The sequence below is a fragment of the Astyanax mexicanus genome, chromosome 15 (assembly GCF_023375975.1).
Source record: "Astyanax mexicanus isolate ESR-SI-001 chromosome 15, AstMex3_surface, whole genome shotgun sequence".
Lineage (NCBI taxonomy): Eukaryota > Metazoa > Chordata > Actinopteri > Characiformes > Acestrorhamphidae > Astyanax > Astyanax mexicanus.
In genome coordinates this window covers 25,128,364-25,198,791 of record NC_064422.1, presented here as the reverse complement: position 1 = coordinate 25,198,791, position 70,428 = coordinate 25,128,364, and the positions used below count along the sequence as shown (strand labels likewise).

At 37.6% G+C, this 70,428-nt stretch overlaps 6 protein-coding genes and 1 long non-coding RNA gene across 8 annotated transcripts in view; 1 reads left to right on the top strand and 6 right to left on the bottom strand.

Annotated features, from left to right (window-relative positions):
• Nucleotides 1-3,012, bottom strand: part of dlgap5 (discs, large (Drosophila) homolog-associated protein 5) — a 9,525-nt gene extending 6,513 nt beyond the window's left edge. For both annotated transcript variants that reach the window (XM_007251171.4, XM_022664805.2), the window contains exons 1-6: nt 2,920-3,012; nt 1,223-1,455; nt 954-1,132; nt 799-870; nt 374-407; nt 168-239 (exon numbers count right to left, since the gene is read on the bottom strand). In XM_007251171.4, the coding sequence (XP_007251233.3) occupies nt 168-239; nt 374-407; nt 799-870; nt 954-1,132; nt 1,223-1,454 (589 nt within the window). In that variant the 5' untranslated portion in view covers nt 1,455; nt 2,920-3,012. The remainder of the gene's footprint in view (nt 1-167; nt 240-373; nt 408-798; nt 871-953; nt 1,133-1,222; nt 1,456-2,919) is intronic.
• Nucleotides 3,013-5,902: 2,890 nt separating this feature from the next.
• Nucleotides 5,903-18,056, bottom strand: ccz1 (CCZ1 homolog, vacuolar protein trafficking and biogenesis associated). The gene is made up of 17 exons (XM_007251176.4): nt 17,902-18,056; nt 15,978-16,053; nt 15,781-15,877; nt 14,547-14,644; nt 13,991-14,084; nt 13,732-13,812; nt 13,564-13,611; nt 13,374-13,457; nt 12,025-12,200; nt 11,133-11,214; nt 10,161-10,222; nt 8,598-8,709; nt 8,271-8,304; nt 8,025-8,142; nt 6,806-6,964; nt 6,423-6,550; nt 5,903-6,307 (listed from the first exon to the last, which is right to left on the bottom strand). Exons 2-17 carry the CDS (start codon nt 15,989-15,991, stop codon nt 6,252-6,254), a joined length of 1,443 nt encoding a protein of 480 aa, XP_007251238.2. The 5' UTR covers nt 15,992-16,053; nt 17,902-18,056; the 3' UTR covers nt 5,903-6,251.
• A 5,031-nt stretch (nt 18,057-23,087) lies between these two features.
• pvalb9 (parvalbumin 9) lies at nt 23,088-30,880 on the bottom strand. Its single transcript, XM_007251177.4, has 5 exons — nt 30,134-30,880; nt 29,010-29,077; nt 27,856-27,988; nt 25,370-25,479; nt 23,088-23,358 (listed from the first exon to the last, which is right to left on the bottom strand). The coding sequence occupies exons 2-5, from the start codon at nt 29,068-29,070 to the stop codon at nt 23,333-23,335; spliced, it is 330 nt and encodes a 109-aa protein (XP_007251239.1). The 5' UTR covers nt 29,071-29,077; nt 30,134-30,880; the 3' UTR covers nt 23,088-23,332.
• A 3,642-nt stretch (nt 30,881-34,522) lies between these two features.
• Nucleotides 34,523-37,949, bottom strand: LOC103029615 (parvalbumin alpha). Its single transcript, XM_007251179.4, has 6 exons — nt 37,822-37,949; nt 37,238-37,303; nt 36,627-36,759; nt 36,415-36,524; nt 35,455-35,511; nt 34,523-34,805 (listed from the first exon to the last, which is right to left on the bottom strand). Exons 2-5 carry the CDS (start codon nt 37,296-37,298, stop codon nt 35,486-35,488), a joined length of 330 nt encoding a protein of 109 aa, XP_007251241.1. The 5' UTR covers nt 37,299-37,303; nt 37,822-37,949; the 3' UTR covers nt 34,523-34,805; nt 35,455-35,485.
• Nucleotides 37,950-47,721: 9,772 nt separating this feature from the next.
• On the bottom strand, nt 47,722-50,085 carry LOC103030463 (parvalbumin-2). Its single transcript, XM_007251181.4, has 5 exons — nt 49,817-50,085; nt 49,171-49,242; nt 48,811-48,943; nt 48,564-48,673; nt 47,722-47,980 (listed from the first exon to the last, which is right to left on the bottom strand). The coding sequence occupies exons 2-5, from the start codon at nt 49,229-49,231 to the stop codon at nt 47,955-47,957; spliced, it is 330 nt and encodes a 109-aa protein (XP_007251243.2). The 5' UTR covers nt 49,232-49,242; nt 49,817-50,085; the 3' UTR covers nt 47,722-47,954.
• A 1,391-nt stretch (nt 50,086-51,476) lies between these two features.
• LOC103030147 (parvalbumin, thymic-like) lies at nt 51,477-53,309 on the bottom strand. Its single transcript, XM_007251180.4, has 4 exons — nt 53,164-53,309; nt 52,908-53,040; nt 52,074-52,183; nt 51,477-51,723 (listed from the first exon to the last, which is right to left on the bottom strand). Exons 1-4 carry the CDS (start codon nt 53,222-53,224, stop codon nt 51,695-51,697), a joined length of 333 nt encoding a protein of 110 aa, XP_007251242.3. The 5' UTR covers nt 53,225-53,309; the 3' UTR covers nt 51,477-51,694.
• Nucleotides 53,310-57,954: 4,645 nt separating this feature from the next.
• Nucleotides 57,955-70,096, top strand: LOC125781330 (uncharacterized). Its single transcript, XR_007424537.1, has 2 exons — nt 57,955-58,913; nt 65,372-70,096. It is a non-coding gene; the product is annotated as an uncharacterized LOC125781330 (long non-coding RNA).
• The last annotated feature ends 332 nt before the right edge of the window (nt 70,097-70,428 follow it).

Here is a 70,428-nt window from a genome sequence, read left to right as displayed (position 1 = left end):
AATCTGACGAATAGACCAGTAGAAATGCTCCAAAATAAATATACAAGAAAAGTTAAGAACATTTTGGACACACAGTGATTTGACAACATAAAATGACCCCTTTCACTTTGTTCTTTAGGCATTCTCTTTAAATGGATTGCTCAATATTAAATGTATTAAGTGCATACCTGCTGCAGTTCCACTTCTGGCACTGGCTGGGGCTGAGGTCTTATTAGCACTTGTACTGGTTGCCAGCTTAACTGATGAATAAAATGAATTCAGATTGTGATTATAAAACTATGCATTAAAACATTAATTCCTGTTATTATGCATTAAAACATTCCTAGTCTCCATTATAAGTCCAGACTGATAAACATAATGAAACGTTTCATACCTTTTTTTGGTGCAGCTTGTTTCTGAGATGGCAGCTGTATTAGAAATACAGAATGCACATTTTACATTAAGGCTGTGTATTGACAAGAATTTGATCTGATCATGATGTAGCAGTAACAATGTATTATATTGTGATACTGTAATCAACATGATGGATTGTTTTTTTGTCATACTAAACATCATTCCACACTATTAAATCCAAAAATTCTGAGTGAAAGAAAGTTTTTATTCCAACCAGACAAGTGGCATCGAAAAAGTACCACACTAAATGAAATGATTAAATTGTGTCCTGTCTTTAGGTGATAAGACAACTTTAGTAACATTTTGGTTGAACCATGCTATAAACATGACATATCAGGACAATACCTGCATTAGCCCAGAAACCCTTCACTAGTGTCATTAGTGAAGTGCAGTTAAGATAAGTACCTTTGGCGGTTGCTGCTGCGGCTGCTGTTTCATAGAACGGGTCACTCTGGCAGGCTGCACAGACTCCGTGGCCTGAAGTAAGATGCAAAAGTCATTGAGTGTCACCCAATACACAAATCAATACAAGTTAAAGTGATGCTGTACAAGTGTCTCACCTTTGCTGTGGTTGGTACTGTAGGATTTACAGGCAGATAGCCCAGGGGCTGCGGGCGGTAGAGGCCAACTTTAAAGACGCCTTTCTTTTCCTTGTCACGCTTCTCTTTCTCCTTCTGCATTGCTTTTTTCTCTTTAAAGCGTTCAAGCAGTTTTTTCCTCTCTTCTGCAGCACTGTTAACTGGTCAGACATGTACATGGTCATGTGCTGCAACAATACACTAGCAAAATGTGTTGATTTTGGACTGAGCCTAGTAGATTTTAGGCCTACCTTTATCTGCCTGTGCTTGGTGTCCATTCTCTTGAGCGTGGACGACTGATTTCTCAAGGACTGAAGTATCCACAGATAGCTCCAGCTCTGGAAGGTGGTCCAGGTTTCGCCGGACGTTCTGCATCTTCTCCCTGTTTTCTTTCTGTATTTGAGAGCGCCGCCTAGACATCTTTACACGTATCATGGAGACGCTGCTGTCTCGTTTGTACATGTGTGTGAAGCGAGACTCCATTCTGCAAAGAAAAAATATTTATGATGAAATAAATGTATTAGCATTTTTAACATAAGAAAGCAAAGGTTTAGCATCTTCTGGTCCAGCATGTAAATAAACTAGTGTTTCAGAAAGCTGCATGTTATGTGAATTTTAACAGTGACCTGTGTATAGTTGTAGATAGATATTTTTTGTACATACTCTTTTACTGTTTGTATAAAGTGAGATTTTTATCTATCTATATTGAAATAATGCCAATAATTCTAAATTTGCTATTTACTGTAGTTACTTTTATTTGTTTGTTAGCAGTTTACATGCGCTTTAGTTTTGTGGTAGTATGTTTTTATTTTGTTATTTTGTTGTTTCATACAAAATCAAGGTATTTGTTAAACAAAGACAAATGTTTTTAGATTTTTTTTTTATACTTACATTTCTGAAACTTATTTTGCAACAATTTTTTAAAGTGTTATTGTCCTGTCATATTGGCATAAATAGTGTCACCACAAAATAAACATAAATTTTAGTGTTTGGACATACTGCCCATACCAAGCTGTTATAACTTCTATTTATTAGTAACAAATATAATGTATAGCTTATTCATGCATCATAGAAATACCTGAGATATAGGTAACATTATCTATAGCTGACTGTAAATATTTACTGCTAAATTTCCTTTGGGATCAATCAATCTATTAAATGTATGTCTGTCCATCTAACGTTATATACATACAGAGTTACATGGTAACACATAAGTAAGACTATAGAAAATGGAACAAATAAGAGAAAAATTAATATATATAAACCAGAAGGCAAAACTACAGTAAAGAAATTGGAGTCACTGAAACTGAAAACGTGAAAAAATATTAAGCAATATTAACACTATCAATCTTTGCGTATATAAGTGGAAATTCGTTAATGTACTATAGTACTACATTATTGTTACTTAGTTTAATTAAATTCCATAATTCAGTAGGTAAAAAAGAACAGCAGGCTCACAACAGAGATCTAGTTGGTTTACCAAACAAAAGACGAAGACATAAATAAAGATACAGTTGGCTTGGCCCACACACTGGGGTTTTACTGGAGGTATTTAGTTAAAACAGCACAACAGCAACAAAGACTAAACTGCAGCCATTACAACACATAACTAACACCTACTGTGATTATAAACTAGTTAACCAACTCGCGTTACCTGAGCTGTTTAAACTCGACTGTTTAAAGCGCCACATTTCACTGTTTTTAATGTTAATCTTAAACTGCAATGGGAACGTTAAGGTTAAGATAATAATAATAGCTACACTATTATCTACATGAAGAGCTACAGAAGGTAGGCTAGCTTGCGCTAGCTAATATCTGACTCACATTAGCTGAACTATCTTAGGTTAGTTAACTTAACTAAAAGCGTTATTATCCCTTTTCAGTCTCCTCTACAGAACAGCCGCTCAGTCTGCTCCTCTCAGAATTAATAAATACGATTTATTCTTACCTGTATTTTGTATGTTGGTGGTATTACAACGCTTCCCTCCCTGTCTGTCTCCCTCGTCGTTAGTGTATGTAACTAATATGAAAAACCGTATTGACCTGCGCGGCTGGGGTTTGAATAATCAGTCTTCATTCTGATTGGCTGGCAGCATACAGGAAGTATGTTGTGATTGGTTGTTTTTACTTCTTGCAGTTTGTTCCGGTCGTAGGGAACGTTAGGGCGGGGCTTCAGTGTTGGGTTAAGTCCTAATCCAACGGTTTGCCTCGAAGTGCATACTTGCGCTCCTGTGGCTGTGCTGCTGACGTGACGTCTTTCCGGATTGATACGAAGTGTCCACTAGTTTGAAGAAATATCTATCTGAGGAATCACAACGTGATTTAACAGTTTTATAAATTACAGGTAGATTATTTAAGGAATGTAGAAAAATATTAAGGCAGGGGAAAATATTCAGAGACTCATTATTTACTTAATTTAATAAAACCCAATTCTTTTACCTTTTATTCTCTTTACCCACTGGTGAAGATTTTAATACTGCTGCAAATAAAGAGAATGTGACTTTTTTTCTTTTTCCTTAGGAAATCTGCTAAAGTAGAATTAGCATTAGCCGCTAACTGCAGCACTAGCCACTCGCTCTTTTACTGTTCAGAGGTGAGCATATAGGACTATAGTCTGCATGTTTACGTGTTAAAACAAGCTACATGGAACACCAAAACAGTCCACCAAGCGGAGAAGTTCTAAATAGGAGAATACTTACTTGAGATCACTTGAGTTCAGGTTTTCAGACACTAGAGGTCACTCCTGTATGAGACCAAAAATGAATGGGTTCATATATAAAGCATTTAAACAAAATTAAATTTAACTGAAACATGTAATATTTTTTTTAGAACAATATCAACAGTTTCAGCATCACAGGCATAGTTTTAAAAGTTTTTTTTTTAATTCCAGTTATGAGCCTTATAATGAGCCTCTGCTATAACTCCTGTTATTAGCTTACCAACTCACCAACCAGTCAGCTTACTCTAGCAGTAAAGCTAGCTAGCATTTCATATTGTGTTTGCTGTAGAGAAGATACAGGTAGGTTCCAAAATTTAAGGAATATCCTGGACAAGAAGTTAGACACTATTTTAGTTTACTATATTGAGTCATTCAGCTCCTTTTATCACATCATTTATCAATGGGCCTCCTTTTGCTGCCATTTTTTGACATAAGGGGTCAATAGAAGGTGGGATGGCTGTCCATAAACCGTCTCCGGTTGAGGCAGAAACACTCTGTATAACTTCAGTGTGAGTGGGTGGGGTTAAACTGCTGTACACTGAATTTGTAGATATACTAAAAATAGTTCGATTTTTTTTGATAAATGAACCAACAGAAAAAAAAACTTGTAACATTGACTTCCTTTAGAAGTCACTGTATTTTGGATATGATGTTCCGTTCCGGCAGTGACAATAAACTAGCTTTTTAATCCTCTAAGGATAAAGGTGAAGTGAAATCACCCTGGCCAGATGTTCAGCGGATGTAATCATGCTTTTAAATGGGAAGGTTCGTGCAGAACTATAAGCACATTACTCCCAAGGTTAGCAGAGGTGAGATTATATCAGAACAGGTTCACCTTGTGGTCTGCCTGCAGCTTTACGTTTGGTACCACTTAGGGCTGCACAATACATAATTTAGGCCTAAGATCTAACCAATATTGTTTATTTATTGAAAAATTTTATTTTTATATGGTAAGCATAATTAATAATCATGACATGATTGACCAATGACCAAAATCCAGTAAAATGCTTGTATTTTTTTATTGTAATATATTTCACTGAACAGCACTCTTAGATTTCATACCCAATATTGTGCAGCCCTTTTTCTTTTGCCAAGTAACCAAAAATAAGTATTATTTTTAATTCTTTATAGAAGACATTCCACTCTATTTCAGTGTGTTGAAAGAGTTCCAACCTCTATCAGCAAATTACAATTTCATTGTGCGTCTCGCATTTGCATTGTGGCCTTGCATATAAAAGCTGAGATCTGACAGTGCTAGCACAGTTAAATTGTATCAGTTAGGGTAAAGTTCAATTCCCTGGCCTGGCAGAGCGCAACACACTAAATAACAATAAGACTATGTTCACATTACCAGGCTGAAGTGACTCAAATCTGTCTCTTTTTTTTTCTTTGATTTTTTAATGGCTGTGTGAACGTGCCAAATCTGAAAATCTTCGTGCCAATCTTCACTCGAGCAAAAGATGCTCCACATATGAGCTTCTAAAGCATCCGTTTAGTTTTTGTAAAGCTACGACTCGTCTCTTAAATATGATTTTTTTTTTTGTTGGTGAAGAAGGCGACGTTTATACACATCAATCTGAGTAAAAAATCGGATTTGAACAATGTGGCTTGTAATGTGAACGTAGCCTAAGTGTCCCTGGACAAGACAACACACACTACATTCCCCTACTTGTGGAACTACATCCAAATATAGGTCACTTTCAAAAGTGACTACTGAAAATTGTAAAAATGCCATAAATGTTTAGAAACCATTTATCAAATTCAACCATGGTCATTTTTTCCCACTTTGGAGCATTGCTATGAGGATTCGATTGCATCCAGAAACAATGAGCGTTCATGAGGTCAATATATTGAATGATCACCTCATCCCAAAAGTACTGGATGCAGCATTCTAGGGAACACAGTTCCACTGCTCCACATTTTATACCCCTCTAGCTCACACATTGCATTAGGCATGTTGACAGAATGTTCATGTTTATCTGCCGATTTCTGAAGACGTGCACAACCAACCCCTCCACCGGATGCAGAATCAACAAGGCAGCAATAATGCATTAACATAAATGTGTAGTTAACAGCAAGTATATCTCCATCTATAGAGACCCTTTAAAATAAACAAAATTATACCACAGTTTGAAGAACATTAACATTCTTTAATGTTTGAATCTGAGTTTAGCAGCAGTGAAAAAAGATGAGACTTAAATATAGTCAGATGTAGTTAATGTGTGTCAAGTTTAATTTTACGGCTTAAAAGGAAGCAGAACAGAGTGAATGGCAATGGCAATAAAGAATACAACAGTTGACTGATAAACATTTCAATATTATATTTATATATTTATATATATGTACACATACAAACATCAGTAAAATTTTTAATTTTACAATTAATTACAAGTACCCAGTCACTTTTCTGTATAGATTAAATAAAAATCTTAAAAAATTGCATATGAAAATTATTTTTTTTTTTACAATGCAATTATTGCATTACACTGATGCTGTCATTAAAACATGAACAGCTGACAGGTTTTTAGTGTAGTCGTATCCCTCTCGGCCTCTTATCGTCCTCAGTCCAAGAAGAAAATGTTATTGAACTGTGTTGCACATAGTCTTTTCACTTCCTCTGTAAAGCAGGGAAAAACGGGATAAAAGATGATGAGCTTTGAGGAGTTAGTTCTTGATACTTCTTGATACATATTCATTATACATATTTTTTTATTTTGTGAAGAGGAACATACCATTCACTTCGATCAGGTTGGCATTCTTCTGGTTCAAAATGACATACAGTTCCCTCTGATCTGACTTCTTGCCCACAACCCAGTAGTCTGTCATTGCTTTTACAATTATCTCCTCATCCTCGTCGACTCTGTAGACGAGAAGGCATAAAAAGAAAACAGTTTATTTACACAAAAAGATATATTTTTAAATAATATTAATACTACTTATACTAATTCTTATACGGGATATTAATATGGTTGCAATCTAATTTAGTCAACCTTGATGGCCAACTGGTCTTATTAGCAAAATGTACAAACTTTCAGCTGTTTATGATAACTAAAACATAAATAGCTCAACAAAACCGATATAGCAAGTGTTATCCCCAAATTGCCATGGTGCCCACCGTGCAAAATCACTGTTGATGTCTCCAAGGATCTTCATGAGGTCAGGATGTACAGAAGTCAGGGACACGCTTGCAGTCTTGCGCATGTGGATGGTGCTCTTCTCAGCCAGGTTCATGTGGTTAAAGTAGATGAACTTGAACTGAGGCTCCTTCTCTGGCCTAGCCATACAAAGCAAAAATAATAAGGGGTTTAAACACCATTAGTTAAGGAGTTGGATCAGGTGTGTTAGACCAGGCAAAGCACAACAATGGGCTGAAACTACAAAGCTAGAAAGCCCCACATCCACAAACTGTCACTACCAGGTGTGTAAAGGCATTCATATATCTGTATTGAACCATCACAGTAAGGTTTATGATTCGGTATGCACAGTCACATGGTGAATACATGATATGCACTAAGGTGTGAGCCATCAAGGAACCAGGTACTGTGGGAATTGTATTGATTTAGGACTATTTTTTACAGTATGTATAGTCTTGTTAGGCCCTATCCGTAATTCTCCCTCCACTTTGATGGAATAAACAGTAAACGTGCATAACTGTCTGTTCAAATTTTACGTGTGACATTTTACCCATAATCATAGCTGTGAGATTAATAGTTATTCAATATTCAGTTTGTATTTAATATTATTTAAGCTATTTTGTTATGAGAATAAGAAATGTGTGGATTTATATTTGGATAAAAAAAGTTATTATATAAATGATTGAAATAAATTTCAAACAGACTACCCCCTAAAGTAGGGGTATACAAAAAAGGAGATTTACAAAGAAAGAGAGAAGGTTACGTATTTGCCTGAAACACTGTTTGGTTATTATCTGTATATACAGTTGTTCATTATTTCTTGCTCTTGACCACTGGAAGATTTTCAGTAAAATATTTGTTGTTATTATTTACTTAATATAGGGGAATCTCTTATACAGGACTTTTATTTTTTGTTTAAAATGAAAGGTTCTGGACAAATAGGATGACTGATTTTTCTATTTGAACGCTGCAGTAGTTGACACATATGCATACTGACATGTTTTAGTCAAGAGGGGGTGGGAGGGTGCTCAAGGGTTTTAAAAAAGGGCCAAGTGGGCCAAAAAAAAAAAAAGAAAAAGAAAAAAGATTAAATACCCTTTTTTTAAAGTAACAGCGTGGTAATGTAAAAGGTAAATGTTAATATAAGTGTCTATTGCAGTTATGAATCTAGTTAAAAGACACAAGTGCATTTGTACTGACCCTGATATCCTGCGGTTGATATTGTACTGTTCACAGATGTCAGACGCTAGCAGGGTGAGCTGGGGACCAACCAGAGCATCCAGCTGTTCACAGAACTCTCTGGTCAACTCCACAGATGCTGTGAAAAAAAGAGCAGAAATACACAGGAGATACAACCCATGAACTGGTTCTTATTAAAGCAAAAATATGTTTTAATATTCTTCTAAAATATCTATCTAAAATATATAAAAACTTATCAGTACTCACCATTTATCATGAAGCACACAGCTGCACTCATTGCCTGCAAAACAGACAAGTGTGTACATTCAGAATTCTTAACACATGCAGAAAATACAACAGAATTTTTTATTTAGAGTCATATACATTCAGTTCTAAAATATCTACTTTAACATAAATGGAAATTTCCTTTATTAGCCTGCCAGTTTTATTCAATGTATTATTCAAAATAAAATCATATTCCCCATGCTTAAATGTTTCTTGATGGGCATATTTTATGTAATATCAAAAGCTATTACCATGCATACCATGCTATAAATATAAATGAACAAATTATAAGTTGGCTTATTATCTCACCTTGTAAACTATCAAATGGAGCTCCTCATAACTGTCCTCTGTGTTCACAAAAATTCTGGGAAATCGGAATTTTGCCTCTGGATCTTTTAAGTTAGCAGGTCCAGTTAAAAACCTAGTTTTATAAAAGAGCAAAAAAAAAAGAAAAACAAATCAAACATAAAAAAGCATTAAGACTCAATGTACTCAAAGACTCATAATAATCATACTCCATAAATCATCTACAAAACAGAACACATTCTTTCACTAGATGGCTAATATCCATCTTGAAAGCAGTTTATTTTGCCGTTTACTGTGTATTACTGTTTTTTGCAGTTTATATGTAGGCACTAAATACTGTGCAATGTAAAATGTGGTCCATCTTAATTCTGCCCAAGACAACCTAGATATTTCATAGTGCTTTTGGGGAAAAACAAAAAAACGTTTTTATTGGATCGCATTAACACAAAAACAATTCTGTGTTTTGAGAAACGCAAAAAAAACTGCACACCAAGCCAAACTGTGAAGCAGAGGTTGCTTTTCTGATGCCTTGAGGTCCACGCAGAAATTAAAATGGAGGATGTAATAGCAGTAGTTTATGACCTTAAGAACACAGTAACTACAGAAATGTTAAAAAAAAAAAAAAAAAAAAAAAAAAAAACCCTGACATGTTGTAATATTATTTTAGGTCCATATGGCCCACAGCCAGTGGATGCTTCATTGTTTTATGGTGATTGCGATGGTATTTTTAGCAGTTCCTATGGTCTTGTTTAGTGGTTGCTGGTTTAAAACCTAATGACAGAGACTTGACACTACTAAACTGTGATCACCTCTTTGCCAAACTGCTGTGTAGAGGAAATGTTCTAGCAACTGTTTACTAGTGTGTATGTGTAGCTAACTAATCCTCATGCTACATTATCCTCAAAGGGGTCAACTTTGGCTTTAACAGGCAGGGTCCTCTTTCCTCCCAGAAACATTTGACACCCTGATGCTTGTTGAGGTAATTCCACCAAGAGCCTAATGATTAGACTTGCTGGCTAAAAAAATAAACTTTACACAATTTCATCCATTTGCTCCAAATCTAGTTGATCAGCCAATATCAGCTGGTTTTTAAAGTTGGCCTCAGAGTTATGAGGCTGATATAGCTACCAACTAGCAAAAATTAGATAATCATTCTTGGCTCATACACTTTGCATGACTGGTGGATATAAGCTTCCTTTACCTGTTACATTAAATTAGCATTGAGGCGAACATGGTTTTAATTAAGTCGGCTGATGAGAGCCAACACTTCTACCGAAGATGTTTGCGAAGATAACACTATTCCGTCAGTCAAAAGCCACACACGGTGTTGGCACACCCACTGATCTATAATCCAGCATTAGTTAAAGAATTAAATTGGACACTGTGGTGTGTGGGGCTCTCTGATGCTTGCCTGCCACCAAAGCACTTCAATTACTCTTGAGCTACCTGATCACTGGCAGCCTATCCAAGCTGGGCTTCACTGACGAGCCCAGTGTCCCTGACACTTCAATCCAACGCAAGGTCAGTGCTGTGTTGCCCAAGTGCTGAAAAGACAGCTCCACTTACCTCCCATAATGCAACAGATTCCCCGCTACCTCTGGCCTCAGAGGAGAGTCCCTTCCTGCAAGCTGCCAGACCAAACAGACACACACAGACACAAGCACACACACAGACAGACATACACACACAGACACACAGGTTTACATTCAGGTAGAGGTATGCAATATGACAGTATTTTACAGTTCTGTGATAATTTTTACCTTTTAAGCAAATTGAAGAAATCATCAGTGCTGAAAGACCATTGTCAAACTACACACTTCATTAGAAAGAGTATAATTAGTCATGTTTAACTAAATGACTTTGAATAAAAATTACTTAATACTGAGGCTATGTTCACACTATCAGGCTGAAGTGACTCAATGTGTAAGACTTTTTTGCTCAATGTGACTCAGATCAGATTTTATTATTGCTGTATGAAATGAACGATCAAATCGGAATTCATGAGTCTTTTTGCTTTTACGCATGCTCTACATGCTTCTCTCTCGTACCCATATGAGCTGCTAACACATCCATTTCCCTTTAATAAAGCAAAGATGATGTTTTTTGCTGTTGATGAAGAAGGTGATGTATATATACGTATCAATGTGCACGTGAGGCGTTTCAGGGACAGATACGTTCACTTTACACACAGATACAGTTCACTTACATTTGTGAATGTGAACCGCCAAGATAGTAGAATCCGATCTGAGCAAAAAATTGGATTTGAGCAATGTGGCTTGTAATGTGAACATAGCCTGAGTATGTTCACATTACAAGCCACATTGCTCAAATGTATTTAAATTATATTTTAAATTATTTTTTTTTATAAGAATCTGTCTCTACTGACTGAAATCATGTGTTTTGAGATAAATATAATGTATCATAATAATGGTTTTAAATATTGTAAAAATATTCCATTGCAATATCACCCAAGCCTACATTCAGCATCGTGTAACAATTCTGCATATATTCCACTAAAGATTCTGCACACAGACATACCTCAGGTTCTGTGTGTCTTGGGAACAGTGATGTTGTCAAGTATTTGTAGAGAATGCGCATATCATCCTGCTCCAGCCCACTCCTGAAAAACAGAAGTATGTATACAGCTAATTATAGAAATATTCAGACATGTATAGACATTCAACTTTAATTCAAGTCTAACAAAAACATTGCATCAACCATTTTACATACATTCCATCCATTTTTTTACAGTCTCAAAAGTTATTTGACATTTGACTGAAGCAGTTCAAGGTCACGTTCTGGGTCAAGTTTTTATTACCCGGATAAAAGCAATATTTACTTGTACTAGAATAATGGGACATACATTCAGAAGCTGCATCACCCAAAACATAAAATGAAAGAAACCCAATAGTCTATTATAGCAAAGAAATGGAATGCTTGGAAATGCCAGAGTCACCTGACCTCAACCCGGTTGAGCAGCTTTTCACTTCCTAAACACAAAACTGAAGGCAGCAAAGTAAGCAGCTACTGAAGGCAGCTGTAGCAGAAATCTGGAAAAAAACATCTCAAGGGAGGAAACTCAGTATTTGGCGATGTTTCATCCACACTTCAGACACTGACTGCTAAGCCTATTCATTACAGTATAAAAGTTTAATTATGTAATGATTGTTCAATGTAATTTGATCTGGGGGAATTGTTTTTTTTTTATATTTAATGCAATATTTTAGTTAAACCTCTTAAATGATGAAAGACAACAGTTGTGAACAACTTCAACCGCAGCAGGTTAGGCACTGTTCTTTAGCTTCCATGGGACATTGAACAAGTCAGAGGTAACTACTTCCTGTCCTATTACCTTATATACAGAAATTTGCCACATTGCTGTTTTTGGAAGTGTGTGCTAATCAGTAATAACAGTATTTCTTTATCATACCATATCAGCTGGTCATTGTAGAGGAAGGCTGTGTATTTCACCAAGCTTAAACTCTCCTCTACTCTATTGACAAAAGACTGGATCTTCAGGTAGGTCATCTTGTCAAGGGGAAAGAAGCTGATTCCCCCAAACACATCCAGCAGGTCACATGACTGGAGGTGCAGTGTTTGCAGGTACTGGATAAAACACAAAACACAGAACAGGCTGAGTCTACGATCTACAGTTAACTGCACCAGTGGTTAAGGTTGCATCAGTGTTACATGCATACTTTTGTATTAGGGCAGACCTGACCAGTGCATTACACAAAGATGATCTCCAACACTGCTGGCTGAAGCAGTAATGGAGTGTACCAAAAGGATAGGAAGAAGCGTGCTCATGGTCTAAAGTTTACCACATTACCTGTCAAACATGGTGGAGGTAGTATTATTGCTTAGGGATGTACTGAGACACTGGTCTTTACTGATGTTGTGACTACTGATTATGGGTGTACTTTCATTGTTTTGCCATATCGCAAAAATACCCTAAGATATGTGATATTATTTTAGGCAGAATTCTGAAGTATTTAGTGCAACACTATCTGCTCAGATTCAGTCAATGTTGCATAACTGCTTCACATTACATATATACATTAACTCAAAAGAAGGTAAACAATGAAACCGCTCATACTCTTACGGTTTAACAACAATTGCTATGCTAAATTACCACTAACAAAGAAGTAACACTAGACACTGTAATTGGCATTTCTAGAAAGAACTTGAAACGGCTGCAAGCGATTATGGTCTCAAGCATTGATGAGCCTCAGTGACGCTGACGTCATGTAATCTGACAACGGGAACACTGAGAAGCCGTACTGGTGTGGCTTTGCAACACAGTCGTTGACATTTCACCTTGGGAACACATTACACTTTCACTGAGAGCACTAGGCCAGGGCTCAAGTTTGGGAGGAGGTGACGAGAAGGGTTTCCCCTGACCGGAGCTGAATTATTCAGACAGGTGAGTAAGCACGATTCCTTCAGCAGTGAAATTTTAACCAGACGACTGATAAGGAAAACGTCTCTGCTCTCAACAAATGGGATTGTGGAGTGTGCCGCTAATAACCAGAGGCAAATTACAGCTACGGTTGGCTGCGAGGCTAATCATATTCCTGAGGGAAATTGAATAATTTAACTGCTCTTGAAGATCTACCACCCTGCAAAATTCAGCTCCAACTCCAATCTAACACACCTGATCCAGGTACTGAATGAATGCCTTCAGGGCCATCTGTATAACAGAGCCAGGTACTTTGGATCTGAACTCTCCCAGCACTAGGATTGAGCAGTTGTGATGTAGCTAATGTTTATTTATCTTACCCTGTAGAAGAACTTTTCAAGCTTTTGTATAAGAAGCTCCACTCCTCCAGCCTCAAATGACCTGCCGAAAGTGCCGTTGAAAAGCTGAAGACAGGGACGAGGGCAAAGAAACATAGAACTGATTATGCAACGAAACCAATCAAATTAAATGAAGGGGTTTCAGTGTTACTGTCATATTAAATAGACTTACCTTATACATACTGTAGCACTGCTGTAATACTGCCCCATACACAGAGTCCTGTAGCAAAGGGGGTAAAAAGAAACACTGTTATGTCACTATATGTTAGGGACATGCGCACAATGACTGCTTCAGGCAGATATTCATTCCAAAAAACAAAACAACACAGAAAACACAAACCAAAATTTCCTCTTCTTGGTATTCAACAGTTGGTGGCTTCCCATCCTTGCTGGGTTTTTCAATCATTGGATTCCTCACAACCTTCAAAGAAAAAGCACAGAAACATTTGTGCAATTACGCCACGGTCACAAGACCCCCGTTATCATCAGCAAGTGGCATGATCTCTTTAGAAACTGTTCATAGTTATCATACTAAATTGAATTATACAAAAATAAAAAACACAGGCATACTCTAAAAAGGCATTTATGTTTTTATGTACCATGACCATCCAGAAATTCTCCTCCGGCTCGTGAAAGAATTGCCTGTTCTTCTGTGTGTGAAGGGACTTGGCTGGCTTAGTTGGACAAAAAGTTCTGAAAATAAGACAATATCAGTCAAACAAGTGTAATTAACAGGTTATTAGATTTGCTAAACTAGTCAAAATATAGAAAACATTTTGTAAAATGTGACAAAGCCTGGTAAAGAACCTTTCCCTTAACACACATACTTCCTCTGCTACGTCTTTAGACACTTATCAGCTTCTTAAACCTTCATACATATGCATCATATCTATCTCAAAAATGGGTCCTCTACAGCATCATTTAAAGTGCCATTTGCAGCAAACTCTAGCATTTTGACGAGTGTACATGTTAACAAATAGACAATAAACCAAACAGATTTTTCATCTTAACTGATGATCTTTACTAATACAAGCTCATAAGCAACACAATTATTTAACTTTTGTACAATTATTTAATAAACAATACATTTAAATAATTGGTTTAATTATTATGTATTGTACCAAATACGCTTATGACTGATAACATAGTGCTCACCTGGTAAACTGAACAATGGCCTCACAGAGTCCGACATTGCGAATCTTTTCATTCTTTTCCACTTCAATGGGATGGTAAAACAGGATCTTTTTTTCCTCCTAGAGAAAACAGTAAAATCCTTAATCAGAACAGTATAAATATAATCATGGTTTCTTAAATTGCCTACCATAGAAAAATACTTAACAACTTAACATAAGCAGAGATTCTACGATATATAAGACAAACTAAAAGGTCAATATCAGTTCAGCTGTCCTTATTGAGTCATCCGATTAATCATTTATGAATCATTTAAGTTCAGATGATCTACATGAATCAAAGGGTTTCCTGTAATGTGGTCTGTGACTATAAACATAAGGGTACTAATAGGGAAGGCCACAATGCTTGAGTTTATGTGTGGTGTACACTTGTGGTGAGCTCTTGTGGTGAGCATGTGATAATTTAGCTCCCCAGGATTTAAGTGTTTACCACAGGCCCTCCATACCCAAAGCTGACTTTCGTGGAATCCCAAACAGAACATGGAAAGACATCGTAGAAGATACATTTCCAGCCTGTAGCAGTTCAGGTTTCACAAAACCACTACAAACAAAGGCAATGGGGTCTGACCGATGACCTAGATGGTGGGCAATTAACTGAAACAACCCAATCCTTTCTCAAATCATGTTAAATTAGCAACATGTCTTTAATTGTCTCTCACAAAGATGTACACTACCCCAACGTAGCCTTAGAGAGCCTTTTTAAAGGGGAGTGGTGAAAGCATTTCTATGCCCTTTCTATTATTTTTTCGACTGAGACAGAACTGCATGCTGATTTTTTTTTCTAAATCTGGGGTGTGTTATTTTTTGGTAAATAGGGGTAAATTTTCTGTCTTTATGGAGAATGACAATGACAATGATGTGTATACCAGAGCAAATTCCCTGATGAAGTCACACTAAGGAAACTTACCGCAATGACTTATGTGCAGAAATTGTCCACTTACCACACAAATACTATAGAAGGCAAAATTCTATTTTCATTAGGATATTAAAAAGTATTTCCTGCCTATACCCATTACTCTAGGGTCCCTTCTAATTTCACAATCCAGTCCCAATCATAACAAAAACATAAATATAGCTATGAGATGTCTATGAATTGTTATGAAGGTGAAAGAGGTAGGCTTTTCTCACTAGCAATTAAAGTTCATAAAGCATGCCAAAAAAAAAAAAAAAAAAAAACAATAATAAAAAAAAGTTCATACCTCCCCTTCTCGTGGTCCAAACTTAGGGTTATAGATGAAAAAACTAAGCAAAGAAGGAGTGTATTGTTTTTCTTGCGTTCCAGAAGCCATTCTCGGGCTGAACAGAAACATATGAAAGTAATTAATACAGAATCAATGAAGAATGTAAACTTGACTAAAATTTTTGTTTTATAAACAGATAAACAGCATGTCAGTACCTGATCATCAGCATTTGAGAGGTGTGAGTCTAAAGTTCATCCACTTTCGTAGTAGTCTGATTGGCATGCCTTTCAACTGTAGGACCAAAGATATTAAAGCAGTACACATCAAAACCTTGTTTACACAGGATCACTTCAAGTCTTGAGTACAGAATTATACGTAGATAAAAAGAATCCACATAAAAGAAAGTGTACACAAGCCCAATACATTTAAAACAGATACAAAGATACAAATCCTAGCACTCAAATGTCAACAGGTGGTCTGAGATGCATGTGAGCCACTCCAACACATTCAAGGTACTGAGTGGAGTACCATCTCATTCCAAAGACCTTAGGATGATGACGGATTGTTCCTGGTAATGCTTTTCTTTTGTGTTCATACAATTAGTGTGTGCAAATGCATTAGATTGCATCCTAAAGTAGTTGCCAAAGGTCTTGAAGCAGGTGGAGATGACCAGCACTGACCATCACAGTAAGACAAAGATACAATCTAGGCAGGTGATGACCAACACTGTAAGAACCATAGAGGTTTGATCTAAGCAGGTGGAGATACTCTGCCTGGGCCAAAAAAAAGTCGCCACTAAAAAAAGTTCACCCACTCAATCATTTCATTGGACCACCTTTAGCTCTGATTGCAGCACACATTCACTGTGATATTGTTTCAAAAAGCTTCTGCAATGTCACAAGATCCAGTGTTAAATCCAGTGTTGCATTTTTACCAAGATCTTGCATTGATGATGGTAGAGTCTGACCACTGCACGAAGCCTTCTTCTGCACATCCTAAAGATTTTCAATGAGGTTAAGGTCTGGACTCTGTGGTGGCCAATCCCTGTGTGAAAATGATGATCTCATGCTTCCTGAATCACTCTTTCACAATTCCAGACCCATTAATCCTGACATTGTTATCTTGGAATATGCCCGTGCCATCAGGGAAGAAAAAAATCCATTGATAAAATAACCTGTATTCTATATTCAGTATAATCAGGTAGTCAGCTGACCTCATTCTTTCAGCACATACTGTTGCTGAACCTAAACCTGACCAACACTGTAAGAATCATAAAGGTCTGATCTAAGCAGGTGGAGATGACCAACACTGACCCTCACAGTAACACACAACGTGTCAAATCTAGACAGGTAATGACCAACATTGTTAGCACCAAAAAAGTCTTAATGTATGCAGATGTAGACTGATGCAAGAACCATAAAGGTCTAATCTAAGCAGGTGGAGATAGATGACCAACACTTTAAGAACCATCAAAGTCTAATCTATGCCGGTGCAGGCTGTCAACACTACATGAATTATTAAAGTCTTAATCTAAGAAGGTGAAGATTGATGTAAGAACCATAAAGGGCTATTTTAAGCAGGTGGAGATGACCAAAACGGTATGATAAAAGCAAGTGGAGTTGGTAAACCCCTTAAGAATTATAAAGGTCTAACACAAGGAGGTGGAGATGACCAACAGTGTCTAATCTAAGCAAGTGGAGATGACCAACACTGACCATAATACCATAGTAAATCTAAGAGCACAACAGGATCAGCCTTCTCTGTTACTCAGTTGCTGTATTGGATTGCAGGTTGGTCAGAAGACAGACAGATAAACAGACAAGATAGACAAACAGACACACACAAGACTGATCAGGCAGTTTTAACAGTAGTTAATTAGACAGTCATTAGTTCTGACAGTACTAGTTAAATACTACAGTATGAATAAAATCAACACGTATTAAGTAAAACGGAAGACCTGGAACAGCAGTAAATATAAACACAGGTTAGCTAAGCTAGTAAGGTTAGTATGCAGAGCTAGCTAAACTAAGCTAAGCTAATTAGCTGCCTGTGCTAGCTCGTTAGCCTCTCAGCTCAGAGACTCGGAGACTCGCTAAAGATTTCAGGCGTTGGAGCGCGGAGTACACAGGTGAAGCTCACCTCTCACAGCATAGCGGTGCAGGAGGCAGGAATGAGCAGGTTATTTTATCATAAGTAGCGAGTGAATATCAATGAGAGAGCCTCAGCACAAACTTCCTCCTCCTGACGGAGCTCCGCACGCAGCTGCTAAACCGGTCCGGACAGATGAAGTGCAGTAACACACAGTTCCACCCACAGTTCCACAGCTTCACCACCAGCCTCTCTGTGCTGTCCTCTGGACCGGCATGAAGCGAACCGATTTAGCTTTAATTCAAATAACTGTTGAACAATTTGGACCGTTTAAAACCATAAACTCTTAAATACTCTTGTACATGCAGTGGCAAGGTATAGAAACACGTTTGAGACACCAAACAAACATGTCTTGGCTGTTTGAGGAAATACAGTGTGAGGGCCTCTTTCAGTTTCATTTTTTTATTGTTGTTGACTAAACAAACCATTTAAAAAAAGTAATCAGTTCCAGTCTTCCTGTATCTGCTTATAATTTGACAATTTACATTTTAACAATTTCCAAAATACAACCATGCATACTTCAAACATGCTTATTCAATCTGTGTTGGAACATAAGTGGTTAAGTTAAGTGAGGCCTGTGTCTCTCCCTCTCACAACTTTGTTCCTTCTGCAGAATGTTGGTTAATGGTGGTCCAGTTGTTATTTGGTGTCTAAGCTGATTACTGGTCATGCTAATCATGGTGTATTTTTACAAATAAAATCCTGTTCTTTTTTTAACAAAAAAGACAGTAAGCTTGCTGGATGTGTTGAGACTGGAGAAGGGTCAGCATGCTAGTTGGTAGGGCTAGATGTGGAGATCTGAGCCAGCACAGTAGCCAAAACAAGCTCAAAGAACTGAGTTGAAAAGCAAAGGATCAGCTGCACATCACTGCTGCCATCAACCACTTTATCCAAAATAACAGAAGGATGGACTTGGTTTCCAGTAATGCCCTGCTGCTGAAAAGGTAAGTTACTTAACATAGTTTAGGCCGCCATGCCAGCTGGTTTGATTGTGTCTGTGTTGCTGATGTTGTTTAGATAGTGTGAAGGTGGATTTAAAAATCATTAAGAAACATTGTCTAATTGTCTGTCATTATTGTTTGTCACTAGTGGCTGATTGGCTTTGTGTGTGCTGTTCTGATATAAATGCTTTTGTATATTTTTTATATCAGTTTTGTGCAGTTCATTTGAAGCCCATGGTGCGGTGTTTTCCCCTGAAGTGCAAACATAGCGTGTGCAATATTCGGTTGTTTGTAAGGAGGAACTTGAGCCACTGACTGCAATGTAAATAGAATTATTGGTAATGCCAATAATGGTGTATGTTTACAAATAAAATCCTGCTTTTCAACAAAAAAGACAATCAGCTTGCTGGATATGTTGAGAGTAGAGGAGGGTCAGCATGCTAGAGAGGAAAGCGATGTGGAGATCTAAGCAAGCGCAGTAGCCATAACAAGCTGAATGATAATGTTTTTGTGCTTTATTGGTCTGAATTCTACTAACTATTCATGATATTTTTGTTCTGTCCCCTATTCATAGAGATGGGAGACTGGCCTTGCATGACTGGGAATAACTGCCATGCAATACAAGTAAATACAGACTGTGCTGTAAGCTGGTAAGTTATTTTACATTGTTTAGGCCGCTGTGCCAGCTGGTTTGATTGAGTCTGTGCTGCTGATACTGTTTTTAATGTGAAGGTGGATTTAAGAAAACGGTCATTATGAAACATTTCTGGTCGAACTGTCTGACATTACTTTGTATGTCGCTAGTGACTGTTTGGCTGTGTGTGCTGTTTTTATATAGTCTGTTTTTTAGACTAGGGAAGGGGGTGGGTGTGAGAGGACAAAAATCTAAGGGTCACACTTCACTACTGTACTAAAGTACTACTTATCAAAGGTGTCAAAAGTATTTTACTCAAGAAAAACTGTAAAAGTATAAGTAATATAATGGTGGGAAAAAGGCATTAATAACAAAAGCTTAGGCCACGCCACAGAGGCGTATAGTGCACTTACCCACACATTTTTCTAAAAGCCATTATGACTATAATGTTATATTAAATGTTAACATTGAAAAAAATTGGGATGTGATAGGCTATCTGTTTTAGCTGCATATATGTTTATTAAAAATGAATGAATTTTAGGTCACTGCAAATATATCAAAGAAGCTTAGTTGTAACATTTTGCTACCTCTTAAAGCTCACCTTCCGTCGTTTTTTCTTTCATTTTAAAATGTCTAGTTGTGGTCTCTAGTATGAATGAATGACATGTGAGCCGTTTTTGTAAAAAAAAAAGTGCTCAGGTGTCTCTGTATAGCTCTTTTTTAATGGACTGTTTTAGGGGTGTGTCCAAAATGACCGGATTCCAGCTTTGCTCATGAATATTCATACATGCAAACAGCATGCAAATATCTCTCCTCTGATTGGCTAGGAGCACTGCGACGCCCCTCCGCCTCTGGGAGTTTCTCGAGCCAAGGTGGGCTGGTCTGTGAGTTTCTGCCTACGTAGGCAGAAAGATAATTCAAAATTCACCCGTTTTTCGGAGGGGGGGAGGGGGGATTTCTTTGCTTAGCTCCTGCAGACAATGGGGGCTGCAAAACAGTTTAATGTGCAGGTGTACACATTCAACTCGGAGAGACCTACTGTATTCCACAAAAAACAAGAAAAATCGGATTTTCGCGGAAGGTGAGCTTTAAATCTCTATACAGATAATCTTCATATTATCTGTGTACCTCAAACCTCAAAGATTAAGGGTCCTTTCAGACCTACATAGTTTAGTCTGGACTTTCAATTTTTTCAATTTGGTCCTAAACAAAACAGTAGGTATGACCAAAAGAGGTCCAGATCTACTGAACCATGGTTCGTCTGCAGTGTGACATTTTTTTTTCAGATGGTTCAGACTTTCATACCAATTACAGAAAGTTCACGCAGTCTTTAAATAAACCAGAAGAAAAAGAATGGGTGTTGTGCCGAAATCCGACTCCAGTTTAAACATCTTTAGTTATGGATCCATTAACATTAATGTGCAAAAAATCAGCTTTAGGTAAATTATGTAGTAAAATTAAAAATAGCAACCAGCACTTGTATTTGGCAACTACACACTTCAGTAAAGAATGGGCTAATTGGTTGCTGGTGCTGAACTACATTTTCAGCGACATTGCTCTAATGGATTCAGTAACCTGAGTGAGTTCTTTGCTGTCAGGTATTGAGAGGCCCTCTCACTGTAACTTATACCTACACTCACTGTCCCGGCCTTTTGTTTCTCCTTAGTTTGCTTTAAAATTTAACTCTCTTATTCTGAAGCCTGTTGTTGGATCCTCAGTGAAAATGGCTCTGCTTATAATTTATTCAGTTTTGATGAATTATGTAAAGTTCTTAGATTGTAAGTAACTGTGAAGAAAGCAAACAGTCATTGAACTCACTTTCCAAACATGGTAACCATTCTGAATGTAGTAATGGTGTGTTTATTTTATTGACATGTACAATGTCTACCTGCTTAAATATGTGGTTGAGTTTAATCCGTGTATCATTCGTTCATTTGATATTCAATTGAGAATCAAAATCGGAAAATTAAAAAACCAATTCGTTTTTTCGTTTTTTAATATAATACCAAAAAACGAATAACGGCTTGTATTTTGTATTTTTATTTGGTTATCCAAACAAAAATTGGAAATTTAAAAAACGGACCAGGAGCCGAATTTGATTTTGATTTTGAACTTGACCCATTTGTGTGCCCCGGAAGTTACTGATTTGTTTATTCTTGGTGGGTTTCTGTTGCGCGGGAGTTCACTGCAGTGTTATCTACACAGTCTGTATTGCTGTAGGCTTTGGATGGAGTTGAGGATGGAGAGTTTTATCTTGTTCAGAGGAACTAAACGCGTTGCAGTGAAAGAAGACGATATGACAACAGAAAAAATCGGCAGGATCTTTCAGGTGTTTGTCTAACGTTCCGTAGCTAAATGTCATATTTAGTTAATACCTTCAAAAAGATCTTTAATTAGGCCAGAATGTGGTTCCAGTCCGGCCATGCTGCCTACAGCAATACAGACTGTGTAGATAACACTGCAGTGAACTCCCGCGCAACAGAAACCCACCAAGAATAAACAAATCAGTAACTTCCGGGGCACACAAATGGGTCAAGTTCAAAATCAAAATCAAATTCGGCTCCTGGTCCGTTTTTTAAATTTCCAATTTTTGTTTGGATAACCAAATAAAAATACAAAATACAAGCCGTTATTCGTTTTTTGGTATTATATTCAAAAACGAAAAAACGAAAAAACGAATTGGTTTTTTAATTTTCCGATTTTGATTCTCAATTGAATATCAAATGAACGAATGATACACGGATTGAGTTTCTCTTCAAAATGTGGTTGTTTGTCTTCAAAATATAGTTTTATTCTTAAATTAAGTGAAATTAAGACAATGTAGATGCCTGGCTTGTGGCACAGTGACCCTAAGGTTATATGTTGCTAGTCCACGGCATCCCATTTTATTGCCAGTGCTAATCTATGTATTTGTTGCTGTGCTATAAACAGGTGAGGCTTAACAACAAGAGATGTCTAAATGAAAATATGTATCTAATCTAATCTAATGAAATTTTACTGTGAAACCTCCCCCATAAAACAGCAAGGCCTGACTATCGGACAATCAGTAAAGACATTCTAATGTAGCTAAGTAATGGAAGTATATGGCTGCATCCCAGTTGTATAATACACACTATTACTATGTGATCTAAAATATATACTTCCTAAATAGTACATGTTTGACAGGTTAGTACACAAAATAATAGTGTACTTTTCTTTTTTACCAAGAGAATATGAAGAAGTAATGCTATGCCACCCTACATCCCTGCAAATTCTGCAGTCATTATTACCTTTCTTCTTTTCATTTCCCATTTTTATCTGTACTAAACACTACATACTTATAAGCTAGTTTGTATTAGTAATTAGTATGCAATTAGGATGCTATTTGACTAATTTGCCAGCTGTTTTTTTATATAGGAATGACATTTAAAAGAACATTTAAAAGAAAATTATGGCTTTTCCCTTTGTGAAGATTTTAGTATAAAGCTTATAATATGATAAAGTACATGATTATTTTCCCTCTGAATTCTTTTCATTCCAGTTCATCACAGGTTAATGTTGCATTCCCCGGTGTACTACATTAAACTAAATCAGTTTTTAAATGACATGATGGCACCACAGGCTGCAGTTACAGTGACTTTATTTATTTCCCTGAACAGTTTTGTCCTTGGTTGTGTTGTGTGAGCACTGAGGCAACAGCACACACATTCAGCTGGCTGGCATGTGTTCACCAGGCAATTATAAATGAGTGTGCAAATGTGGGTCATTGCAAAGCATTTGGGAGGTAAAAGGCAGCAGGACAGATGAAGCCGTAGTGCACATGGCTGCAGGTAGATGAACAGAATCGGAGTGATGGAGGGCTGTTCCTTTAAGACAGGACCATAGTCTGGAACTCTGTGGAAATAGCAGAAAAACAGCAGAAGCATTAACAGTAGTATTCTAACGTTAAAATCTACAACAACATTCCCTCAATGAGAGATACACAGTGATATCTGAATTTTATTGAAATAGGCAGATAAAATGATAAGCATTGCACATTTTATTGCACACATACTGTTAATTTGTTGGGATAGTGGGTAAAAAATAGACATGTATAATACAGTTATGCTGTGTCATTTTTTTCCTTATGCTAAATGCAGCAAATAAACATAATTTGGAATTCCATATCTAAGCAACTTAATGTTTATTATTTTACACAGCAGAAGTTAATATAATTTGAAAAGCAGTGTTTAAATGTATACAATACAAATACAACCATGTTATTTTTTTTATTTGGCCTCTGCTTTTAACACACACATAAAGCAAAGTGAGCACACACACACAGTGATATAGTGAGCACAAGGGTCCACTGGGCCCAACACTAGCAGCTTTTCACATTTTCCTCAGAGTGAGAGAGCCAGGGTCAGATCAAAGTGTCTAACCATGCTGAAGCACCCTGGAGCAGGGTGGGTCAATGGACTTGCCTAAGGAAGGTAGTTTATCAGACCCATATCGGAGCTCTCTAACCAGTGAGCCAACACTGCCTTGTAAACAGTATTATTTATACTGCAATTAAACACCAAAGTAAAAATAAAACTCATATCTAATAAATATAAAACTCAGTTTCTAAATCGTTTTCTCTGATTTTGCTATTTATAGGCATATGTTTGAGTAAAATGAACGTTGTTTTATTCTATGTACTACAGACAACATTTCTCCCAAATTCCAAATAAAATTATTGTCATCTAGAACATTTGTTTGCAGAAAATGAGAAATGGCTGAAATAACAAAAAATATGTAGAGTTCATATTCATAAAGTTTTAAGAGTTCGAAAATCAATAATTGTTAAATAACCCTGGTGTTTAATCCCAGTTTTCATGCATCTTGGCATGTTCTCCTCCACCAGTCTTACACACTGCTTTTGGATACATTTATGCTACTCCTAGTGCAAAAATTCAAGCAGTTCAGCTTGGTTTAATGGCTTGTGATCATCCACCTTCCTCTTGATTATATTCCAGAGGTTTTCAATTTGGTAAAATCAAAGAAGTATTTACTAGATATACTATATAGGACATCAACCTTTTATCTCAAAAATTGCCACTTTTAGTTGAAGTCAATAATTTTGGTGCATTTATATTGGTGCATTCCTCATGAGATGTTGACACAATGTAGAGAAAAAGTTTTATTTTGACAAATATTTATGTCACAATTACAGTGCTGTGAACTGACATAATTTATATAGGTTTGAATTGTGAAAATGTAACAAATTTGAGTCATCAAATCAAACAATCAAATCATGTACCAATCAAAGCACTTTCAGCTCGGTAACCACTCAGTGGAAAGCTAACCAGTTTCATGATTGACAGGTTTGATGGGAAATCAGATAGCACTGGATGTATAGCGTTGCACCTCGGCTATCCGATGCTAACTGAGAGCTACGCTACACATTTCTAATTCAGATGTCAATGTAGCACTCATCCAAATCAGCGCTGTGATCCTCTACACACACACGCTCACACACAGGAAACACACAGGAGATTCTCTTTTCTCTTTCAGGATGACCGATCCCTGCCTCATAGCCCAAAAACCTGCAGTGACAAAATAGCTGCAACCCATAAATCATGCTGTGCTCTCTGGGGTGTGAAATCAAACACACTGTAAATGCACTACTGCACAAAGGCACAGTGCACCATGTAGTAGGTGCTCTTAGCAAAGTCATTTCCTCAAAAACTCTAAGACCTGGACATGAACCAGGCCTTACACCTATTTGCAATACCAAGGAGGTTTAAGCGTTTCTTCTGCTGCACTTTAAAAACTCTAAAAGTGATTTGAATGCAGAATAAAAACAATTAAATATTTGTAGGTTTTCCAAACAAAACTAATAAGAATCAAAAAGATTCTGTAAGATAGATAAATGAACTGTTACCCTCTACTCCAATTCTGCCATCGCTGTCATCATCTGCAGCCGAGATGAAGCTTTTAGTCTCCTTCTCTGTTAGAGTCCGCGCCCCCGGTACAAACCTCTGCAAGAAGAACCTGTTTCATACAAGAGGCCCAGAAGAAAAAAAAGTATTGTTCACAATGCTCAAATACACAGTTTGTTTTCATGCATTGTCAAGAAAAAAATATGTTATCATGAAGCAGGAACTTATATTTTGTCCTATGACTTTTGCCATGTTCTATGAAGGCTGGGAAAAACTCCACTGACCTGTGGAGATCTGAATGTAAATGTGATTTATACCAGAGTTTGCATGGACAATTCTAGCAAGAGTCTAGCCAGTCATAATCATTACCAGCCAGTGCACTGCCCACAATCAGGCATTGCTCAACATAAAATGCAGACATTCAGCAAACTGGCCAGTGTCGATGTGGGCATTACCAAGCTATCTTGTGACATTTGGTATTTTAGTGTACAAAGGTCTGTTCAGCCCTGGTGAAATACCATTTTATAATCAAATTCACAATCAATTTACAATCAGATTTGTCCACAAATGTTCCAAAATCTGATAGAGACCCTTACCTGGGGTAGAAACAGTTACTTTGATCAAGACAGGATAATCACTTCTATTTTTTAATTCTAGATTTCGAAAGAAACTTCTAATGAGCAATAAATTAATGTTTAATGCAATTTCATTAAACATAATAGCAAATAAAACTTAATTACCAGAGTGCATACGTATAAAAATGACATTTTTCACAAAAATCACACTTGATAGGTTTAATAATATTACTATTGACCACATCAGCTTTGAAGTTTATAGCATGTACAGTTATATAGTATCTCAATGAACCAAACAATTTAACAATTCATAAATAAGGAAAATAATGTTGATTATCCCATAACCACAGCACGAATCAAGGTCTGGGATGAATATTAGACATTAACTGTTGGCCATCATAGTTGAAATAATGGATGTGGGAAAATTAGACAGGTGAGAAAACCTATGCAACTTTGGTAATGGCCTGCAAAAAAAGCGCATCTCCAAAAAGGCAATAGATTACAGGGTGTTAGGTGCCCAGTGCGTAAAGGCTACTCCATATTCATCATCTATCAGCGTGTCCATGCTAGATCCTGTCTGAAATGTCTACAATTGGATTTTCAATTTTTTTACAATTGGACTTTCAACCAATAAAAGAAGGTTGACTGGTTTGATGAATCCGTTTTCCTTTTACATTATGTGGATGGCCCGTGTTCTCATACAAAACCTGTGAGACACTTCAAATAGGCATCAGATTTATGGTGGATCCACCCTTACAGCTGACAGAAGTAGCTGACTAGATACCACAGGACACCTTCATACATTTTGTAAAGTTGTAAAGTGAGCTAGTTTGGTGGCATGCTATTAAACATGAGAATATTGGGTGCGTGATCATAATAATGTCATGACCCATTGATGAATAGTAGCCAAACTACTGTTAGAAATGGCCCTTTTGGCTTGCCCTGTGCTTGCAGGATGGTCCTGTTTGTCTGTTTCTCTTCACACTTATTAACACACTTAGAATAAGGACAAACACAAACAGCTTAACTTTTACTCTTTTACTAAGTCATGCTATAATCCCGCTCAATCTGTGCTGAAGCACCAGGCCTCTTCGTTTCACTGCCAATGTGCAAAAACCTCAGCAAAAAGCAATGAAGCTAGTCACGCTAAAAGGACGACTCTGAATGTCATCTCGAATGCCTTTGGCTCAAGTTCTGCTGACACAGTTACATAATGCAGATAAACTGCACAATCCAAAAAAAAGAAAAAAGAGAAAAGACAGCATTCCTGCATTAGAGCTGCAAATGGCTCTGTAGCAGTACAGACTCAGACTGGATGCTAGGAATGCAGATATATCAGAGGGATGTTCTGGTCTGCCTGAATGCTGGCCCTGCATAGAAATATTTCACTCAGTTTAGAAATTCCTTATCAGTACATCCCTGCTGAAGCCTTTGTGTAATGCATCTTAAATTATATGTATGTCCTGTGTTTGTTATAAAAGCAACGTCTATCAAAATCTAATCAGCTACAGTCTGTCAACCTGAATAACATTGTGATGTGTCTCGCTTTCTTGCAACTAATTGATTTGATACCTTAAGAAAAATTAAGAAAATGTGGGCCTTATTTAGCAACTGATCTTACGATAAAAATTTCTTCTAAAAGCCCTCTTACGCAGATTTCACAAAGATTCTAACATCCATCATATTTTAAATGATTGATTTAAATGATTTCATTTATGAGTCATCAATAAAAGAGCAGATCTGTGAATACTATTGCATTTTAAAAACACAATGAATCTGACTTTTTTTTAAGAGAAAATGAAAGTTTTTTTTCAGGAAGGTATCAGTGAATGAGGCACCCTAATTCCCTATGTGTTTAGTATGTAAAGTGTAATTTCAATCAATTGTGTTTGGATTAATTTGATATGACATACTTTAGCTCGGACTCCTCGATAAACCCGCTGTTGTCTTCGTCTAAGATACCGAACACGTCCTTGACCTCTTGGGGCGTTTTCTGGGTCAGGCCACAGAGCTGGAAAAACTTCTTGTAACTGAAGGAGTCCGGAGCTGTCCAGAATAGACAAGAGAAACGGGTTACATACACACGCGCACACACACGCATACTTTTGTGCGTACACAGAAAACCACAGGAGAAAATGATCCCTCTTGAGAGTACAACTTTCACTGTGCATCATCCCATACAGTGAAAGTTATGTAAATATACAGTGGAGTTCGTACGTATTTAAACAGTGGCTTTAAAATAAAGCAATAAAGATGTGACTGAAGTGTAGACTTTTAGCTTTAATTGACAGGCATTCACAAGAACACTGATTTTACTGTTTTTACATAATCCCACAATTTTCACAGACCCAAAAGTATTTTGTCTGATAATTTGTTTCATCACCAGACATGTTCCTTCAATATTATGACGAATTAAAAAGATAACAGGTTTGAAGATGATTGGTGTTGAATTTGTTTGTGGTGACTGTTTATAAGAATATATGATCCAAAGAGGTGTTTATGAAAAGAAAGGAGGCCATCATTTGTCTGAAAAGATGTCTATCAGAGAAACAGCAGTAACTTTAGATATGGTAGAATCATCAGTTCACTCAGCAAAACCAAAAGCCTAGAAGACGATGACAAAAAGCTAATAATCATCACAGGATTTTGTCCTTGCTTAAAAAAAAACAACTCTTCAAAATAAAGGTATCCGTCCTATATGATTGTAAATACAGTGGGTTTACTTCAAGATGCAATCCACAGGTAATACTCAGCAACAAAAGGGCCAGATTAGAAAATTCTGATCTATTCATTTCAAATCCATTGAAGCATATAAAGATATTGCAAGTGCTACAAAAAATAAAAACTCCACAGTAACTGGAAGCATCTGTATTAGTCCATCTAATATCACAGGGGTTTCCTGACATCCAGCAGTCATTGCTGTTTCACCCTGTGTGCCCCATGAATGGCACAGTGCCATGTTTCACTGCATGCCCCTTCAGTCTGACCGTTCTTGTTTAATTCATTTGAATTAGTAAAAATTAAATCCCCTGTCTGATCCCTCCGCTCTGCTGTGTGTTTGGCTTACCTTGGCAGTCCTTGACAGCATTCTCAATGGCTTCAGCAGAGAGGATATCAGTGAGTGACATGTTGGTCCTGCCGGGAAAAAAGATATAAAACACTTCATAAATGATTTGCACAAATAAAAAAACAAATATCCAAAAAGGTTCCAGTAAAAAACAGCGAACCTCTTATTATTTGAAAAATATGTTGACAATGTTAAAAAAAACATTTTAAGTGTTTTAAACATTTTAAATACAATGTTTTAATTATTTAAAAGCATGTGTCTCTAAAATAATAACTGTACAGAAGAAGGAAAAACTTTTCTTGGATGAAAAACTTTCAGTGGATGTCAATGTAAATAGACTAAGGAGCTGTTGGTCCATTTATCATGACATTTTGACATAATATATAATATGAAGGACAGCTGCTTATGATGTTAAACTACAAATCATTAAAAATTCAAATACATTTTAAGGTAATATTTTTTGACAGTATATTACTTGAAAAATGTTGAAACCTTTCATTTTCATTTAAAATATCTAGTATATTTCTATGTAGGGTTTTCAAAGAAACAATGTTTTAAAATATTTTGTAGCTGTGATGGAAAAATTGTAACTTTACAGGAGAAGGAAAATAAACTTTAAGATTCAATGCAAGTCAATGAAAAAAGTTTTTTTCTTTTTGTAATTTTGGAGCATTTCTATGGGTCCATTTATCATAAAAGTTTGTAACAATAATATGATTAATAATATGACCAGAATTGAAAAATGGTTTAAGATATAGGTTTTTTAAAATATATATTTTTTTATATTTTATAAAATGCATGAAAATGCATGATTTTTAGAGTAGTTGCAAATAGACTATAGTCATTAATGTATTGAAACCATTTAAACATAACTAATAAAATCTAATAAACAAAAACATAAACACATTATACACATATAACATTATATTATTTACCACTGTTAGCAAAGTACACAAAAAGTTAAGCAAATTCTTAATATTCTTTTTCAAGTACAAAGCTTTAAATATACTATATAGATTTCAAAGATTTGACTTTTAACAGTGCTCTTCTTTTCGTTTTCTGCACACACACATCCACCTCTGTTAACGAGCCCCCTCACAAATGATAGTAAAAGTCCTACTTACGGCTGTAAAGTCCCCTGTAAGTGCCCCGGTGGTCCAGCAGCAGCAGCAGCAGTAGTAAGTGTGAGCAGTGTGTGAACATGCTCAGGTGAGTTTATATAGAGTGAGGCTGAGGCCGAGGCTGATGATAAAGTTACCTGGACCTGGATCACATTCTTACCCTCAGCCTCGACTTACATTTCTTACCTAACCAGCCTAATTACCCTTCAGTGTGGACATCCGCTCTCTCTCACACACACACTCACAAACACACTTACACACATTCACTACTGTACTACTGTAGCAACTCTCACTCTCTAACACGAACCCTCTCTCGCTCTATCTCTCTCAATCTGTGCTAATACTACTACTAAAGCCACTCTCTCTCACTAGCGCACAAACACACACACACACACACTAGTGTACTAAATTCAAATATATTAACACGCACACACAGTACTGGAAGGGCAAAGTCAACTATATAAAAAACACATTGCTTGGATCTTTTGAAATTTCTGGCTGTTACTGCAGTAATAAATGTGCAAAAATAATTTACATTTAATTACTGTCTCAAAGCTGAGCAGAGAATTCACTTGAAGATGTTTCATGTATCATTACTCTTAAATTAGGGCTTATGAGCTGCTTTAAAGACACAATGTCCGAATACAAATACAAACACACATACACATGTACATACAGTAAAATATATACACACCTTAGGATTGGACAATATATTGTATCATATTGTATTAATATGTGACATCAAATACCAATATTTATTGAAACGTATGTGCTCTAAACTCCCTAAGACCCCCAAATTTAACCTACTAAAGTTACTGTTTCATTACTCCACGCAGTGGTGTTAATTAAATAAAAAGAGTAAAACATGTGGTGAAGAATATTGGTTGTCAAGGTCTTTAGCACTGACATCAATAAATTCAAAATTCCTGTTATTTGCTTGATTAGGAGTATCTTATCCTTTTCAGAACCACAGCTGTGAAGTTCATTCATTAATTTATTCATTCATTCATCATTAAACCCACTTAATGCTGGCAGCCATCATGCAGGAGGCAGATGCATCCTGGACAGGCTGCCAGTCCAGTGCAGGGCAGACAGAGAGTTGTCTTGCGATATATTGAGTATAGCAGAATAACAGTATTGTGATATCATTATTGTGGGCAATGTATTGTGATTATATCGTATCGGGAGATGCCCTGTGATTCCCAACCTCAGTGGCTAACTCATCAGATTGATACTTTTGAAAATGAGTATCTTTAAAAAGGAGAAGTCAGGGGCTCCGAGTGGTACGGCGGTCTAAAGCAATACCACTATGATTAGGAGATCGCTGGTTCGAATCCAGTTTATGTAGATTGCCATCGGCTGCTGGAGCCCTGAGAGAGCAAAATTGACCTTGCTCTCTCTGGGTGGGTAGATGGTGCACCCTCCTCACATTACTCCAAAGGGTGATGTCGCTCAGCACAAAGCGTCTGTGAGCTAATGTATCAGAACCGAGTTGCTGCGCTTTCCTCCGAGCTTGGCAATGCTACATCAGCAGCAGTTGGAAAAGAGGCGGTGGCTGACTTCACATGTATCGGAGGAGGCATGTGCTAGTCTTCACCCTCCTGGTGTTGGGGCATCACTAGTGATAGGGGGAGTCCTAAAGAGTGGGTTGGGTAGTTGACCTTGCAAATTGTGGAAAAAATGAGATAATAATTAGAAAGAAGAAAAAAGGAAAAGTGCACTGGTAAGTCCAACAACTCTAATATTCCTGTCCTGTAAGACTAAGAAAAACGTGAATTCTTTCCTTTGGGAGGAAAAAGCTACAGCATCTAGTTAGGTCAGAAACACTTACGAAGAGACTGAGATATCATAGCCGAAGTAAATACATAGGGACTACTTTAAGGTGACTGATAGACTAAAATAATCTATCATGATTTTGCTGCTTTTCCTCATCGTTATATAGGAGATTCACAGGAGTAGTTTAATGTTTGTCATCTAAATTATAATGGACATTCTGGTGCTTCTGATTCCAGGTTCATTTTCACCTGAAGAAACAGAAGATTTGAAACTGTTTGGTGTAATACACAAAAAGTTTATTACTTGCATTGCAAATCTTTACATGTACATATTGGAATCTGGCCTACTTTTTGAGGTCACGGCTTCTTTGCAATGGAACTCAGAAGAGTTGTTTGCTGCCAACATGGTTGTGTTTCAAGACTCGATCACCTGTGTCAGTACCCTCACTGTTAATATACCTGAATCCTCAGCTTCCTCAGCTGTAATTACTGAAGAGTGGATTTCATGCTAGCTAATGGCATTGTTTACCACAACATTTGCTACAGGCAGTGTCTTGTTCTGCACATGTGCAAGCCAAAAGTACAAGGAATGTGTCCTTATATAGCCATGTTTTTGATTTCTATCAAGTATGCTGAGCAAAGCAGTGACTCTATATGTTGTTAAAACATTTAATTTGATATACTGCACACGTACATATTGTCATTGGTGCCACAGCTGATCTCATGCTCTTTATTGGTCCAAATTTCATTGGAAACAGCAGCTTTTTGAATATCTTTTAGCACTTATGCCAGGCCCTCTTGTTCTGGGCCCTCAGGCATAACCTGCCTTTCCCCTGATTTAATCTCCAAAATGGTAGTCAAAACATTTTGGAGCAGTTTCTTAGACAGCACCATCTCAAATCTCATTGTATTCCCTACATTGGTAATTATGGTATTTAAAAACAATACAACAAAAAATCAGCTTTTTAAATAGCATGTTAATTGTATAACCAATTTCAGAATTTAAATGATTTTCGATCAGGCAGATCATGTACTGTTTGGGTGGAGATGCTGCATTTTCACAACTTACAAAGTGCACTACATAGAGGAGAGAAAACACAAAAAAAAGTAAAGCTTTTTTGGAGATGAACAACCTTTTTTCTCCAAGATTAAGCAAATCTGTTTTTGAATGAATCTTCACTGTAGGAAACACAGTGAGTTCAACCTAAGGTTATCTCTTGTCTCTTCTTGCCACTCCTTGCGCATGCGGTTTTCAACAAAGGGTGTCACAGTGAGTAAATAAGGTGAAAATTCCTCTTCTAAGCTGAGTTCCTTCGCTATGTGATTAAAGTGTGAGAGGGTGATCTTTAAACTATTTAAATATTCTTCTATTGTTTTTGTATTTTATAAGTTAATTTTAATAAATGTATTGTATAATACTCTTTCACAAAGCAGGTTTACAGAGTCCAAAAGGTAATGCAATGGGAAAAACTCCCTCAAATTGGAGAAAACCAACCTCACAAAGGGGAAATCATCCTCCTCTGGCAAAGACCACTCATAAATTGCGTATGTAAAGTGGTATACAGTCAATATACCAAATCTACATAAAAAGTCTACATACTGCCATCAATCAATCTGTAGGACACCAACTTCAGAATTGCATTCTTTATTGTGGTACATATAGATATCTCCTCAAGAATCAAACTAAAATAATTTATGTATAACCCTAGTTATAAAAATACATAAATTATTATTTCTGTAATTATTTCTGATTGTGCAAAGAACCTTCAGATTAATAAAGAACCCTTACTTCTATTTTTAAACATTTTGACATTAAACCAGGAGCCAAAATTGATTCTTCTAATAACTCAAGGAACCCTCTGTAGCATTTTTATTTTCAGGGGTAAGGCCCTACCACTGCCTGTTACTGGAAACTAGTTCACCACAAATACTCCAAGAACTGAAACACCATAACTGTGTATCTTGAAGAAGGAAAATAATGGCTTAAAATATGCATGAAGATGTTCATGAACTTTAACCTCAGTTTGACACTATGTAGAGAACCTGTGGGATGACAACGGAACGATGGTCGCAGGGGCCCTAAGGTTGTCCTGTCACAGAAAAGAAGAGACACGACATTGGAGCCTGCCGACAGGCTTACCAAACAGACTCTAATGTCACGGAACTCAATGGTAGAGTTACAGAGCTGTGAACTATCCCTTTACAGTCTTTAATTCGTGGACAGAAGTTGTGTTTAGTTCTTTTGTTTGGGGAAGGACTTCTAATAGCAAGACAAGTACATTTGAAAGTACTTTCCTCAGGCAGCTGAAGAGACCACATACCCCATTAATCAAGCATGTGTTCATTTAACTCAGAGCTGCTACTGCTACTGCTGCTGCTGGTGTTCTGAAGATGATCTAAAATTTGAGGTGAAGCCCCATCTAGTGGTAACTGCACCGCTGTGCAGAATGATCTGAAAGTTACATGGATATTTCATGTACCTTAGAGTGGTTTTAAGTAGTCATCAATGATTCATTGCAATGAGAACAATACTGTACATTCCCTAAATTAGAAGAAAGTGATACAACACCGCTGAAGGGAGAGAAATAAAAAGAAGAAATACAAGGTGGCACAAAAATGAAAAAGAACATTTTATTGGTTTCTCACCATCCTTTCCCAAATAATGCATCACAGATTGTACAGAATTCCAAATCCACATCTATGACATGACAAAAACAACCATTCAACATGTACAGTAATTGTGGACAGAGCGCAGCTTGGGAGCGGGAGGTGTGCTGGCATGTCAAACTCGTATAAAAGTCAGCTTGACTGAGGCAAGGTTTCAGGCAGTGTTGTTTTGTTCCTTTCCAGTAAGAGGTTGTGGTCAGTTATGATTGAACCTTTGATCACAGCAGCAAACTCTATGAAAAAAAAATAAGAATTATGCAGTGAGGGCTGGATATTGTATTACATTTATGTTAAAATTACTTCAAATGTAATTAAGTTTTATTAAATATATGCCATCTTATATGGCTTGACTTTTAAATGTTGCAAAATTATGCATGTTCTAGATTATTCTTTTCGTATGGATTTAATTAAGTAATCATATCCGCCTTTTAACACTACAGCTCTGAAAAAAATTAAAAGACCACTTCAGTTTTTTTGCTATTTATAGATATATGTTTGACTAAAATTAACATTGTTGTTTTATTCTATAAAATACGGACAACATTTCTCCCGAATTCCAAATAAGAATGTTGTCATTTAGAGCATTTATTTGCAGAAAATGAGAAATGGTCCAATTAACAAAAAAGATGCAGAGCTGTTAGACCTCAAATGATACATAGAAAACAAGTTCATATTCAGAAATCAATATTTAGTGGAATAACCCTGTTTTTTAATCACAGTTTTCATGCATCTTGGCATGTTCTCCTCCACCAGTCTTACACACTGCTTCAAGCAGTTCTGCTTGGTTTGATGGCTGTGATCATTCATCTTCCTCTTAAGTGGTCTCTTGTATGTTTACCAGAGCTGTATTAATATAAAATGTTGAGCGTGAAAACTGCTTACCATCAACTCCAAAAACCTGGTATATGAGTGTTTAAGCCTTAACAAGGGCAGCAAACTCTGAAAAAACAAAAATTTTTTTTTTAGTAAAAGTACTTCTATGTATCACAGTCTTCTATTAACTACATGTATAATATACTCAAATTAAACACTTGAATTAATCTCAGACAGTTTGCATTGCATTTGCATTTGCATATAATCCTTAGAGTATAGTAGATTACATGAATTTCAAGGGGTTAAAACATATCAAGGTCCAACAAAAACAAGCTGTTTCCATATGACAGTTTCACTTTTTTTGACAGTTTAAATGCATAATTTGTTTAACATTTAGTCTTGTTTTACTTTAAGTCAAATGATGATGAATGCATAAATAGAAATCTTTTGAGCTTATATAATCAGTCAGAATACTAATTTTATGGAGACACTACACTAAATAAGATATTTAAGTGCTTACTGGCCAATTGCCTGCACAACTCATAGAAATATTGTATAATGGGAAATAAAACATCTACTATGGCTGCAAAATACATTATTTGTAACAGTTCTCATTAAAACTGACCTTTGCAATACTTATTTCACAATCTGGGCAATATGCAATTGAGCTTGTGACCCACTACAGAATTTCTACTGTGTCGTCAGTATCCTGGCCAATCACAATCCTTTCCTTGATTAAGATTCTTGAGGAGTTTTAGGGTGTAGATTATATTCCCTTAATTACACAAATGTAATGTAATGTATATATGTTCACTACCGCATAAGGGTTAAGTGTGGAACTCCACTGCAATGCTGTGCTATGGCTGTAAAGTTTAATTGTAATGTTAATTGAAGGACTTGATTGCAACTGAAATTAAGTATGATATGCAATATACTGACATAGCATAACAATCCCATTATTAACATATTCTATCTTACTAAACTTACAGAATCATTAATCTAGAAGTTAATGTTAAAGAAAGTCAATACCATCAACTCCAATTTTGCCATCACCGTCACTGTCGCCAGCTGAGAGGAAGGCCTTGGTCTCAGCATCAGTCAGAGCCCTGGCACTGGCAGAGAAGTTCTGCAGGAACAGTCTGGGCAGGATTGAGAAGGAAAGACAAGAAGAATGAATACCAGTATGGTCTTTATTTTATTTTAGAAAATAGATAGAAAATGCAAATCTATTTGACCCTTACTTCAGCTCATCCTCCTCAATGAAGCCGCTCTTGTCCTGGTCAATGATGGCGAAAGCCTTCTTGACCTCATCGGCGGACTTGGCAGAGAGGCCAACCTTGGCGAAGAAGTCCTTGTACTTGAAGGAGTCAGCAGCTGGAAAATGATGCCCATTGATTTGTTAGTCTACCAGAACTTTGATGCAGTTTGAAGCTAGTAAATATGCTTGATCAAAAGAAACAGAAACTGAGAATTATGGATGTAAATCGTTGCTGTCCAATGAAAAACAAGTATCTCCAAAACAGCAACTTTACAGGAGTGAGAAAAAACTTTCTGATCAATATAAGTCAATGTAAAAATAGTTTGTTTCAGGTCATTTTGAAGTATTTCTATTGGTCTGTCCATCAAGAAATTTTGGCCCAGTGTAAGAAAGAGTTGTTTTTTTTTATTTTTATTTGTGTAGTAAACTAAAAATTAACAAAAATTGAGATGCTTGTTTTTCATTGGACAGCAACGAAATACACAATGATTAAGTGTTTTATCTGGTTTATGAACGAAGGGCTGCTTTAAGGAACCTAATTAAAACTCTACTTAGAAACGAAGGGAGGCTGAGAGATGCCATTTAGTAGCCTACCTGCGCAGGCCTGCAGGGCTGCAGTGATGTCAGCATCATTCAGAAAACCGGCAAATGCCATTTTTGCTTTGAAGGAGAACAGAAAGAGAAGAGAAGATTAGAGTATTCATTAGGGTAAATAGTTAAGCATCTCACTGTTGCTGCACTCATTACTTTACCCACTAAATTAACCCTCCAAGGGTGCATGTGAACACACCCAAAATACACTATAGCCAAAAATGTCAAATACTTCATAATAATTTAAGGGCTTTTAGGACTAAGCACTTATTGAACTCGTGTTCCCAGCCACTGTGTGCTGGGCTCTTGCAATCAGATAAATCATGGCTCATCTCTCACTCATCAGATTCATCAGAATAATCAGATTAATCAGATTTAACAGAAACGTCCCAGAATTAAGCACAATAACGTCACGTCCAAGTCTGCTGCTTTACTCCCATTGGCTGATTGATGGTCGAAGGTTAACTCCATCCAAGTCCAGTCCAAAGCCCCCCAAAAAAGCAGTGCAGCAGCTTTATGATGAACCGAGCCGCTCCCCCGTCCGGTGAAGTTCTACACCCGGCCGCCCGGATCGCGGAGACACTCACCTCTGGGTGTGTTTGGCTGTGGAGTGGATTCGGAGCGATGAATCTGGCAACCGCAGTGATCCCGAGTCCTGCAGCGTCCCGCTTATATAGCCCAGCTCCCTCCACTCATCCCTAATGCGAGGCATAATGTAACGGACACCGCATGCGAAGCAGTTGGACGAAAAACGGATCCGAGAGTCAGGCTGTTCTATTTATAAGCATATAAATGATGGCTGAAAATGTACGTATATGTAAAAGTCGGTAAGATCCCCCTCCCGCGCTAATAATAATACACGCTGCTGCGGGCCGGGGAGCGCAGCCACACAGCGCCGCAGCGGCTCTAACCCGGGGAAAAGTCTGCGGGACAGGGAAAGGTGACCACAGGAGGAACCGGGAGGAACCGGGAAGATCAGGGCTGCAGCTACTCGCTATTCCTTAAAACAAACACAACCAAACGGATGATGATGGCCTCTCAGAACAACACTGAAGATAAAAGAAGAGAGAGAATTGCTGCTGTCAGCTGTTATAGGTTCTCTTAAACCTGAGATTCGTTGTCTTTAATTAATGCTGAAGTTGCGTTAAATGCATCAACATTTAATGTAACTAATGAATTTGGTTAAATGTAGTTTAATTTTCTTTAACTAAAATATTATTAAATACATGTTGCAGTAGATGACCGATACAGACTTTTTTAAAGTGGATGATGATGGCCTCTCAGTACAACAGTGAAGATGAAGAAAATGAATTTATCTGATGTAAAGGAAGCCTTAATTACTGCAGTGAACTCTTATAGGTTCACTTAAACCTTTTTTGTTTGTTTTAAACCTATAACAGCTTTGTGGTGTGAATTAATGCTGGAATAACATTTATTTTAACTGTTTTTAAGGTAATAAAATGTTCTGTAATTACAATATTATTAAATAAATGTTGCAGTGCATGATTAATAGAGACTTTTTTTAAAGTGGATAATGATGAACTCTTACTAGAACACTGAAGATGTTGAAAATGACTTATAGGTCATCCTAAACCTGAGTTTTTGTTGTGTTTAATGAATGCTGAAGTTGATCAGCATTTAATGTAACTATTTATTTGGTTGCACGTAATATTTTTGTCTTAAAGTAAATATTATTATATATTATTATACGCTTTGCAGTGCATGACTGATATAAAAAAAATGATAAAAGTATAAACATGCTACTTAAGAAAATAAAATAAAGTAATTGTACTGTGATTGGGTGTCATTTTGTTAGATCTGAGTTGATTTTGCTCGAGTATTACTGAAATATGTACAACAATTTTGTTACACTTGTTAAAATGTGATGAACAGGAGCCAATCATTTTCATAGCCAGTTGAGCTGTGCATTTGATTATAGCCCAAAAGTATACACAATCACACCAGAGTATCACACATCACACACCACCAGACATCTTCTAATGTACTCATAAAACTCATATATCTTGGATTATACTTAACTCTTTCAGACTGTGTCCATTGCAATGGAAGCAGTATGTTTTATTTTTTATTTTTTGTTGCACAAAACACTGAATGAGAACTGCTGTCCGTCAGAATAGATAGAATAGAATTTAGGAGCCAATCACAGCATCTTAGCCCCGCCCACTGCAATCGGTAGACTGAGGTAAAGTATGGCAGCTCTCCAGACAAGGAGCACATAACAATGTTAAATACAGGATTCAATTAAAAATCAAACTCAATTAAAAGACGTTGTCAGCTTAAAAAAAATTGACAATTTAAATATTATACAATACCAGTCAAAAGTTTGGGCACATCCTCAGTGTTTTTATTATTTTAAAAATAGTTAATTGTACATTTATACTGAAGTAATCCAAACTGTGAAGAAAAACATATGGAATTATTTAGTATGTTAAACAAACCAGAATATGGTTTAGATTCTTGAAAGTAGGCAGCTCTTTCTTAGATGACAGCTTTGCACATCTTGACATTTTCTCAGTCAGCTTTATGAGGTATGAGTCACATGGAATGGTTTTTACTTAACAGCTGTGCTGAACTTTTACTTGAATTTCTTGTTTTTTAATGTGTTGTAAAGTGGTAGAGTTGGTATTCAGTAAATAACCCTATGCAAGAAGTAGAGAAAAAACATACTTTAAGAAATTAGTATTAGTATTTCAGAAAAAGTATTTCAGAAACATTTAAATAACTTGGAAAGTAACTGCAGACGCAAAGATCATCAAAAACATAACTAAAGTAGTAGTAGAAGTAGAAAAAATAATTTTGGAGCATTTCTAGTTGTAACGGCAGGTAGTGAGGAGTGACGCACGCCGAGTAGAATGTACTCACAGGTTTATTTACAGACAGGCAAGCAAATGCAGCTAACAGTATAGCCAGGTAAACAAAGATCTCACCAAAGACAGAAGACGTAGTCGTATAAACAGTCCGAGTTCGTAACCGAGAAACAGTCCAACCAAACATCAAATCCAATATGGGCAAAACAAAAGACATTAACCGGTAATCCGAAAACAGGGTCGTAACGAGAAGGCAATAACAAAGAACAGGAAGAAACCGCTTAGTACGCAACATAAGTCGACAATACCTCGCGAAGATACATTACACAGTGCGACCTTAAATACAGAAAAACAGAGAGCATAACCCGGATCTTCCTCAGAACACAGGTGAGTCTGAGCGCCGGAGCGTAACGTGATTGGGCGACGGCGAGCGACTGACGGTGACGTCATAACCCAAAGGATTCTGGGGAGTGGAGTCCAGAGGTGTGGAAGGAGAGTCAGGCTGCGTGACAGTACTCCCCCCCAAAGAGTCCGAAACGGTTGACGGATGAGGACGACACAAGGGAACCGCTCCCCCACACTCAGTGGAGACCCGGACAGGTGGCCTGGCAGCGGGAACATAGTGGACAGGAGCCCTGGATCTGGGACGACCCCTCCTGGAGCCGCGGATGGAACTGAAGGATCGGACAGAGCCAGCACTCCCGCGTCTACCCCTTCTAGGACCTGGAGACTCTCTCCTAGGACGACCTCTGGGGCGTGGTGCCGGACGAGACGGATGAGACCGGTGGAAGTCTTCCACCATTAAGGGATCCAGGACATCAGCCACTGGGACCCAACTTCGCTCCTCTGGTCCGTAACCCTTCCAGTCCACAAGATATTCCAGGGCCCCCCTTCTTCTCCTGGAGTCCAACAAACGTTCCACCGCATACACAGGACCACCCTCCATATCCATAGGTGGGGGAGGAGGTGACCCAAGCGAAGTCTCATCCAGAGGACCAGGGATAACCGGCTTTAACAAGGAGACATGAAATGAAGGACATACACGATAGTGAGAAGGTATATCAAGACGGTAGGTAACCTCATTAATTTTCTTAATGATTCTGAAAGGGCCAATATACTTAACTGAAAGCTTTTTATTGCCATCAGACAGCCGGAAATCCCTGGTAGATAGCCAAACTCTATCTCCTGGAGAGTAAAGGGGGGTCTCACGACGTAGGCGGTCCGCTTGTTGTTTTTGCCGTTCTAAGACTGCCTCAATACGTCTGTGAGTCTCCTCCCACACTTCCTCGCTCCGACGCATCCAATCATCAACAGCGGGGATGTTAGAGGGTTCGGCTGACCAGGGCATGAGAGGTGGTTGGTAACCTAAACAGCATTGAAAAGGAGTTAACTTGGTAGTAGAACTGATGAGCGAATTCTGAGCAATTTCTGCCCAGGGGAGATATTTGGCCCAGTCATGGAAATTATTATAACAATATATTCTTAAGAATTTACCCAGTTCTTGATTCATCCTCTCACATTGGCCGTTGCTCTGAGGATGATAACCTGAAGAAAGACTGACAGAAATTCCTAACCTATTCATAAAGGCTGACCAGACTTGGGAAATAAACTGAGGTCCACGATCAGAAACTATATCTTCAGGAATTCCAAAAATGCGAAAAACATGATTAAACAGAGCTTCAGCAGCTTCCAACGCTGTGGGTAGTTTACTAAACGGAATGAACCTGACACCACGAGAAAAACGATCAACCACAGTCATTATAACAGTTTGACCTAAAGAAACAGGAAGGTCGGTAACAAAATCGACAGCTAAATGAGACCAGGGTCTGGCTGGGATAGGTAAGGGCATTAATTTGCCTGCCGGTAGAGTACGCGGAACTTTACTCTGAGCACAAACGGTGCAAGAGGACACAAAATTGTGAACATCTAGACGCATTTTTTCCCACCAAAAACGATTTTCTAATAACTGAAAAGTACGTGTTTCACCCGGATGACCTGACGAAGGGGAGGTATGAGCCCAAGCAATGAGTCTGGCTCTGCATTGATCTGGTACGTAGGTGCGGTCTGGTGGGCATGTTTCAGGGGGAGGAGTTATTGAGTTAACTCGATCAATTTCTTCCGAGATCTCCCATCTAATAGGAGCCAAAATAATCTCTGGTTTTATGATGGGTGTAAGTTCTGGACCTTCAATCCCATTATCTTCAAAAATGCGGGAGAGAGCGTCAGCCTTTGTATTTCTGGAACCTGGTCTATACGTCACTACAAACTCAAAACGTGCAAAAAACAAAGACCAGCGTGCTTGACGTGAATTCATAGTTTTCATGGATCGCATATACTCTAGATTTCTGTGATCAGTGATGACAACGAATGGATGTAACGCTCCCTCTAACCAATGCCTCCATTCCTCCAATGCTAGCTTGATGGCCAAAAGTTCACGATCCCCTATACCATAATTGCGCTCAGCTGGGGAGAGTTTGTGGGAAAAATAGGCTACTGGATGTAGTTTACTAGGGGAGCCTAAACGCTGAGAGAGAACAGCACCTACTCCTACACTGGATGCGTCTACTTCCACAACGAACGGTTCTTTAGGATCTGGGTGTTTTAAAAGAGGGGCTGTAGTGAACACCCTCTTAAGAGTAGTAAAGGCATTGACAGCAGATTCGGACCAAATCAGAGTTCTGGTATTGCGTTTTAGCAGATTGGTGAGTGGGGCTGCAATAGAACTGTAACTGCGAATAAATCGTCTGTAGAAATTAGCGAAGCCTAGAAATCTCTGTAGTTCCTTAACTGACTTAGGTTGGGGCCAATCAACAACCGCTTGAACCTTCTTTTCATCCATGGAAATGCCCTGATCGCTGATCACATACCCTAAAAAGGTTACAGTAGACCTGTGAAATTCACATTTCTCAGCTTTCACAAAAAGCTGGTTCTGAAGAAGGCGGGTTAGGACTGCTCGTACATGAGAGACATGAGAAGACATATCAGTGGAGTAGATCAGAATGTCGTCTATAAATGCAATGACAAATTTGCCCAGCATGTCACGCAACACATCATTGATAAATGATTGAAAAACAGAAGGTGCATTTTTGAGGCCAAAAGGCATAACTTGGTACTCATAGTGCCCTCTAGTGGTAAAAAAGGCCGTCTTCCATTCATCTCCCTCTCTGATCCTTACCAAGTTGTACGCACTGCGAAGGTCTAACTTCGTAAAAACAGAAGCTCCACGCAATTGTTCAAGAGCGACAGGTACTAAAGGAAGAGGATATGGGTTGGTCTTTGTTACAGCGTTAAGTTGTCGATAATCTATACAGGGACGGAGACCACCATCCTTCTTTTTAACAAAGAAAAAGGGAGCAGCAACAGGGGAAGTAGAGTGGCGAATAAAACCCTGTGTTAGAGCCTCCTGCACATATTCTTCCATAGCTCTTTCCTCAGTTTGGGTAAGCGGATATATACGTGACTTAGGGGGTATCTGGTTAGCAATTAGTTCAATAGCACAATCATAGGAACGATGAGGAGGAAGCTGGGTAGCACGAGTTTTACTGAAAACTTCACATAAATCTTGATAGACAGGAGGAATATGTGCAAGAGACTCTGGCTCTGGACTCTCAACAGAAGTGGATTGGAGTTTAACCTTAGGAACCTTCAAACAATGCTTCATACAATAGGATGACCAGGAAGTAATTTCCTTGTTAGACCAGGTAATCATAGGATCGTGCTTTCTTAACCATGGAAGTCCTAAAATTATTTGATATCGAGTGTCTTTCATAACAAAAAACCTGATCTCCTCAGAATGCAGTGCGCTGACGCTCATCTTGACAGGTTTGGTGGTGCTGGTGATGCTTCCTTGTCCGACTGGGGTCCCATCCACAGCAGACAGTTTTATGGGATCCTCCAGGTTCTCTAATGAGATCAGGAGTTGTCTAGCCAGCTGCTCATGAATAAAGTTTCCCTCGGCGCCGGAATCTATCAGAGCTGGGAACACAAAAGAAGAAGACTGGCAGAACAGTATTACAGAGATTATAAAAGATCTGGAAAACATGTCAGGATTGAGTCTGCTTACCCTTGTAGCGTGTGGAATCCGAGGGGTTTCCACACGCTTTCCCGAGCTAGTGGCAGGTGGTTCGTATGGACGGTCCGGGTTGCCACGGAAACCATGGGAGAGCCCACCGTGGGACGAACCGGAAGTTTCTTCTTGGCGTTTAGCTCGAGAGGGGCATATTTGGCAGTTACTCAACACATGACCAGCTCCGCCACAATAGAAACACAATCCAGCTTGAAATCGTCGCAAACGTTCCTCTCTGGACAATCGAGTAGCATCCACTTGCATAGGTTCCTCGTTGCTGTGACTGGAGACCACTGATCGAGTTGATGCAGAAACACGTGACACATATCCCGACATGCGTGGAGTAGTAGTTTTACGATTCATTACAGCGCCTTGTTTCAATTGATCCAGTCTAATGGCCAGAGAAATAAGTTCATCCAAGGGAAGTCCATCATCCTTACAGGCTAATTCAGCTAATACATCAGCCCTGAGCCCATTGCGAAACATGACCCGTAAAGCCGGTTCATTCCACCCACTACCAGCAGCCAGTGTACGGAATTCTAAAGCATAATCAGACACAGAACGATTTTCCTGACGTAATTTAACCAATAACTCCCCCTGAGATTGACCATAATGAGGGTGATCAAAAACTAACTTAAACTCCTTGAGAAAGTGTTCGTATGTAGCTCTCTCCATACTAGGCCAAACAGCATTAGCCCATTCTAGGGCTTTACCGGTGAGACGCGAAATAAAAAATGAAATTCGCGCTGAATCGGAACCAACCGCAGAATTAGCAAAAAATAGCGATATTTGTAACAAAAAACCCCTACAAGAATCCGGAGCACCATCATATTTATCAGGTTTACTCACCGGAAAAGCGGTTGCTGGCTGGGTGAAAGAGCTAACCGGAGGCGAGCTAGCAGAAGCTAAGCTAACGGGGTTAGCCACGCTCAGCTGGGCGAGCTGAGCAGCGATACCCTGGAGGCTAGTGGTAATCTGAGCTAGCTGGGAGTGTTGTTCCGACTGCTGAGTACTAAGAGCAGTAACCGTGTGAGTAATGCTCTCAAAAAGCTGGCTATGCTGCTCGAGAACCCTCCCCTGATTCCCGACTGCCTGCTGTAGGTTATTAAACTCAGCCATCGCTCTTTTATAAGGCGAGGTATTATGTAACGGCAGGTAGTGAGGAGTGACGCACGCCGAGTAGAATGTACTCACAGGTTTATTTACAGACAGGCAAGCAAATGCAGCTAACAGTATAGCCAGGTAAACAAAGATCTCACCAAAGACAGAAGACGTAGTCGTATAAACAGTCCGAGTTCGTAACCGAGAAACAGTCCAACCAAACATCAAATCCAATATGGGCAAAACAAAAGACATTAACCGGTAATCCGAAAACAGGGTCGTAACGAGAAGGCAATAACAAAGAACAGGAAGAAACCGCTTAGTACGCAACATAAGTCGACAATACCTCGCGAAGATACATTACACAGTGCGACCTTAAATACAGAAAAACAGAGAGCATAACCCGGATCTTCCTCAGAACACAGGTGAGTCTGAGCGCCGGAGCGTAACGTGATTGGGCGACGGCGAGCGACTGACGGTGACGTCATAACCCAAAGGATTCTGGGGAGTGGAGTCCAGAGGTGTGGAAGGAGAGTCAGGCTGCGTGACAGTAGTTTCAAATTATGTAAAAATGTCAAAAATAGATACATACTTTATGATTAACATGCACATAAGGCCACACATCAAATTTATATATGATTTATCAACTAAATTCATTCATTTTCATTTCTAAAATTTTCTGTTGTGTGGTTTGGTAAAAAGTGGTAAATAGTAGAAAAAATGTAAGATTTGGGAAGAACTGTGTACAACAACATTTTATTTACTATTTAAAAACAGTGTTAAATTTGACCCATATTTTTTCACAATAGAACAAAGAACACATAAGAATTTACCATTTTCAAAACAATTGAGAACTTGATGGCAGCAAACACATCTCAGTAAAAGTTGGGCAACAAAAATATTGTAAAAGTAAGTGATACTAATAAAAATATGCAATATGAGCAATTTACAACTAACTCACTTAGTTTTAGAGTCTCTCCGAAGCAAAGATCATTTCATGTTCTGATAGCAGGAGCTGTCAAAATGTAAAAGTGAGTGAGAGTGAGTTAGTTGGCAGTTGCTCCTATTGCAGCTGTTTTTGTTTGTACCACCTTGTCCAATCTTTTTTCGATATAAGTTGCTGCCATAAAGTTTCAAATTACTTAACGTTTTTCATGAAATGGTAAAGTTTTAACATTTGATGAGTTGTATGTACTATGGGTCCATGAGATTTGCAAATCATTATATATTTTTTTCTTTTATTTCTCATTTCTCAATTTATACAACCAGTTACCCAATCCACTCCATGGGACTCCTACTATCATTAGTAATGCCTCCTCCAATACATGTAAAGTCAGCCACTGTCTCTTTTCTAAATTGCTGAGTAGCATCACAGTGCACTCGGAGGAAAGCGCAGTGACTTGGTTCTGATACATCAGCTCACAGACGCTTTAAGGTTACGTACTGTAAAAACATTTCCAGGCAGTGTCTAACAATGCAACATTGAAACATTTGATATTAGAATCAGTTGTTCAATATTTTGTGTCATCTACTGGTAAAAAATAAGCCTTTCTGTTTTCTTTTTGTCTGTATGGCTTCTGCTTATTGGCCATTCAGACTAAAAATGTGATACGGGAGTGGTGGTCTCAGACAGTTGCTCAGTATTGTAGTAAAGTATCCCCTTATTCAGTTGGAGTTGTTGCAAGCTGGTGTACTCTCCCCCATATATGTTTTGTCATGGTGCATAAGTGAACAGTCTTGTGTCTGGATATTGTAGGAGGTCAGATTTTCATCCCCTCCCACCAGCTGCTACTTATTGGGAATAAAAATCAGTTCAATGATAGATACAAATTTTAAATGTTACTCTGGTTACAAGTAGGTATCAATTAATAAGGAAAGCTTTAGGAAAGTAATAAATTGTCAGAAGTTGCTCTGCTCTGCACTTGTAAAAGTAAAGTGATATCCAGTAGACTGAGAGGACAAGCTCAGTATAGCAATGCCAGCTATATGTATGTACTACATACATGCTCAATGTTAGTGATCCCTCTTGTATAATTATAGGCATGTGTAACTGATGCCTGTGCTGCAGTGACTGCAAAAGAGGATGACACAAATTGAGCATGGCTAAGGCATCCTGTGTGGATCCTGGTGGTGAAACGGCAGCACATTTTTGCTGCTCAGCTAGAGCTGGGAACCTGTTATCAGCTATTGCCAACTGGTGGTTGTAGCTCTGATCCCAGAGCTTAAGATAATTTAATGGTTATGCAGTCAGTTGGTCCAATTCTTTCTCTTTTTTTTACCATATGAATTTGTTTCTTGTGTTTTACCAATGTGTGTAATTCCAGTGAAAGAACATTTTAACTTTGTGGTTTAAGAAAATTTTTACATTTTGGTTTATATTTTATAATCTTGTGTTTTCTTGTTTTGTGTGTTTTTCTTATGTAGTAAATGTTATCAAGCTGCCCTTGCATGCAAGATTGGTGTATTTTCACATATACAACATGAGACAGATGTAAGCCAAATGCAAATTTATTTCAAAAGTGCAAAAGACATTGCATATTGCCACAGTTTAGGTTCATAATTGCATAATTATATACCCTAACATATGAACAATAAATAGATTTTTTGAGGAGACTGAAAGAGAGCTGGATATTCATAAATAAATATAAAAAAAATTAAATTAACTATTGGAGACAAGCCATTCACAAAAGTAAAGACAAGTTCCAAAAACAGGGTCCAAGAGTGCTTAAGCCTTCACAAGGGAAGCGAACTCTGAAAAAGAGAATAGAAAAAAATAATTAATAAGTAGAATGCATTGTGATAAGGCAGATTTAGTGTAATACTGTATTGTGACCAATTAAACTCCATTATTCTTAATATTTAGGAAAATAATAATTTTCTAATCATTTAGGAAAAGCTAAATTGAATAATGAACCTTAAGATGTAATCAAAGTCATAACATTTAAGTTTTGATGCTTTATGTTACAAGTACTAAATTAAGTCAATACTAAAATTTGATTCAAGCGTTTGTGCTTGGAAATGTATTAATCGATGTTCCATGTTTACTGTGTATTAAATAAGCTGGCTTTATTATTATAGTTCCATTATTATATAATGAATGTCTATTCATTATATAGGCCCAAGTAAGATTAAGGGTCCTCATACTGTTTTAGAACTACAAAAAAATGTAGGATATGGGTAAAGTTATTATGTTTTATATATTTTAATAATTAAAATTCCATTAGTAGGTCTATGTAGGTTTAAGATCTGATTGTTTACATTGTAAGGTTATGAAATTTGTCCCAGATGTTTTTAACCATGAATCTAGAAGTATTTTCCAAGGAATTTTGCATACCATCAACTCCAATTTTGCCATCACCGTCACTGTCGCCAGCTGAGAGGAAGGCCTTGGTCTCAGCATCAGTCAGAGCCCTGGCACCAGCGGAGAAGTTCTGCAGGAACAGTCTGAGGAAGAGTGAGAGGAAGGGACAAGAAGAAAGAAGATTAGTAAGGTATTTGTTTAATATAAAGCTTGCATTATAATTTTACTTAAAATGAATCATTTGTAAAGCTGTAAAGTTAGAAATCTATTTAATTCTTACTTCAGCTCATCCTCCTCAATGAAGCCACTCTTGTCCTGGTCAATGACAAAGAAAGCCTTCTTGATGTCCTCAGGAGTCTTGGCGCTCAGTCCAACCTTGGCGAAGAAGGTCTTGTAGTTGAAGGACTCAGCAGCTAGAAATTGTGAGAGCACATTTGTTTCAGTTATTCTTTTCTTCATCTTCTTGTTTTTTTTTTTTTTCATTGGTCTTTAGAAATCATTCATGCAATAAAAATCTAAAGTTAAACTTTATGAAAACATCATAATCAGAGCAAAACTATTGAGCTAATTTTGCAAATGTCTTGTACACTTTTTAATTTAATGAATTAAAAAGTGTTTGACTGTTCAGGGCAAGACTTACCAGCACAGCCCTGGATGGCTGCGGCGATGTCAGCTTCAGCGAGGATTCCAGCGAATGCCATTTTTGATGTTTCTGCAAATTAATTGTTATCAATTATTAATTTGAACTTCATATAAATAAATACACTTGATTTTTTGTAAATCCTATATAGTGCGTTTAAAGCTTTGTCACTTAACACTGTAATGGCTTGCTATGATTAGTCCAGATAAAATAATCTTAAAATCTTAAAAAGACTCTATTGAAATACTATTCCTTTTGAAACTCAGAATCCATAGCAGCAGTAGCAGCATAGCTAGATAGTTATAGTCTAGATAGTTAGATAGATATCAGCCCTTAGCCTAAACAACACCTAGATAGCATGAATAAATGAAGTTGGTTCTCCATCAGAGGGAAACCCAAAGGAGGAGAAAACAACACTGCTGCAAGTGCATCCTTTCCAGAACAAGAAAACAGTCCTTGGTCAGTCCCGCTGTGTGAAATGGTAGGTCCTTTGGAAGGTCCATCCATTAGAAAGTCTTCTTATTTTCTTTAAAATTATTCCATTTAGAAGATGAAGCCAAAAGTTGCCCTCACCGCGGAAGGATATCAGATAGAGTGCAGATGATGAGTAGTGATGCGGAGGCCTTCTCTCTCAGGGTGAACTCACCTTTAGTGCTGCGGTGGCGACAGTACGATTCCAGAGAGGTGCGGTGGCCTGTCTGAGCTCCTCTTCCCTGAGCTTTTATACTCTTCTCCCTGGGTCTGTAAGGCACACCATATGCTTAGGTTGGCTATAGTTTCGACAAAAAATGTGTCTACTAGTCATATTGTGCTATTTATATCCTTTAAAAGGGGATGCTCGAAGTCCTTATGGGAAACACAGGCGGGCACCCACAGCGCCTGCGCCCCGCCGCGCGCTCTCTCTGTGTTCAGAGTAAAACGTGTGGTGGGCTAAGTGTAATTTGACACTCCTTGGTGTCATTTTCTCAAAAAGAGTCCTCGCTTCTCAATAAACGACTTCAGAGTCCTCGCCCTCTTTCTGAAGAACCTTTATTCAATAGGTGCTTTTCTTGAGTTTAATTTACCCCACATTTACGTTTACTGCATTCCAGAAATAGCCTGTGCTTAAACTGGCTATACAATATGTAACATGATGAACCGAAGCTAACATGGGCTGGGAAAAAGCAATACCTGAACATTTTTAGGAACATAAGTTATTGTGAAGTTCTTCTGAAGTGTTGGATGGACGTTTGTTTAGATAACTGTGATTTAAGAAGGTTAATAATGTTAGTCTACACAAACTAACTCTAAATCCTGAAGCTATATGGTTTCAAATAGTAGATTTATATGAGCTAAATCTAAAGTAAGAACAGGCATTTTATTGTTGTGTGTTTAACATTAAATACTCCCTAAATACTTAAAATCCTGTATATAGCTTCAATGTGTAAATTAATTTATGCATAGTAAATGTCTATAAATAGAGAACATGTTACATTAAATCCCCTCTAAATACTATAAATTGTGAATAACAGTTATACTTTTAGTGTGTAGATTATATATATATATATATATATATATATATATATATATATATATATATATATATATATATATATAGTAAATGATATAAATAAAGAACAGGTATTTTATAAGAGAACATGTTACATTAAATCCCCTCTAAATATTAAACATTCTGTGTAACAGTAACAGTGTGTAGATTTATATATATATATATATATATATATATATATATATATATATATATATATATATATATCCTCTCTAACTCCTCTAAATCCCGTATATGGCTTCAGTATGTAGATTCATATATGCTATATCTATAGTAAATGTCTACAATAAAAGAATTTTATCTTTGTGTTTTACATTAAATCCTCTCTAAATTCTCTGAATTCCTGTATATAAAGCTTCAGTGTGTAGATTTATATTTGCTTTATCTTTAGTAAATGTATTAAAATAAAGAACATGGATTTTATCTTTGTGTGTTTTACGTTCAAGGACAGAAGTGCATCTGCTTTCAGATTGGAGTGAGATATAAGAGAAAGTCGTTATTGCAGTGTAATCACTTCTATCTCTGGTGTGTTCAGAGCTACTCTCAGATACACTCTTCCAAGGTCAGAGAAAATCTCAGAGGGATGCTTCCTGTGGTCAGGTCCTCTTGCCAGGATAAGTTCAGGGCATGGCATGCTGTAGTGCTAGAGTGTGTAGTGTAAATTTAATTGATTCTATTTTGGAGCACTCCAGCTAGTCCTTACTGCAATAGTTGTTGATCTTGGCACTAATGACACATTCATTATTTTAATTGATTTGAATTAACTTTATTTATTGTTTAAACAAGTGGAAGAAACAGTGGGATCATTTAACACACAATGGTACAACATATTTGGCCTCATTTGTTGATCATTTCAACATTTATGGATCTTAAAGAGTATGTAAGATTTGTCTTGAGTTCATAGTAATACATAGTCAGTAATTCATAACATTAAGCAGCTTTTTCCCCCTTCAGTGTTGTTTGTTAGCTCTGGCCTCAGGAAGCATTGACGAGTGCAGAGAATTCTGAAAATGAAGGAAGAAAACACCTGTGAGCATAACTGGTACGTTACACTGTGACACAAATCATTTTACAGACCCTTGTTAACAAAACATATAGAACATTTAGAAATAACTACATAATAAAGAATATTCAATCTCACTTATCATATTTAATGATTAATAACAATAATTTACTTAGTGTATAAGATACACTCATCATATTTTGCCTTTTTGGTGAAAAGTTATATTTGTACACTTTGTCAGCATAGTGCTAGTATGTCAGCAAGTGCTAGTGTGATTTTGTAAAATTATAATTTTGTTAACAATCTCTTTGGTTATTATTATATTGGAAACTAGCAAACACAGAAACCCACCTTCCCAGCCAATTTTTCCATCCCCATCCATGTCCCCAGCCACAAGGAATGCCTTCGTCTCTGCGGCTGTAAGGGCTCGTGCCCCCTTTGAGAAGTTCTGCAGGAACAATCTAGAGTGCAAGAATGAAGCACAATATGTTATAGGATTAGGATGTACTCATTCCAGTATTATTTCTTAAAAGATCAAATACTGATCTGAAGATACAAATTCAGTTAAAGCCAAAAAAAGCATTTTTGTAGATGCTTATTTAAAAAAGTAGTATAAAAAGCCTGAAGAACATTCACTTAACATACGAGGTTTTCTCCAAATGAATATCTTCTCTTAAAACTGGACGCCCAAGAACTATTTAGGAGCATTAAATATTATGAGTGAACCAGATGTAGCACAAATTATACCTAATTTTGCTTTAGCTTGTATGCATGGGTGCTGCTAAAGACTAAAGGTTTTTGAGCATGTGCACATTTATTAATAATGCAAAGAAAATTTTTTAGTCATGTTATGGCACTTTTCTATGCAATTTTTTTTTTTTGCTAAATATGAATATTTAAATGTATGCAGTCTCTTTCTGGCAAAATATCAAATTTACTCATGTCCCATGCCTGGAGAAATACATGTCTATACTGCCTGTGTATGTTCATTAGTCCCTATATAGTCTTAACATTCAGTATCCTCCCCTCCCCTACAATCTATGTATCCTGGTTGTGTACAGCTTTAAAACCATGAGTTAAAAACATCTATTTTTTATGTAGTGGCGGGTCATTTTTGTTATTTAAGACAACACAAAGGTTAAATTAAGGCTAAACAATTTTAAAGTAGTTAAATGATTACTCAACTGCAGCTCATCATGCTCAATGAAACCACTCTTGTCTTGGTCCAGTATTTTAAAAACCTTCTCTATTTCTGGTGGCGACCTCTTGGATAAACCCACAGTTGCAAAAAATGTCTTTGGACTAAAGGAATCTTTAGCTGAAAGAAAAACAGAAAAAGACATTTAAGTTTTGTTGTTTAGGTTATTTAAAGTTGCCTGTAAGAGGAAAACACAAAGGACACAATTGGATTGGAAAATCAAGAAAAATATGCAGCCCTTACCTTTGCAAGCATTGATGGCAGACAGAATATCAGAGGCAGCAAGGAAGTCTGTAATTGCCATCCTTAGTAAAGCCTGGAGAATTGCTGAAGCTCTGTGAATCCTCTGCAATGGCAAAAGGACAAATTTGACACAGAACCGTTGCTTTATGTCAAAAACCATTGGCGGCCCTGTGTCAGCTGCACCTGTTCTCTTTATGCCACTTGACTTGCTACACAGCAGAGCAGAGCACAAAGAGCATTTGTACAAAGCTTAAATTACCTTTTTGGAAAAATGCAATAAATCAATCCATTTGACCATTTTAAACAAGACCTAATGTACATATATTAAATAATTTAATTTACATACATTGGTGTATACTTATTTTTGGCTCTGTAATTTAGTACATTACATTGGAAATGTATAACAATGAGGATGTAGTGCTGACACTCAGCATTGATTACATGGCATTTAGGATTCTATTTCTTGGAAAAATACTTAAGTAAAGTCAATGTACAAAATGTAAAAGCTGTTTTCTTAATTATATGACAAATTACAGACAATTACAATATGTACATTTTTATGTACAGTACTTGGTTCTTAATCTTAGTCTTTTGCATTTTATCTGTACTTGAAACACCGACATCACCAGATGCTAGTAATTTGTTCTGTGGATGTAGGGGAATTCTTTTGGAAATATATTTTATTTGTTCCCAATTTCTTTTTTTCTATTAAGAGTTGTTTTTTGTTGTCACATTTTGTCTATATCTGAAGTTCATTTTAAGCCTTAATTCTGTTTTTTGTCAGTGTTCTCCGGTGTTTTGCATTGTGGAAATCTTTGGGCATTTCTTCTTTTGCTTTTTTTGGTTGCATTTTGCCTAGATCTGATGTAAGAATACTGTTTTTACACAGAGATGCCTAAATATAAAAGACTCTGAAAGTCTAAACAGTACACGTATTTTGGGTTGTTTCTAGTTGTGTATGATAGAGCATACAAATGTTTACATTTTTACTGTGAGTTCTTGTATTTGACCAGTCAGCTATAAGCATATGTAGTATGGGCTATATTTTGTTAAGCCAGATGTGGCCGTTTTTCCTACTATCTCTTTACGCTTCCTCTCTGAGATTTTGCATTTATTCATTTAAAGCTGATTGGTTTTGCAAACATCCTGTTATTGTTTAGCTATGCTTAGCAGTCACGCCTAGGCCTCTGTGTACACCAGAAACGATTTCAGCACACTCAGCTTGTGGGGAGACCCAAAGTCTCTTGTGTACTGTGGCGTAAGAGTGTATTTTTATTACCTGAGTGAAATCAGTTTTTACTCTCATGCCGTAAGTGTTGTGTTTAGAACAGTTATGCTGGCATTTGGCTCTCTCTTTAAAGTGAAACCACTTAGAATTTTTGGCAACAACTGTAAAAGTAATATGTGAATAAAGGCTTTTAGAGTTTCCAGTTTGATGCAGTATGTATCAGGAGGAGCACTGTAAAAAGTGTGAATGGAGAAGAACATTGTTGAATGGTGTCGATGGGGAAGAACATTTATAGAGCAGTTTGAATGAGTGCAGGGTGAATAGAAAACAAAGTTGCAGAACAAACAGTTAGATCAAACAAATGTGTGTTTGTTGGGTGAAAGTGCTCTGTCCGTTACACTATGTTTCAGTGCCTGAGTGTGTGCATTTGCACGTGCAGTAGATTTAGGGGATTTCTCCCGTGTGCCGCAGTGACGTAGGCTCTGTTTCCTCTGCAGGCTCTTTTCCTCAGGATGGACGTCTGCATGCTGGCCTGCACTGCCAGCCGGGGGCCAGAGTGAATGACAAAAACATCCTCCCGGCCTGTTACCTGCCCCTGTGGCCTTGTCCTGCTCCATATGCATTCGCCTGTTTGCAGGAAGACACAGGTTTCCTGTGTGAAAACGATTGGCTGTGGCTGGAGGTAATGTACTCACAACACTGAACCTGTTGGTTTTTGTCATCTACACTCCACTTCAGGCAATTATCATAGAGGGAGATGTTTTCTAGTCATCTGAATGTTTGGTGGAAAACAAAAGAAGCCTTCAGACTGAGATTGTTCTTCATGCCTGTGTATGTAATGGTAAGTGAAAAGAGAAGTTTGTAATCTGTATCTCCTTAATAGAACTAATGATACCATAGTGTTATATGACTGATATGTTTATAGGGGTGTTAACTGTGTGTAGTATATTAGAGCAGCAAATATTAACACATTACGGCTCATTTTAACACTATTCTTAACTAAACCTCAGTTTTCTACTCGCAGTTCAGTTATTAATCACTAATGATGCAGTAAGAAAGCAGAGATGAGATAGGGTATCAATGGTAATAAAAACCTAGGTTAAGTGTGGGAACACCCTCAACTATGATATAATTACAGTCACTCACAGCCACTCTTGGCTTATTGCTTTATTCGTGTCGGCAATGTGTCACGATTACTGTGATCCCTAATTACAACACATGTTTATCACATGCCAGGGACGTTCTGTGTACTGTGTTCTATTTTGGAATGTTCCCTGCCTTTCAATGACTTCAGCAGAGACCTGTGGTAGTCCAACCACTAAGCTTCTCCTGATAGATCTACAGCATGTCTGCTCTACAATACCTTTACTTGTCCCTGATGGATTTATGACTTTGTCATCGGGTCATTAGGCCGACTTTTTCTTGTTTATGGAATGAATCCCATTGAAAAAGCTCTGCTCATTAGAGACGGCTCTTTTCTGCCACTGTGCCCAGAGACTCTGCTGCTCCGGCTCCCCAGGGCTCAGTTACACCTCTCGGCTATTTCCAGCTGACCAGCTGTGATGAAGACATGCCAGCAGGACTCTCGGGTTTAGCCAAGACGGGAGCCTCAGCTTCATTCGCTCCTCCGACATCCATCACTCAACACTAAATGTGTGTGTGTAGCATAGACTGCTGTATTTGTATCTGTATGCACCAGAGCCCTTGGCAGACCCATAGCTGTAAATCTACAGGAACTTAAAAAATATGGGTGCATGTTGGGATCTATTCAGACAGTCTTTCTGGTCTCCTGATTTATTGTAGAAGGGTGAGTGGTCACTCTTCTGCATATGATACTGTCTCTGTTTGTTTCCTTTGCACAACACAGAGAGAAGGGTACCGAATCTGCTGATTGGCTGAACTACAGTCCTCTCACAAGTGTGCACTTTTGTAGTGAGTGTTGTGCAAGCATTTTAGTCCTAATCAACTTAATGACAAACTGTAGCAACATTTATTGCAAATGCATGAAGCCTAGTTAGTTTCCACAGTACCTTTTCATTTAAAAAGTAGAAAAAGGATATTACTTTGATTGCATACTTGATTTTATTTGTTTAATTTTGAATATTCTTACTATTAACAGCAACATACTTGCATTTTCATTTCATTGCAAATGTCTTGCACCTTAAACCCTTTTTTATTTCACTCTGGTGTAAACCAAAAAATATATATTTATAAGTTACAGTAAAAATACACTGGTATGCCAAAACTCTAGTGTTACCTTAAGGACCAGTTTGAGAATGCCTACACTTTTATAAATTGTTAATTGGTGAATATTTAGAGTTTGAGTGAAGCCTAATATTGGGCGACAGATGGATAGAGATATTAAATTTTAGAATTCAACATCCTTCGATCAATAGTGTTAATATGTACCAGGAATATGTAATAAAAGGAATTATCACTCATTGTGGACAGCCATTGGGCAACAAAATTCCCATCCGCATTAAATGCAGAAGATCCCACAAGCATATCTTTGGCAAACACTATGGGGAATTTATATTGGCTCCTGTCTCATGACATTTGGTCTGTTAAATAAAGAAGTTTTAATATTTTTTAATGTAAAAAATCTTAATAATTGCATTCAAGTGTTTTATTCAATCCCCATCACATTGCTTTGTATGAGACTTTGGCCAATGTCCAATAAATCTTTTCCAGTTTTATGACAGTATCTAGGAATAACAATTGAGGGAAGAGCACAGACAGGTCAGTTGTCAAGTGGATAATCTTGCCAAGCTGTGTCTTTGCTCTTTAACACGGCCCACAGTGGCCTGCAATCATGGCAAATGGCCGGAGAGTGCCGCTCCTACACATGATGATCTCACGTAAGGCTTTGAGGTCGTTGCGTAATGTCGTCCAGTCGCTCGCTCACTATCCAAGGCATGGCTCCCCAGAGATGGTCAGCTCAGTCTCAGTCTGAGGATTAGGTATCCTCCTGTTTCTGCAGCATGGCCTTGCAGCAGGTGTTTTGGCAGTTTCATGCAGGCACAAAATAGAGGAGCCCACTTTGGGGGATAGGGGGGTGGTTTCTCTTTCCTCCCTCGTGTTGGCATCCAAAAGAGGTCTTTTCCTTCTGGCTGTGTGAGCATGTAGGCATTGGGCAGGCATGGCAGACAGCCACGCCAGCAGGCCGGGTGTTTGTGGTGAAGCTGAACCAGGAGACTTGGATAGCTGTGATGTGCTAATACTTCTGCTTGTTTTATTAAGTTGAAAAGTCTTTCAAATAAAGTTTCACCCTAATTTCTTCTTAGTATCAATTTTACCAGAGACGTTGCTGACAATTCTGGGTGTAAAATGAGACCACTAAATGCTGAAGATACAGAGCCATTTTCAGTTGTCAACCTCAAGAGAAAACCAATGGAGCTGTCAGTAACAGCTGGCTATGACAGTTAAACGCTTTCTTCCCTCTTAAACCGCTCTGGCTGTAACATCTTTGAGGACTTTAAGTTGAGCAGAATCTGTTCATCAACAATATATTGGAACCCTTTGGTCATTAATTGACATTCATAATATTAGCACCAGTAGTCAGATGTCTTTACATTCTTTACCAGTAAAGCAAAAAGTCCTACATTAGCCTGTATTCACTTGCCATGTGTAACTGTAATTCATTTCGGCCTCTGATGGTTTCAAATCATGGCTATATATAATTTCCGATCTGGCATCAGATATTAAATAGCCATGCTAATGACTATGTGGAAGTAGTTAACAGTAGTAACACTACAACAGCCTCAATGTGTTTTGGACCGAAATACAGAGTGTGCAACTGGAGTAGGGTGGAGGCAAGTGTGCCAGTTGGCTGGGATTGCTGAATGTCCCTCCGTCTCTCTCTTACTCTCACTCTTTCACACTCTCTCTGTGTCTCTCTTGCTCTCTCATTGGGATTTCCCTACTCAGCTATTGGCCTGTCTCTGATTTTATAGCCATGGTAGCTTTGCAGCAAGTGCTTAAGAGGCCAGGTTTTCAACGCTTGAGGCTTGGATCTTGAACCAGCATATAATCGTAAAAGAAATGTGCCAAGAGGTTTCTTTGCAGTGAAGATATGAAAGAGCCACATTTGGTCCAGTGGATGATGCTGTTGTAAAGAACAATCTTTGTCAGTAAGGTGTACAAGTGCAAAAACATCTTTAAAGTTGTAAAAAATATTTTATATTCACATAAAGATCTAAAGCTGTACATTCAATCTAAAAACTATTCACCTTCATTTTTATGATAGTAAGTTTAACTTTCATCTATTGTAAATAACTCGTAAATCAGGCAGTGTGTGTATGCTGGGAGGGGACTGGAGCAGCTCTCTGTTGGCTCTGGTTCTGCTTATGTGAGTGAGATGTCAGCCAAGCTTGTAGCAAATGGCCTTTTTTTAATGACCGTGTGAACTCCGTCCTTCCGTAAACACAGTAGAGAAGAGGAAGCGCGCAACAATCCTCACAGCTGTCTGAGTCCCCTGAGATCACGAAAACTCCTCATTCATTGTTTCTATCGAATGAAAAAGGTATTTAAATATGTTTATCCTGCTTTTGGCGGAATAACCGTCTCCATTGTCCAGGGAAGAATTTTAACTAGATTTTGGAGCATTGCTGTGAGAATTGTCACGTTCAGCGACAAGAGCATTAGTAAGGTGAGGACACTGCATGATCTGCTCTAGAGAGTCCTACTATTTTGACAGTACTTCTCTACAAGGATTAGACAACTATGTGTGTAAAAAAGATGAGTTTCTATGATTTCACCAAATTGAAAACCAAATTGAACTCTGAAATATAATCAAGAGGAAGATGGATGATCACAAGCCATCAAATCAAGCTGAACTGCTTGAAGTTTTGCACCAGGAGTGGCAAAAGGTTATCCAAAAGCAGTGTGTAAGACTGGTGGAGGAGATCATGCCAAGACGCATGAAAACTGTGATTAAAAAGCAGGGTTATTCCACCAAATATTGATTGCTGAACTCTTAAATCTTTATAAATATATATTTTTTTTCTTTGCATTATTTGAGGTCTGAAAGTTCTGCATCTTTTTTGTTATTTCAGACATTTCTTATTTTCTGCAAGTAAATGTTGTAAATGACAATATTTTTATTTGGAATTTAAGAGAAATGTTGTCCGTCGTTTGTAAAAAAAAAAAGATATATATATAACTATATATATTATATGTAACTATTCTCTGAAGATGTCATGGGTTTACAGTATGTAAATTGATCAGGAAGTGATTAAGGTTACCTTAATATCCACACCTGTATTGTGGAACCCTGGCCAGCATGCTCATGGCAAGGCAACGTGAATAAAGTTTGAATGAGGCCTGATAATGAGAGACAGATGTATGCAACATTCCATTTCCTAAATTGTTCAAGGATTTTACATTCCTCAATCTGCAGTGTCATAGCTTTCTCGGAATAGAAGGCATAACCTCCCACAATGTACAACATAAAGGGTGGTAATAGTCGTGACTGGTGATGTCTGGCTAAATTGTCAGAGCAAGGAATAGAACCTCTTATTTTTTTCTCTTTTACAATGGAAAACATTATTAGCTAAATAATAGTTTTATATGGCATCAAAAGAGTCATTTTTAGTATTATTTAATTTTATATAATTGTGGAGAAATGTGATGCTGCTATTAAATTGGTGGGACCTTCTTCTAAATCTAAATCCTTAATGACAATTTAGCACTTGAGTGTTGATTGTTTGTGATTTGCTTAACTTATGCTTAACAGAATCGTCCTGACAAAAGTTTGATTTTAGTTTAGTTTCTACATGTTACCATCAGATCTGCAAGTATTTTTCTTTGTAGGATCATATTCTTCCTGCTTTGGAGTGATTAGATCTGTGTGTCAGGGCTCTTCAGAACCCCAGTGAATCCTCTGGGAACCCGATACATGCCAGCAGAGCAAAGACAGGCACTCAGCCTGACCAAGCTTTTTATTTTTAAATTACAGTGACACAGCATTCAGGAAAATCTATCAAACACACTTGCCCATTTAAGTATAAGAACCAGTGTGATAGAAAGTGCTGCCACCATGTGCCTGTCATGAGAGTCGTTCTGTCTGTGTGCTCAGAAATGCCTGTGAAAGAATTATTATTTCCAGTGCAACTGCAATATGACTGACCTATGATTTTTTTTATTTGGGATTTTGCTGCTGCTGTAGATGGAGACACACCAACTTTGGAGCATCTGAGGAGAGCTGCATTAATGCTTCAGGACGTGTTAAATAAAGTGTTAGCCTGCCTGTGTCTGAAATTCTGAATGCACTCAGGAGGGTAACACTAAAGGCAGTCACACGGTGGCAGCACTTCTAGAATAATGTTCATGTGCAATATGTGTTGGTGTGCACCTTATGTACAAATGTCCCTGTAGCAAAAATGCATGAACCTGTTGGCACTATGCCTAATGCCAGGTGTGGGCAGGACAGCATTAAGCTGTGACACAGAAGAACAGTGGAGTTTTCCGGAATGCAATATTTTTGGGTTAAGGCGGGATGGTGAGCATCCAACATCCTCACTGCATTAACAAGCAAGTTAAATTAAATTCTCACATGTTGCAAAATCTAGTAGAAAGCCTTCCCTGGACTGTAGCAGCAGACACGTCCAAAAAAAAAACAGTAAGACAAACTTTTATATCCTTTATGTAACAAGAAACAATAAATTAACCATGAAACACTTCTATATAAATGCTGGTACAGTGGCATGAAAAAGTATTTGCCCCCTACAGATTCCTTGTGTTTTTGCATTTTTGTTATGCTTTCCCTATTTAAATTAATAATATAAAAAAAAGGGAAAACAAATTATCCAAACCCTTTGTGAAAAAGTGTTTGCCCCCTATAAATTAACTGTGATTAATCACACTTTTTAGAAATCTGAATTTAATTTCACAAACCACAACCAGACTTGATTACTACTGCCAGACCTGTAGAATCAAGAAATCACTTAAATAGTACCTGTCTGACAACATGAAGTAGCTAAAAAGTCTTAAAAAACAACACATTAAAAAACAAAGTCATTGATCAATGCTTCTAATGCTTTGTGACTCCACCAGATCACAGTGAGAGCTATTATTCACAAATTGAGAAAACATGGAACCCTGGTGAACCTTCCCAGGAGTGACCAGCCAACCAAAATTACTCCAAAAAGACATAAACTATTATACAGGAATTGTCACAAAAGAACTCAGAACAACATTTAAAGAACTGCAGGTCTCACTTGTCTGAGTTAAGGTCAGTGTTAATGATTCAATGATAATATAGGGACTGGTTGCAATGGTATACATGGGAGAGTTCCAAGGCAAAAACACTGCTGACCTAAAAGCACGCAATGTCCCACCTCACATTTGCCAAAAAACATCTTCAATTCTGTGAAGAGGAGAGGGCCAAAATTCCTCCACAAAGATGTAAAAGACTCATTGCCAGTTATTGGTAAAATTTGATTGTAGTTGTTGCAGCCAACAGCCAAGTTATTAGGTTTAGTTTTTTTCACACAGGGCTAAATTGGTTTTGATTTTTTTTTAAATAAATAAAATTATAATTTAAAAAGTGCTTTTTATATTTAAAAGTGGTTTAAATATTTAATGAGGTTATCTCTGCAAGATATTAACGTTTTTTGATAATCTGAAAAATATCAGTATGACAAAAAACAAGCAAATATTTTTTTTCACGCCACTGTATAAACTAGGCCATACTGTGACCACTGTTCTTAAATATAGATATCAAACATTTCTTGGCTGATTAGCTGCATCTGGGTTCAGTGACCAATTATATTTATTTGATTATGCACCAGGAAGATTAGGCCCTTTCTGCTACTCTCTACTGTAATCTGGTTTTATCCTGGTAACTGCTCCACCATGTGGGCCCAGAACAAGCTGTATAGTACACAGTGGTAGCAGTTTTCTCTCAGAGCTCAGCCGCCTCCCTTATTTAGACTGTTCAAATGTTCATTGGCAGAGCCTGTGCTGTCTCAGCCTGACCTCATTTCTGACTCCCTTCATCAAATGTAGATAAACACACACACGCATACACACACACACATATTCAATGCCCTGCCCAAAATAACATACACTGTTGAAATACTGTAGTATCACCATAAATAAATAAATTATTTAATGTTAGACAAATGAGTGCATCTAATAATTCTCCTCTCAAACATTACAAATACTTTTTAATGAATGCAGAATCACTGTTTATCGACTTGTTGATTTCTTTCCTTACATACATTAAAACATTAAAACAATTTTATTATAGCAGCTATAGCAACTACTGTAGACAGAATATATGAAGGAGTTGTATTTGTGTTTACAAAAGCACTTCAGACTATCTATACTGCTGTGCTGCAGTATAGGACACCCTCTTGCAGCTTCCAAAAAAGGTGTCAGCGTTGAAGGCGGATGTCTCGTTTTTGTCCCATACCCAGAATGCACTGGGGCAGCAGACGAGCAGGGCTGAGGTGGTGGCATAGCACGCAGCTCTCAGCACCACTGGCTCTATTTTGCCTGCTCAGAATAAGCCTAATGGCATCCAATTACACAGCTCTTACGGATTGTTTGGTGTCATCTGTTGGAGGGATATGATGATTCTGCTCTCCGAGTGTAAAGGGACACCGCAGGGTTCTCGCCATCCTTTTTTTTTTTTTTTTTTTTTTTTTTTTTAAAACATGTTATGGTTCAACTGGTAATGGCTTAAGATCAAACACAATTACAGTAATGAGCTTTGGCATTTTATTGGGAAAAGGGAAATTTCTTTCTGTCATGCCTTCTAGTCTTGGCTACCGCACATAGCATTGCCCCACTAGTGCTGCAGAGCCTTCTGGGATTGTTGGAGTTGCTCCCGGTGGACATGTAAAAGACCAAATATCATGTTTAGGATTTATTAATGCAAAGGCAGAAATATTCACTTAAGCCTCAGTTTAATGGAAGAACTAAGATGTTATAATATGATATAGAGATAATCATTGTTCATTGTACTTGTAACTCAATTATCTAAAAGTTGTATTTAGATTTGATTAATCATTTAAAATAAAAAAAATCATTAGAAGATTAAATGAAATGGAGAGGCTAAACAAATAATTAATTATTGCTGCCAAAAAAGTTTTACATTAGCCTTACACAAGCTTTGACTTTAACATTGCTGTGAGGGCTTAGATGCAGGCAGTATTGAGGGCATTTTTAAGGTGTGGTACACCCTAAGCAAAATATTTCTGTTTAATACTGAAAATTAGGTATTTTACTTACAATAAGAACCATTTATTGAAAAGTTCCCTAAACATCTTTTTACAACAGGGCTGAGCAGATTTGTACATGGTTGGCTTGATTCCTCATCAGTTAATTACTAGGTTCAGTAGTTCTATTAAAGCACTGTACTGTACTGGGGAGTTTTTCTATAAAAAATAAGCTGTGTTTGTGTATTTGTGGCTGTTACAGCAATGGGTAACAGAATACACATGCAGTTTTCCATAGAGAAGAAACACAAAAACAGTAAATACTTAAACAAAACATAGTAACCAGATAAAAAAAGATATGTATACCAAAAAAGAGGAATTGTTTACTGAATTACATTAAAATCTCTCTCCACAACCTAAACCTTACTGATATTTACACTTATGATAATGCTAATGTATATTAGTGTGTCTAATTGCATTGCTATGTTAACACCATGCTAGTAGTGTTGTACACTGCAGCGCTGGGTTTAATATCTCTAATGTCAGCTGAGGTTTAAACGCAGACATTTGAAGCTTGTAAGACATTCAAGTAGCATATAATTGACTTCATATGTTGGAGCCAGACTCCTCTCCTTCAGTGATGCATGCAAAAGCTACTGGAGTGCTAACAGCTTTCCCTTATGGAGAGCTTAAGTTGCAGGTGTTAAAGGCATATGTAATTTAACTACCAATACGGTATGATAAATCATATAACATGCCCTGTACAAACATGGCAAATGTGAGCTCATTGACCATTTGTGGGAGACACGGTATTTAAAAATTAAAAATACTACAGAAACAGTAGAAAAGATTATTTATTTTGTCTAAGCGGCAGAGTAAAGTGGGACTCAACTTTTTTTAACACTTGTATTTAACACAGCTGTGAATTTGGAAATGTAACTGCTAGGGACATTGCAGAAACATGAGCACAGATGCTGTATAGCTCAGATCATTAGGACACTGACTCTGGCTTTATTTACTCAAGAGACTTATGGGTATTAGACTGGGAATGATAGAGAGCTAAACAAATTTACACTCAACCCTTTCAGTTATATTACGCAGATTTATAGTGCTTCTGACTTCTGCTGTTATAATGTGCAAGCAGTGTGTCTTACTCTGACTCTTATTGTCTCTTTAGCACCTTATTATTTATGTGTCTCTTTAGGGATGTGCTATATCGAATCGTACGCAATAATATCGCCAACATTTTGGAATATCGCGATTGATATTATACCTTGAAATATTGTGCCATATCAACCACACCTAATTATCACATCAGGGTAGTACTTTTTTGCTGCTTTTAGTAAAAGGAAAATTCACATTGTTCTCATTTTCTATTATATATCTACTAGAGACAGATTATATCTGTCCAGTATCATTTATTTTACTTTAATCCTGGATATATTGAGATATATGGAGTGAATTATTAGTATCATAACATTCTGGATAATTGACTTCTGTTAGAAATCTGATAAAATTCTTGTATTTTTTAATATCTCAGTTAGGGGTGTGCCATATCATATCATATGCAATAATAACATTTAATTTTAATTTTGTTGCAGTAGTGTATTCTTTAAATATTTTTTTTAATTCAGTTTTTTGTCATAACGGCAAGAATATTGTTATCATGAAAATACCATGAAATATTGTGATATTATTAAAGGGGCATATCGCCCACCTCTATATCCCACAGATAAGTGCATGTACTATTTGGAGGCTCACTAGTTCACAACTGTTCATTTTGTGTTGCCTCTCTTTCTCTCCCTCTTCCTTTTAGGGTTGGATATTTGTCCCAACTGTCTTTTGCCGGCTATACTGTATACGCGATGCTGCCAAGCCCAGTGGAAAAAGTGTCAGATGTCCATCCATTCATCTTATTCTTCATCAGGGGTTTGACAGTAGCTCCGATCAGCCACAGTGCAGGCCTCTGTCAGAGCAGGCCAGGAGAAAGTGCCAGGAATGCTCCATGAGGAAACACGAGCTGCCTCTTCCTTCTCACCATACGTCTGAATGAGCTACCATCTGTGGTACTTTTCACTCCTAATGTGTGGGCAAATGTGTCTGTGGAGAAACATGCACTGTCCACTGGGAACAATATCCTGGTGCTGAATGAGTGTGATGAGATATAGAAAAACTCCAGCATCAGTGATTTTGTTGCTAGAGGAGTGTTGGTAGCACCCAGACATTTTTTTATACAGCCATTCGTGGAAGTTATCCATTTATGCTGCCTTTACATTTAAGCTCACACTGGACCTGGACTTTTGACTACAGCATGTACAGTTGTGGTTGGCTCTGAAATTTGTCTGTGAACTGTTCTTTTTTTTTCTTTTCAGGCACAGTGAGTGTGCAACATATACTGTGCCTAAAAATTATGCTTTTTTATTATACCAAATTAAAAAAACTCTGGAATATAATCAAGAGGATTATAAAAAACAGGGTTATTCCACCAAATATTGAGTTCTGAATTCTTAAAACGTTTGAGGTCTGAAAGCTCTGCATTTATTTGGTTATTCTAGCCATTTCTTAATTTCTGCATATAAATGCTTTAAATGATATTGGGAGAAATGTTGTCTGTAGTTTATAGAATAAAACAACAATGTAAATTTTACTCAAACACATACCTATAAATAGCAAAATCAGAAAAGCTGATTTAGAAACTGAAATGGTCTTTACATTTTTTCCAGAGCTGTACATATTGTAAATGGAATCAAGCAAGACCCAGCTGCAAAAAAACATTAGGAAAAATTAATGAAATAGGTACTGTCCATCAAATTCCAGTAGGTTTTCATTTAGAATTTTCTGTTTCTGTTATCTAACATGCCCCACCCCCAATATGTAAAATAATTGCTACTGGTTCAAAGTCTTATCCTCAAAAATATACATACAGCACACCTAATATTTGGTGGCCCCAGCTTCCAATAACTTGTACTAGGGCAGTTGTCTGACCTAATGATCTTAAAGTCTACAGCTGTTTATAAATGGCTCCAATAGACATTTCTGACTTGTGTAACTGTCAGTGTAAATCTCAGATCTGCACTGAAATTATCGGACTTTTCTTTTATACTGTGATGTATGTTGGTACTGTTTTAAAGTGAGCACTAATAGATAAGCCTTGACTCTCGCAAGTTAAAAGATATTTTGAAACTTTCAGCACTACTGAATTAATAAAAATGATTGTAATTCTTAGTTTTTTCTATTAAAGATGTACAGGTGCATCTAAAAAAATAATATCATTGTTCATATATTTCAGTAATTAGATTTAAAAAGTGAGACTCATATAGATTCATTACACACAGAGTGATCTATTTCAGTTGTTTATTTCTTTCTTTATGTTGATGATTATGGCTTACAGCTAATGAAAACCCAACAGTCAGTATCTCAGAAAATTGGAATATTATATTAGACCAAGTGGTAGTTTTGGCAGTGTGGACCAGTGCCATCTCTATGATGTGTATGACAACTCCTTCACTTAGTTATATATCAAGTGATAAAAAGTCATTTCCATCCAGTCAATTGAGTTCATTCATATATGTAAAAAATATTTTTGTTCTTTTCGATTTATTTTTAAGTAAATGTATTTTATAAGTATTTTAGGAATTTTATAAGCATTATATAAGTATTTTTTTTTCCTTTCACATACACCTTAACTTAATACTTTGACTTTTTAAAGGAACAGTTTATACAGTACTCATACAGTCACTTTTTTACCATCTCTGGTTATACCACTCATGTATGATGATTGATGATCTAGACAAACACTGTTGGTCTTTACTGTTGGGCGTTTTTACTGTTGTCAATCTCTTGCACAACCACTTGTGGGCACTGGGCATCTACAGCTGAAGCTGTATACTCTATAATGGCCTCAAGAGGGCAGGAAAGTCCTCCTCTGTCCTTCATATCTTTACAGTAGCCACTCCACATCTCATCTATTCTACTATATGCAGCTTTTGTCAGCTTAATGAGATCTTGAGCTGTGTTATTTGAAAGGAATGTTTTATAGCAGTTACTAAACAGCACTTCGTCCCCCTGCAGGTCTTTCTGCATCACTTTTTGGCATTTGTGATTGTGCAGTTCCCTGGTCATCTGATTCACATATTAATTCAAGCAGGAATGGCAGCTTTTACAACTGAATTGGAATGAGATTCATATTGGTAAGAATTGGCTTGAATGGGTTGAACAGGGTGGTAGCAGTAGTAGTGTCTGTCTGCCTTATTTAGAAAGCTGATTTGCAAATCCAGAGTGTTTAATCAGTGAGTTCTGAAGCAGCAGGGAGCTGTAGAGAACGTTCAGTAGGAAAATTCATGCAGAGGTTGTTTTGGAGGAGAACTTTTTCAACAAGACTGAAAAATGATGAGTGGCACGAGATCAGAGCCAACTGCTTGAGAGTTGGCAGCCCAGAATGCCCAAGTTCTTGTTTTGAAATCAAAAATATTTGCTGGTTCTTCTTCTTTAATGTTGCTTAATGTGTGGTGAAGAAAAAAAAAATTGCAGTTAGAACTGGATAGTTTGGTTAAATTAAGGTTATATAGCATTCTCACCACGAACAAACCTCTCTAGAGCTCAGAAACTCAGACCACCTACTCCCAAGAACCCTGTGCACTGTACTCCACATCCAAGTGCAAAAACTGTATTCATACCTGCACAGATTTTGAACTAAGGGTAAAAACTATTTAGTCTTATTTAACTGAATTATAAAAAGCAAGTGTGAAAAGGCCCTTAATGTTCTAGTAGTGGTACAGTAGCATTTTAGATTGGTGCAGCTTATGTCGGCCCTATTGTCATGTCAGAATGTCATAAATTTAATCCCTAATGTCAGCCATCCATGGCTGGAAGTAGAAAGCGGACATGGACAGAGTCCTAACTGAGTCTATTGAAAACTGTACCTACTCAGAAGAAAACATATATAATTGTATGGTCAGATTAAAAAGACTTTTGCTTTGTGACAAGGTGCATTATCATGCTGGAGGTAGCCGTTAGAAGATAGATCAGTTGTGGTCATGAATGGATGCACATGGTCAGCAACAATACTTAAATAGTCTTTGACTAATTAATTGGTAGAAACAGACCCGCACCATAATAACACCTCCACTAGCCTGGACTTTTGAAGCAGATTTGGTACGTGAATACATGAATTCCAAGTATTGACACCATAATCTGTGTCTCAACAGAAATTCATAAAAATTCATCAGACCCGGCTTTGTTTCTACTATCCAGTTCTGATTAGCTTCTTAGCCTCAGCTTTCTGTTTTTAGCTGATATATTTGTCATTCATTGTGGTTTTCTGCTCAGCTTTTGTAGCATATCCACCTATATTGACTTCTGTCATTAAAAAGGTGCTTCCGTGGGGCTCTGAGAGGTCCAGCGGGCTGAGTGTTGCCATATGCCACTATGATCAGGAGATTCCGGTTCAAATCCTGTTCATGTAGCTTGCCATCAGCTGCTGGAGCCCTGAGACAGCACAACTGGCCTAGATGGTGCTTTTTCCTCTCATCACTCCTAAGGGTGATGTTAATCAGCATAAGGCGTCTGTGAGCTGATGTATCCAAAAAAGCCCAAAGCTCTCTGACACCAACAGACATGCCCAGAAAGTTGATGTAAGCGTCACCTGAAGCTTTTGGTACTTCTCAGCAGGATATTAAGCAATGCACTGCTGCAAACCAATCACCTAATTGGATATTTGTTGAGCGCATAGACAAACTGGTGTTGATCGTTTAGACAACTGTTTACAGTGTGTGTGTGTGTGTGTGTGTGTGTGTGTGTTTACAGGGCGTGGACCGAGACCGGGCGGAAGCTTTTAGGGGGCATCTACGGACACCTGTTAGACAAAGAGATGTTAATCCACTGGACACAAAAGCAGGAGATTAGTCCTGCCTCTCCACAGAGAGAGCCTCTCCACATACACACACACACTGATGACGAGTGTGTCTCTGAGCAGCCGGTTCTCAGAGGATCATCATCTGCTAGAATGGACGAGCGTTCTGGAGTTTTTTTTTCTTCAGGTGTGTGTGTTGCGCCTCTGACTACGTCACCGCAGCAATTGAGTCAGCTTTCTGTATGCCACTCTGAGTCACCCATTTCAGGGTTGCCTAGTGACCGCAGCGAGGGAAAATGTTTCCTCTTGCGTAGTTGCTGATGCTTGGCACCAATATTTATTCAAGCTCTGCTCTGAGAGGACGGGAGAAAATCCTAAATACAGTTTCTGCTGATTAGATGAGTGTTCTTCCGGCTGGGGAAAAAAAATTCTTACCACTGAATTCCGTACTCTTATCTGTTTTTCACGGCTGCTTAATCAAGTCCTTAGTGTTTAATGGGATGGAAACAGGCCATGTTCCTGGAGAGACTTTAGAATACTGTAATATCCATCCCAGAGTCTAGAGATCCACACTAAAGGCCCAGAACTTTTCTGGACATTACCCGGAGAAGTTGTTAATATACAGTATGAACACAATTGTCCGTATCACTTGTACCAACTAATAACAAAGCCTGGGTGATGTGTGAATAAGCGCATGTGTGAAAAGAGCGTGTCATTTATCAAAATATTCAGACAGGGTCATGTCAGGCCTCCTGCACACTAAACACAGATGCCACCCCTTGCCTAACCAGTGTGGAACATTTCCGGCAGTAAGAAGGCATCTGCCACAGAAAATCTTACTCTATGAACTATATGTGTGAAAGGGCAGCTCTGAATAAAGCCCGGATCCGTTTTTCTGGATATTTACTGGAGGCCTAACATGATCTTTGCCATAATTCTCAAGTTTTTAGAAGTAGATTTAAAGGACAATAACATGCACAGTTTTCAGTTTCATTTGCTGACTTAAGTTAAGGTATAAGTGC

What these genes read in the sequence shown, in the direction of transcription:
- pvalb9 (XM_007251177.4), bottom strand. Translation starts at nt 29,070, where the DNA reads ATGTCACTCACTGATATCCTCTCTGCTGAAGCCATTGAGAATGCTGTC. An exon ending in ATCGAGGAGTCCGAGCTAAA is followed by an intron (nt 25,480 to 27,855) that starts GTATGTCATATC and finishes TGTATGAAACAG; the next exon opens with GTTCTTCTTGCAGAGGTTTG. An exon ending in TGGCAGAATTGGAGTAGAGG is followed by an intron (nt 23,359 to 25,369) that starts GTAACAGTTCAT and finishes CTATTTCCACAG; the next exon opens with AGTTCCAGACTATGGTCCTG.
- LOC103029615 (XM_007251179.4), bottom strand. Translation starts at nt 37,298, where the DNA reads ATGGCATTTGCCGGTTTTCTGAATGATGCTGACATCACTGCAGCCCTG. An exon ending in ATTGAGGAGGATGAGCTGAA is followed by an intron (nt 36,525 to 36,626) that starts GTAAGGGTCAAA and finishes AATCCTGCCCAG; the next exon opens with ACTGTTCCTGCAGAACTTCT. An exon ending in TGGCAAAATTGGAGTTGATG is followed by an intron (nt 35,512 to 36,414) that starts GTATTGACTTTC and finishes TTGTTTTTTCAG; the next exon opens with AGTTTGCTGCCCTTGTTAAG.
- LOC103030147 (XM_007251180.4), bottom strand. Translation starts at nt 53,224, where the DNA reads ATGGCAATTACAGACTTCCTTGCTGCCTCTGATATTCTGTCTGCCATC. An exon ending in ATTGAGCATGATGAGCTGCA is followed by an intron (nt 52,184 to 52,907) that starts GTTGAGTAATCA and finishes CTTGCACTCTAG; the next exon opens with ATTGTTCCTGCAGAACTTCT. An exon ending in TGGAAAAATTGGCTGGGAAG is followed by an intron (nt 51,724 to 52,073) that starts GTGGGTTTCTGT and finishes CTTCATTTTCAG; the next exon opens with AATTCTCTGCACTCGTCAAT.
- ccz1 (XM_007251176.4), bottom strand. An exon ending in GCCATTGTTCAGTTTACCAG is followed by an intron (nt 14,085 to 14,546) that starts GTGAGCACTATG and finishes TCTTATTTTCAG; the next exon opens with AACTTTTTGTCCAACTAAGC. An exon ending in ACCAAGAAGAGGAAATTTTG is followed by an intron (nt 13,612 to 13,731) that starts GTTTGTGTTTTC and finishes CCTTTGCTACAG; the next exon opens with GACTCTGTGTATGGGGCAGT.
- LOC103030463 (XM_007251181.4), bottom strand. Translation starts at nt 49,231, where the DNA reads ATGGCATTCGCTGGAATCCTCGCTGAAGCTGACATCGCCGCAGCCATC. An exon ending in AGCCATCCAGGGCTGTGCTG is followed by an intron (nt 48,944 to 49,170) that starts GTAAGTCTTGCC and finishes CACAATTTCTAG; the next exon opens with CTGCTGAGTCCTTCAACTAC. An exon ending in ATTGAGGAGGATGAGCTGAA is followed by an intron (nt 48,674 to 48,810) that starts GTAAGAATTAAA and finishes ACTCTTCCTCAG; the next exon opens with ACTGTTCCTGCAGAACTTCT.